General features: G+C 35.8%; 1 protein-coding gene across 3 annotated transcripts; it reads right to left on the bottom strand.

Annotated features, from left to right (window-relative positions):
* Positions 1-21,589: 21,589 nt before the first annotated feature.
* LOC120629563 (protein cortex-like) lies at positions 21,590-44,579 on the bottom strand. 3 transcript variants are annotated; one of them, XM_039898526.1, is made up of 9 exons: positions 44,403-44,579; positions 36,885-37,013; positions 31,761-31,935; positions 30,310-30,470; positions 29,696-29,874; positions 26,042-26,252; positions 24,315-24,508; positions 22,579-22,727; positions 21,590-21,818 (listed from the first exon to the last, which is right to left on the bottom strand). In XM_039898526.1, the coding sequence occupies exons 1-9, from the start codon at positions 44,430-44,432 to the stop codon at positions 21,679-21,681; spliced, it is 1,368 nt and encodes a 455-aa protein (XP_039754460.1). In that variant the 5' UTR covers positions 44,433-44,579; the 3' UTR covers positions 21,590-21,678. The 3 variants fall into 3 exon arrangements, with proteins under 3 accessions (XP_039754460.1, XP_039754459.1, XP_039754461.1); XM_039898525.1 differs by having other exon boundaries at positions 22,579-22,722; positions 24,310-24,508; positions 44,403-44,578; XM_039898527.1 differs by having other exon boundaries at positions 22,579-22,722; positions 24,310-24,508; positions 36,897-37,013; positions 44,403-44,572.
* Between the last annotated feature and the right edge of the window lie 27,510 nt (positions 44,580-72,089).

Here is a 72,089-nt window from a genome sequence, read left to right as displayed (position 1 = left end):
ACCTATCGTAAATCGAGTCCGGTACCAAATTATAAGACCACCAAATGCCACGTTTTTTAACATGGCATAAAAAAATTCTGGAACCTTCCGTTTGACCGCTACGAAGTTAAAAAGAAAAAATTAAAACAACATTTTTTTGTGTCGGGTATAAAAACAATTTAAACTAGTAGATAGCCCTCTGTTGTAAGAAAGGATAATTAGTACCAAGTAACCAAGGTAAAAATTCTTAGCGAATTAAAAACGTCAAAACATCCTTCCATCGTCTACAGAAAGTGCAAAATCCCTTTTATGGGGTCGGGTTTTAACTTTTATGCTCGATGTATTTGTTTTGAGAGAGCCCACCTTTAATTTAACAGGACTTAGGCACTATGTGACACTAAACGGTTGATACTTGCGGTCAGTAAGCTTAACAGTCCGGTATACTAAACAATTTTCAGAATTACACTAATGACATAATCTCAACTAATAAATCGGATCTTTATATTTCGTGAAATAAAAGATGGGCCTTGACAATGATGCGGAAAAGAAAACATTATGCGGACACCAGGAAACCTTTCCAACTTGGTTTTTCAGCAATAGGCGTTGGATCGCTTATTCGGAATCGATTATTTCTATAATTTGTCGACTAAAATTGGGTAATTAGTGCACTTCCGGTTCATTTAGTTAAATTGAGGATCAGGGAAAGCTCTTAACTCCAAAAGTAAAAATAGATCTAAGGCTATTCATTAATTTTAAAAATGCCCATTTCATTAATTTTGACGGCCGACTGGCACAGCGGGCAGCGACCCTGCTTTCTGAGTCCAAGGCCGTGGGTTCGATTCCCACAACTGGAAAATGTTTGTGTGATGAACATAAGTGTTTTCCAGTGTCTGGGTGTTTATCTGAATATTATAAGTATTTATTCATAAAAATATTCATCAGTCATCTTAGTACCCATAACACTAGCTACGCTTACTTTTGGGCTAGACGGCGATGTGTGTATTGTCGTAATATAGTTATTTATTATTTACTTATTTATTAACATTTCGGACCTAAATGATTTGGCATTCAAAAAGAAACAAGCAATTTTTCGTAGAAGTAGATCATTTTGTGACAGAGGAAGACAGGAGAAGTGCTGTGGTCATATTTAGAACACGCGCACAAAAACGCACAAAAACGCGCACAAAGTTCAGCCCTGTGCCCACAAACGAGACGTTGGTGTTAAGCCTCATGGGCCTGTAATTAAATCCGCATGAGTTCTATGACTTCCCCAGATAAGCTCTGTAACAAAAAACTCTGCTACTGTTATTTATAGAAACAGGATACCATTCATGTGGTAATGTCGTTGTTCTATTGGAGTTAGGTATAGAACGAAATGTATTGTATATTGTCTGAAATAAAGCTCATGGTGCGGAGTGCCATTACTGTGTAAAATAATATCGATCGTTATAAAATCTAGCATCAGAAGTTCGCAGTTGCCTCGCGGCCGAGTGCGCTGATGATTTACGATATGGCCGCGTCTGCTGTTTATATTCAACTCATTGTTTCGAAATACATGTTTTGTTACAACAATTGTTGCATTTAGGCTGGGGCTATAAAAAGGGATTTACCTTAGCTCTTACTTTACTTTGGAGTTCAGAGAATTTCAACTACATACTACCGGTAAAAAAAAGTCAAAGTCAAAAATATCTTTATTCAAGTTAGGCCCATAGTTGGCACTTTTGATGCGTACATAAGAATTAAACGGTAGTGAGATAATGGCGATAACCACATTCGTAAACTTAAAACTAAAGCTACGAGGGTTCCAAACGCGTCCTGGTCTAAGAAGAAGCCCTCAACAAACTTAGCCGGTTGTTTTTTTTTGTTATTACCATCTCACAATGTCATTTAAAATTATTAGAAGAGCAACCTGATTAGAGCAATAATTCACACCCAAGCTATTTTATCGTTTTCGTAGTCCTTTATACTAAAATAGGACTTTTATATAAGCTTACGTTTAATACAAACTACAAATAGCAATAGTTGAAGAACTAGGATGATGTCCCACCTGATGGGCAGTTGAAAATTAGCGCCTACAACAGAAATACTAAGCATGCCAGGAACACGGCCTGTGTCCATCCACCTCAACCTGAGGCATAGTTATTAAGCCTCAAGTGACTGTAAATACGCCTAAAATCTCGCCATTAAGACCGGAACAAAGCATTGCAACAATGCTTCTTCGCGGCAAAAATAAGCATTGCGATATTACTTTTCCGGGCGACTTCAGTCACAAAAAGCTCTTCTACAAAAATTTAACTAATTTTGGGTTTGAGCCAGGCCAAAGCAAAAAAATAGGTACTCGTTAAGATCGTGACAAGAACGGATTCTACTTTACGCGAGGTTAAAATATTCAGCTACAAAAACAAATTGAAATGTTATTAGAGAGTAAGGTGATTTAAGATAATAATGATATGTTTGAATGTTTTGTTTTTATTATTTTTGTATTTTTGGTTATTGTTTTTATTATTGTATTTTTGATTATTGTATTCTTCTAATTCTTAATTTTATATAGCGTATTTTTATGTTTTAATTTTATTTTATTTTTTGTAATTATTACTTATTGTTAAATTCTTTTCATAGCCCCGGGGAGACGAATTGGGCAACTGTAATGTCTTTACAGGGTGCGTTGCTAAATAAATAAATATGCTATACTTATAGCGGTAATTATTCTTATATTATTTATAGAAACTTATTCGTTTAATTTCCATACGGTTTTCGGTTTAGGTCCCTACCACTATGACACGCAACACTGAATGTTCGGAGCAATGTGCGTTTTTAATTTAAGCGATTTAAATATCACTTACTTTAAACGGTGAAGGAAAATATCGTGAAGAAACCAGCATGCCTAAAAGTCCTCCGAAATGTTTTAACGTGTTAAGTCTACCAATTCGCATTTGGCTAGAAAGTAAGAAAGAAAAAAAAATCGTCTTTATTATAACACATTTTTGTATAAAAATGTATGACAAAGGAACTGGATGAGTATAGCTGCGTGCTAAAAAGCGCAGCACTGGTTTTCAGCCAGTCAAGGGGACTGGCTGAAAACATCGTCGTCGTCGTCGCCTAATCCTCACGACTAAACAATAACAATAACAAAAAATCATAAAATGGACAATAACAAAGAATATAATAAATAAACAAACACACGAAACAAACGAAAGTTATTTACATTAACATAAAACTAAATTACCTATGAAGGACATCAACAAAAACAAAATGTAACAAGTCTAAATAAGAGGTAAATAATAAAAATAAAACGAGAAGACACGTGCCCTGTAGTCTGCTGATAAAAATCAGATGGTTTTTGTTTAGATTTTAATAAGGACACATAAGTAAACATTTTTCATTGATACTAAGACCGACAGCACACCTTGTCTTTTATTGATCTAAGATAACCAATTATTCGTTCCTTAAGTCAACAAAGTAAGCAATCGTTAAACTCAGATGCAGTGCCATCTCGTTTGTAGGTATAACTCGGAATTAATTCAGCCATTCTACTCAATAGATCCGCGCACTAATGAACCGTTAGTTAGGTGCAGAGTGACAGCGAACCTTAAAGCTAGCGCTATTATCACAGTAGGTACTGTATATTACATTGTTATTGAAGAGATTTCACTGATTTCATTTCAATATTAAAGAAGTCTTACTACTACAGCTTAAAAGTGGATTTAAAACTAGCCGTTTTTAACGTTTTTTGTAACGAAAAAAACGGTTACTTTTTCTCCGTTGATGTCATTTTTTTCATAGTATTAAGAACATACAGAGCCCTCATTCGGCCATTATTGCATGCATTGCATGCAGTGAATTGTCTCCAAAAACAGTGAAAAAGCCCCGAGACGTGCTCGAGGCGTGTGTGTGTAAAGACCGGCGGAATGGTGCTAGGTGACAAACTTTTCCCATTTCCCCCATTTTTTGGTAAATGTCTGGTATTTTTGATTGTCTGCCGAATGCCAGTTATATTAAACCCGATATGGTTTACCATACGCCTAATCGGTTTCAACGCGGCATCATACTGAAACGCGTAGTCGCTTGCCAGCACGTCCGTGTCGATTACAATTTAATGAACTCGGGCCAAGATTATATCAGATTTAAATTTTGCCTCCATAATTTTACGTCACAAACTGTGCATAAGCGCGTGTGACGTTTGTCGATTAGAATGTGATCAATTCGTGTCCAGATTCTATAAGGTTTCGATGACATTTCTCTTTAATTTTACGTCACAAACTGCATATGTGTTCTCCGAATCTAGTAGCTTTCGATGATCAGCCTCTTTAATTTTACGTCACTTATTTCGCATAAGCGAGAAGGTTTTGTTGCTCCTCCTGTAGTGGCGTGCACTTCATACATGCACAAAAGCACTGCTTACCCTAAAACTGATATATAACTCTTGTAGGAGGAGGATTTTTGCCATTTATGCAATTTACCAGCTGTATGCATACCCTGGAAAGAAACTCAGTGCACGCCACTGTCCTCCTGCAACCTCTTATATTTAACGTCACGATTTGTGCGGCCTGTATGACTATTGTCGATAACAATGTTAGGAACTTGAACCCATATTCTATTAGATTTTGATACTCAGCTACTCTAAACCGTGTCGATAACTTACCCTGTATCTAAACGGTAATCAGTTTTAGCGAAAATATTACTAAGAGCGTACTGAAAACGGCTCTCAACATGAAGTGCAGATTGTAGCCATCTGCCAGCTGGTATCGGAACACGGATAGGCCATTAGACAGAACGGACTTCATTAACACGCGCCGATACCTAGATAGAGGACCACCGGGGATTTATGATTAAGGCACTGTTAGGAGCGCACAGAAAAACACTATATCATCACACACAGCTTTTTATGGACATACTCCTTGGGCCTTTTGAAGTTATACTTCTTCTGGCGCAATGGAGAAAAAATGATGAGAGTGAATTTTTACGATGCGCGCGCACTCCGTCACCTGAATTCTACATCGTAAAGTTAGTTCTAGGTGGCATGAAAATCCATAACTATGTTTAAGTTCTAGTATTTTTATATTTAGAACACGTGTTTCGTAACAGTACAAACAGTGTGAATAAATAAATATTATTTTGGTGTTTTTATTATTTAAATAAAATCTTTTTGATTAATTTTAATATTTATCGTTAATCACTACTGCATTTTAGGTTTTTTTCCATACGACAAAGAAGTATAATTTCTAACGGGTGTACAATAAGTACACACACTCTTTTTTTTTGATGAAAGTGGCATAACGTAGGAAAAGATATATGCCACTTTCAATAATTAAAATACAATTATTTCTTATTTTTTTAATTTATGTTAGAATATTGCACCTATAATAAGTCGTGGGATGGTAAGGAAACGTCGCTTTTTTGCTATTATCCTATTATCTGGATGATTGCATACATCCAGATAATAGGATAATAAGATAACAGTATTGTCTCTAAATAAATGTTTTTAATTTCTATACTCCTAGAAAAATAAAGGATTTATTTTAATTTTGTAAATAAAAGATGAATGTACATTTTTCCTACTTGATTCGCTGACGATATATTGATCAGGCCTGACTCGCGACATTAGATGGTTCGCATAAAAACCTAACAATTTTTAGCCTAACGGGGAAACACAGGACCTCGTGATTCGTTATCGAACATGTTAACCTCTAAACCCCTTTTGGCAATCATACAATTTAACACAGTTATATTAAACTAGTAACTAACAAGACTGAGCGAAAGCTCGACGCATCTTTGCGATTTTTATTCCGTATGGCAGACCACCGTGGAGTAAAACTCAAAATACTGCTACTTACTTGTATTCACTACATAGTATAAAACAAAGTCGCTTCCTATAGTCTGTCTGCCCCTATATATGCTTTGATTTTTAATAGATAGAGTGATTTAAGAGGAAGGTTTATATGGAGATATAATGTTTTATACCTCAATATAAACCTTACTCTGCATAATATATTTATCTCCGAAGGATAACCTTTTTCATCTATAGCATTTTACAAAACAAATATTTTATATTAAATATTCGATAGAAGCAGGCGTTACTTTGCGGAAATCCATGAAATATTATCAAAATTAAGCTTAATTTCGCGGAGTATAGCAAATTAAGCTTAATTTTGATAAAACACTTAAAGGTTATTTATAGTACTAAATAAAACAATACAGTACTAATTCTTATCCAATTAAGTACATAAGATACGTTGTGAATTTCATTTTGATTAAAATTGTCAATTCAAAAAACATACACACTTACATACATTGCACCCGTGCGAAGCCGGGGCGGGTCGCTAAACCATAAGTCGATTTTGACACCACAGTGGTGGGTGCTGTGGTCCTTTGAGTGGAGGTCCCGTGTTTTAACCCCGGCAGTGACAATTTAGGAATTTAGTTTCTGAATTATTTTTCCCGCTCTGGAGGCTTCGGTGGTGGCTAGATACCACCCTACTGACTGGGAAGTTCCGTTAAGCGATTCAGCACTCCGGTACGTAGTTACCGATTAGAGGTACCTAAATATATAATATAATAATATAATATATAAATTTATTAACCAAAATTCACAAGTAGACTTAAAACTATTATGGTGTAATCATAAATTCTTACGAATTTTACCGTACACAACCGTGCCGTCGACAAAAGGTAACATTAAGAATTAATTAACACCCACCTAATTGGTATTGTATTTATTAAATAAAATATAATTTTTATTAATACATAACTATAACCTAAAATAAACTATTTAAAAACTAAATAAAATCTAAAACGTCCTCGAAACCACCGCAGCGAGGCACAGTTCCCAAGATGCTGGCAGCATTGCCCCTTTGGATGGCATAATTGCCAATAATTGCCCTATACCATCTTAAACTGCATCCCCACGAAGATTGCAGTCAAGGGCTAACTTGTAAAAGAACAAAAAAAACGATTACTTTAGGTTAAAAAATAGGTTAGCGGTGATAGCCTACTTGGGGGAGCTTCCGGTCTATCTTTCGCGGGGCCGACTTCGATCCCCGGCACGCATTTCTAACTGGGAGCTATGTGCGTTTTTAAGGAATTTAAAATATCACTTGCGGTGAAGATAAACACCGAGAGGAAACCTTTATGCCTGAGAGTTCTCCATAACGTACCCAAAGGTGTGTGAAGTCTACCAATAGGGACCGGGGTCTACCGCACTAGGGCAAAGTTGTGAACTACGGCGTAAACACTCCTCATTTTAAATGGAGACCCGTACTCTGTAGTGGATGGGAGTGAGTTGATAATAAATATTAATAGAATATTTACCTTTTGACTTTACTTTATAATTTTAACTCTTAGCCATTATATAGCATTGGATGGCTATTATAATCATAATTATCTATCAAAGTGGGATGGCAGCACGCACAACAATTAAATTATCATAGCGATGGTACCGCACGCGACTGAATTATGGCGACGAGTGGACGCTGCTGGCAAAACCGTTCTAAGACGAAAATTGCAGAAAGCCACATCATATATTTGTTAACCTCCCTGGCGCAGTGGTTAACGCTGTGGCCTTATATGTGGGTGGTCACGGGTTAGATCCCAAGCAAGGGGAATTTCTAATTCGGATATTTTTTCTGATTTTGTCTGATGCAAAAACAGGGATGGTTACAGGTTTGCCCACTGCCATCCTAAACTGAACCATCCCTTATAATCATCATTATATCAACCCATTATCAGCTCACTACAGGGCACGCGTCTCCTCCCATAATGAGAAAAGGTTAAATCCGTAGTCCACCACGCTGGCCCATTTCAGATTGGTGGACTTCGAACCTTCGAAAATATTATGGAGAACTCTGACATGCAGGTTTCCTCACGATGTTTCCTCCACCGTTGAAGCAAGTGATCTTCAATATAGTTGAAGTTGGACAAGAACCACCGATAAAATAAGAAGAACTACTTATCGATTTTTTTTATAAACAAAAGCGGTTTATTCTTCTTTCACGAAGGAATGATGAAATGGATCTCTGGATTATAAGGGATGGTTCAGTTTAGGATGGCAGTGGGCAAACCTGTAACCATCCCTGTTTTTGCATCAGACAAAATCAGAAAAAATATCCGAATTAGAAATTCCCCTTGCTTGGGATCTAACCCGTGACCACCCACATATAAGGCCACAGCGTTAACCACTGCGCCAGGGAGGTTAACAAATATATGATGTGGCTTTCTGCAATTTTCGTCTTAGAACGGTTTTGCCAGCAGCGTCCACAAATCACGGACAGAAATTATTAAATAAAGGTCTAATAATTCTGAAATCTCAAAGTTTAACACGCATATGATACTGTTGTGTATATATACATTATACACTGTATTTGTGTATGTACGCTTATACATGTTAACAGGCCGCTATACTACGCGTAGTGGCGCAAAACATCACGAACACGTCGAGGTCCTCGGTGACATGAACTTATAAGATTTTACCTCACCAATCGCTCAGCACGGCTAATGATCTTTTCACTTTAAAAAGCTTTTTTTAACGCAGAGAGAGGCTTGCTACTTTAGTGCCTGAAAATATTTTATATTTAAAAAAATCAACCCTTTATAATTTGTTTATAAATAATTGTTTATGTTTTATAACTACTACACAAAAATACTTCTTTCGTTTTTATTTATTTCTAGCAAAAACTAATGCCGAATTTAGAGTGCAGAAAATGAGTTATGCCACTTTAGTAACAGCCCTCCGCTCTGGGTGGCTAACGTCAATTATAAGAGTTATTGCAGGGACAGATCGTGCTGTACTCACGGCAACACTGCGTGTATCCGCAAATCTTATTCCAATAGCCACAAATGCTAAAACGCCATAAAAACAATAGCGCAAATCTGCGGTAGACTGTACCCAGAGCATGTAAGGTGCGCCGCATCGATTCAAATGTATGGAATATTGGTCCTGAAGTTCCGAGTCAAAAATAAATTGGCATTTATTGTCTATGTATCAAATACGCGGTTCCTGGGATGATAAATCGTATCGGATGATGGAAGCAGGAGTCGTTAAAATGTATATTTTATTTTAAGTATTCCTATTTTTAGAGTTCTGTGCATTCAAATAAGGAGGTTTTAAATTTTTTTTTATTTTCTACTAATAGTTTGCCCTTGACTGCTATCTCACCTAGTATGTATGATACTAGGCTAACCTAGTTATAGTAGCATTCAGCTGTATTAAAACCATAACCCAAAATCAATTTCTACACGGCATCGTAGCGGAAAGCTTAATCGCTTTGTGCTCCCACTAGACCAGAGCAGAGAGCAGAGGAAATTTAGATACAGTAAATTCCCAAGTCACCTCTGACGGGGTCCCATAACCTCTACTCATAGGACACCAGCGTTTAACAACTGCGTTAGGGAGGTTGTCAAAATCACCTTATAGTTTAATACATCCGAATAGCAGTACAAGTTTTAAGTTTTATCCTACGGTGGACTGCTACACTGAATAAAATGAGTGAATTGTACGAGCCAACTTTAATTTAATGAAACGCACGTACGAACGTTGCTTTTCCAGAAGATAGGCTAATTGTCGCAAGAATGTATATGGGTTACGGTGTGGAAAGAGCGGCTTTCTTTGACTAGCATATTAAAAAAAGGCGACTTCATTTATTGATCGTTAGCGAGCATGATTACTGTGACATGTGACATGTGCACGGAATTCGAAAACGTATTTATTATCTTGCAAGACTGACCGCGAGGTTTTTTTCAAAGTTTCACGTCGCGACATCGCGACTTTTATGTACACGTGACCTTACATCAAAGCGCTTAGAACACATAAAATTAGCTAGAAAACTGTTTTTACGCGTAAAAAACGAACACTTAGAACATGAAAAAAGGGGGTAATTTTCATTTTAGCTGTGAAAATATGACAAAAAAGATAAAGTTCAGCGTTATCAAAATGCAAAGCGTTGGCGGCAAACCGCCTATTAGTATGGCCGTTTGAGCGATGTGAGAAAAGTTATAGGGAATTCAATTTGCTGTTGACATCGCAGACTGGAAATGTCTAGGGGTGCGGTCACAGGCTTTTGAGGTGATAATGAAACTAGGTAAAAAGAAAAGGTAATTAATCGATTAAATATGGGGCTCAGTTCTCTGTTTATATATTTTATGCGCATGTTTAGTCTGTGCGCCACCAAATAGGGAGGCAATTTTTTTGTGTTTTTGTATCATATTCTTCGAAAACGATTCGTAACCGATTTTTGTAACTTGGTCCTTAATGTCCAGCGTGAAGGAAATGTGGAGTTTAACGTTTACAATTACGAGTACCGCCGCATTAGTATGATATATCATTATCATAATTATTTTTGCTCTAGGTCGGTCTTTGTTAAACAAAGTGTTCTTTTAATAAACGTTGTGTTTGTTTAAAATGTCAGTTAACTCCATTTGTTGACAATCAGTTAAAAAAGTCAGAAAATTAATTGCAATCGGATCAGCCGTAAGTATGATGAATGTTTATGTCGGCATTGTATTGTGAGGTAGTAACCTAGTGGGTAGAGCTTCAGCTTCTCTTTCGGGAGGACAGAGTTTAATCTCTCGCAATCACTGTTACTTTTCGTAGTTATTACCCATTAAGTTTGACGTGGGTGCGAGTGCTGGAATGGCGACCCCGCACCGGAAGACGCAGCGTAGGTCGGCCCCCAACAAGGTGGACAGATGACATCAGGCAAGTCGCTGGGAGCCGCTGGAGGCGAGCGGCCCAGGACCGTGTACTTTGGAACTCCCTACAAAAGATCTATGTCCAGCAGTGGACGTCAATTGGTTGAAATAATGTTGATGAAGAAATATGACGTTGGAGGAAGAGAGCGTGATGAGTGAAGAGAGAGGATCCCTGCATGCCTGAGAATTCTCCATAATGTGTTCAAGGGCGTGCGAAGTGTACAAATCCGCACTTAGCCAGTGTGGTTGAGCGGCCCTCCTCATTCTCAGAGGACACCTGGCCATGTAGTGTTCTTGTATCTACTTACGTACAGACTCTATGTGATTCTTTAGGTTATACTCCCCATCTAGCTGAGATCTGCGATTTTCGGTTCAGGGGCGCTGCTGTACCTTGGAACTCCAATGCCCATCGGCCTTTACACGATAATCCCCGAATTAGGTATCCAGCTCTGTCGCTCTCTAAGTGATCTGATTTTTTACAAACTGTTGCCACGTTCTTCGTTCGCTGGAAAATGTTTGTGTGATGAACATGAATGTTATTCAGTGTCTGGGCGTTTATCTGTACTTTATAAGTATTTATGTAAATTATTCATAAAAATATTCATCAGTCATTCTAGCACCCATAACACAAGCTACGCTTACTTTGGGGCTAGATGGCCTAGTGTGTATTGTCGTAGTATATTAATTTATTTTATTAAAAAAAAAATATCGGGACCATTTCGGAATAAACCCGTTTGGAACAAAAAAGGTCTATCTTGCGAGTTGTGAGTCTCCATTGTGAGTTGTTTTTTGACCACAATTGATCAGGCATCCATAACATGGCAAACCGAGTCCCACTTTAATTTGGCAACTTTTTGTATTATGGTGTTTTGAATTAATTAAAAAAGGAGGAGGTTATGAATCCTGATATTTTTTTATGAACCTGGACCTGGACCGATTTTATAGAAACCTAAACCATCATTAAAAAATATATTTTATTTATTTATGTCTGTACATGTCAGGCAGGTACTCTGCATTCTCATTGCAGAAGGTCTCACGATGTTTACCTTCACCTTTGAAGAAAATGATATTGAATTGCTTAAATTGCACATAATCTGCTTCATATAGCTACGGGAAAATCCGTCTCGTATTTGCCAAATACTGCAACAGGGGTTTATTTTACAATGGTGCCATTGAAATGAGTTGAACCGCCATGGCTGCTTTCGCGTAAAAACGTATTGCTTTTGCAATCATACAACATAGCATTATGGCTGTACACTCGAAAGGGTTATATATCAAGGCACATTTTCCAATGTCATTATCATCATCATCATATCAACCCATTACCAGCCCACAACAGGGCAAGGGTTTCCTCGCACAATGAGAAGGGTTTAAGACCGTAGTCCACCACGCTGGCCCAGTGCAGATTGGTGGAAGTTAGTAGTTGCATATTACTTTGCGACTGGAAGCTAGCTGTAGCACATGGCATGCAAGATTGCCACAAAGAATTATTTATTACTTAGTTACTTTTTTTTTTATTGCGCACTTGGTTGAATAAATTTGCTGCGCCATTTTATTTTGTTAAAATCAATTCATCACACATTCGTATATATATATATATTTTTTTTGTCGTGGTGGAAAAGCTTTATGGCTACCTCTGTCCTTTGGGCAGGACAGAGGTTATGTGGGACTCGTCTTCCCAGACACACATTCGTATATAAAAAAATGAAGTAAAGTAACAGTTTCAGTTAATATGTAAAAAATTCTAAAGCGTATATTTAAGTAGTTGCAAATTTATTATCTATCTTGGACTCAATCAAAGGAATGTGTATACATAACCAATAGAGACGTAAATAGCAGTGACACAAAAAGAAAGTTACAATGTTAGTGTAAGTGTGCATATAAAATATATTTTCTATTACAAAAATGTAGACTTAAATACTTTCAAATGATTAACTGGTGTTTAATGCGACTGCACCCATCTATATGACTTGAAGGGAAAAAAACGATGTTCGAGAAAGAAAATGAGCAACGTGATGAAAAAAATGACGTTTTTGTGACGTATCGCCGTTAGCGGAGCGCTGGGCTGCGCGCTCCGCTCTGATAGTTTCTTGAAGGATGCTCTTATTGCAGCAGCGGACCGGCAAATAATGCTTCAATCAATATTATGATTCGCTGATGATATTAAAAAGATGGCCAAGAGCGAGTTGAAATTGCACTCTCGCTATTTACTTGTTTATGCGACAAACTTGTGTTGAAGATGATGGCTATTCAAAATTAGCATCCACAAGCAAAGTCAATAAGCAATGCACATAAAAATATTTAATCATTTGCTAGTATTATTAGAAACACTGAAAATGAAAATTCAATAAAATATTATAATATATTTGACGGCCGATTGGCGCAGTGGGCAGCGACCCTGCTTTCTGACCAAGGCCGTGGTTTCGATTCTCACAACTGGACAATGTTTGTGTGACGAACATGAATCTTTCTCAGTGTCTGGATATATTATAAGTATTAACGTATATTATTCATATAATTATTCATCAGTTATCTTAATAACTATAACACAAGCTATGCTTACTTTGGGGCTAGATGGCGATGTGTGTATTGACGTAGTATATTTATTTATTATTTATTTATTTATTAAGAAAATACCTCAGAGAGCAATGCCGTAAATGATTTATTTGATATTGAGCATTCCCAATAAATTGTTTTGCCTACAATACGATGTCTTACTTATGTTTCTGAAATTCATAGAATTATGTAATTTTAAAAGAGGCTGCATCCAAACTGTGTGTACATACGTTACATTACATAGTAAATTTTTATTTTAAGTATTATATTATAAATGTAAATTTATGTATTATGCTGAAGTGCACCTTAAGTGGCTAGTCAAACTGATTAGAAACAAAATATTTGTAATTTTCCTTTCGATGTATTGTGAATAAGCTGTTGGTGTTCCTTTAATAAATAAAAAAAAAATATAATTGAAATTAAGTCGAAGTCAAAGTCAAAGTCAAAAATATCTTTATTCAAGGAGGCCCATAGGTGGCACTTTTGATGCGTACATAAGAATTACACGGTAGTGAGATGATGGCGATAACCACATTCGTAAACTTAAAACTAAAGCTACGAGGGTTCCAAACGCGTCGTGGTCTCAGAAGAAGCCCACAACAAACTTAGCCGGGTGTTTTATTTTGTTGTCACCATCTCACAATGCCATTTTAAATTATTAGAAGAACAACCTGGTTAGAGCAATAATTTACACCCAAGCTTTTTTATCGATAACGTAGACCTTTATACTATAATAGGACTTTTCTATAAGCTTACGTTTAATACAAACTTTGAACTTTTTAAGAGACATCTCTAATTGAAATTGAAATTGGCTATCAAGTTATGAACTTTTTCAACACCACAGGAATCACTATTGTGTTTGGGGAAATTCCCTATTGAAGAAACATATCTTTTGCAACATCATTATTACTTTAATAATAGTTTTATCCTGAATTTGTATCAGCCTGTTCTTTGAGATAGACCTTTTTTGGAGATTTCCGCCGCGCTTTTTCCTGTGTCGTGTTCTGTGTGTACTGAACCACGTTGTACCTGTCACCTGTTCCTGTTTAACATTAATCTCAAACATTTTCGTTAGTGCCACTTTAATTTTCTTTATCCAACAGGACAGTACAATTCTGTAACATCTTTTGTCGATTTATGATTACTAGCCCTTATCCTCTTGTGAATATGTGCTAAACTTCCTTGAAATCGGTTCAAATAAACAGACGCACTAAGTTATATTATTCGCAACCAATCGACTTGATTTTTGGCATAGAGAAAACTACATAGAAAACTACGTCTAGTTCTGGAAAATCATCAATTACTCACATTGGCAGAGTGGCATGTTTGCGTGAGTGCTTTTAAAACTGACTAGCTAACATTATTATAATAAGTGTATCCGTTTGCTTGTATTCTGTGTGAAAAAGGTAGTTTATACTTCCTGAAGCCAGAGATTGGAACATTTTTATTGGAAAACAAAAAGTTTCCTGAAGTAATTATTTATTGTGCTTTTGTCAGTAGTCAGTAAGTAAATAGACGGTAGAGTGAGTAAATGAGCAAGTGAACGGGATTCGCCTTATATATTTTTAAGATTGATTACCCAAGGGTGACACGCAAGCGAAGTCGCAGAACAGTTAGCTAGGTATAATTAAATAAAAATTTGCGCTAACTACTCTCGCGCAAACGCTTTTTTTACTATTTCCTTTTTCCAAACGTTTTATGTGAATAACTATCAGTAAACGTTTTTCCCTGCTAATCACAAGCAAAGGAAGCAAAGGTTGTTTATTGGCACATAAAACATTTCTTTGAGTGAATTTGCACGCAAATGTAAAAAAGTTTACCATCTCTGGAATAGTATATCAGAGTGTAATGAATCGTCATTTCTTTTAACTAAGCTTTTTGTCTAGTTTGCTTACTAATTCGTTTTATTACATGTGTGAATGACTATTGATGGACGATGTCCATGTCGCTAACACATCCGCCATCATGAAACGCCTGGATGTACTCACGCAATGGGCGGTACTGCAGTAACCTTTGACTCGTGACGGTCACGCACCAATGCTCGCATAGTTTTCGCGTGAGCCAATCAAATCGTACTGCGCTACATCACTACAGTCAGTTTTTGCAGAGTAACAGGCGTAAGTCACCTTGGGGTTTTACTAGTTTTTCCGGACATTCAGTTCCCGGAACTCGCGGTATGTTTAGCCGAATGTCTATTGCTCTATGGTGTGAGTCACAGTGATAACTTATCTTGCATAAATTGAAAACATAAATGTAAAAATACTTCACGGTTAACAAGCAGAAAGCCGTTAGATTTCCATTATCAACCTATATGAATCACTTTAAGTGGTATAAATTATTTTTTTCAGTTCTTAGTCAATTACAGAGGTTAGGAAAATTCAAGCTGTTATAAAAATGTGCAAGTGTTCAACCAATGAACCGATCTTCATGAAAGGCATTTAGCTTGCATCCTTAAGATGGACACACTGCAAATAGGTTTATTTTTAAAGAACTGGAGTGCTGTTTTATAAAAATACTGCGCTTGCTAGAGATCATCGTCATAAACCTAGTTCCGGCCCATTTTTGAGAACGGGTGTGCAGATTGGAAAAATTCACATCCTCTTGAGAACATTATGCAGAACTTTCAGGCGTGCAGATGCCTCACGATATTTACCATCACGTTTAAAGCAAGTGATATTTTATTTGCTTAAAAAAAACCACGCATACTCCCAAAAAATTAGAGGTTCGTGCCGGGAATCGAAGTCGATCCCTTAGAAAGGGAGGCTGAAGTTCTTACCACTAGACTTTCACCGCTTTAAGTGAGAGCTATCAGTTTACCAGTAGTTTCTGAGTTATTAGACACCTGTTTATTTTTCTGTCTTAAACATAGCTACTAATATCCCAGAAAGGTACAGAAATGTAATTCCTTATGAAAAAACAATATATAAGAGCTCGTTACATAAATCGTAGAGGTTTTTTAAATTAGCCTAGAATATTTTATTAATATAATATTTTATTAATATGCAATGAGGTATCAATTGTGATATTTGGTTGGCAAACTTTAGAGAAAGGGGAGGATAAAAGTGCCTTGTTATATTTTTTTCACGCAAATTTAGGCACCTTTTCATACATATAATAGATTTATTACTATTCCAAATTATGGGTAAGTGTGCGAACATTAAAATGTAAAAGACAGAAAGAGTGAGTATTATCAGGATTTGATTAATTTTGAAGACAGTTGGAAATATTTAGACAAAGATCGCATCTAGAGCTATGTCCTTATACACCTTTGTATACCTTGAAGAGCAAATAAAGGTAATTGAATAAAGCCAATAAAATCCGCTATCCAACAAGCTCGATGTATTATTATTTTTTTGTATTTTTTTAAGCGTGAATCCACTCATTCATAAAAATTAAATAAACTGTTTTTTTTTGCTAAATGTGGTTACATTTCTTTACATTCATGTAAAGAGTAGTTAATAGTACGTACGTACGACACATCATAGACTTAAGCTATTAATAATTAAGTAGAAAATTTTTAAGTTACTCCGTATGTAAGTCTGTTTGTGTTGTTCTGGTAAATAAACAAATTCTATTCTATTCTATACGTAGGCAAGGGCATAAGTAACTTTGAATGGTTCTTACAACGTGTTCGCAATTATAATTGCAGCGCTAAAAATCACCGCGGGTGTCGTAACTGCCTGTATAGTATTGTTGGTGAAACAATGAAATAAAGTACAAAGAACGAGTTTCCACCACGATATTTTGCTTTACAAAACGATTGAATACATAATTGTTCTCAAAGGTGTCTGGAGTCCACCAATACGTACTGGGCCAGCGTGGTGGACTACGGCCTAACCCCTTTTCATTGTTGGAGGAGACTCGTTCTGTAATAAGCCGGTAATGGGTTGATGTGATGATGATGATATGATGATGATGATATTTTCAATTTTTATGTATTTCTTTTTAGGAATAAGCTTAAAGTCTAAATAATTATACTTTTTATAGTAATCTCCAAGTGACTTTTTTATAACTAACGCTAGTCCGGCCAAAATTGGAAATGTTGCTGTGGCACAAATCTGCAACGGTTTCCTACGTGTCGCTGAGAAGTTTGTGCTGGCGCTGGTACCGACAAGGTAATAGATCGAGCATACAAAACCTGCAAGCTTTATTGCTAGCGGGTTAGTCATGAATTTAACGTCAAAAAAAGTTTATTGGCAGCAACTGCAATATCCGAAATTGCCAGGCAATGTCAGGCAATGCCAGGCAATTGAGCTCGTATGTAAGTTGAGAACATGCTACTTACTACTTATCGCCATAAGTCACTGGGAAGTAGCTGACACGATTCTCACCGCTCACGATATAATCTCATCATCATATCAACCCATAACAGGGCAAGGGTCTCCACCCACAATTAGAAGGGTTTAGGCCGCAGTCCACCACGCTGGCCCATTATGGACTGGTGGACTCCACACGCTTTTAAGAATATTATGGAGAACTCTCGGGCATGCAGGTTTCTTCACGATTTTTTCCTTCACCGTTGAAGCAAGTGATATTTTAGTGGCTCAAAACGCACATAACTTAGAAAAGTAAGAGGTGCGTGCCACATTATATATTAGTACCATAGGCTATATATTAACCCAAAAAATGAAAAACTTTTTGGTGGTAGTCGCATTTGAGAAGCAAGGCTAAGAAAAACGGTTGAACTAAAACTTTTCTTAAGAACGCTGCCTTAACGATAAGATGTATATTTGAATTCAAGAGCAAAGTTGCAGAGCTTGATAATGCCTACAAAAATATCTGCGACAGCTTAAAAAAAGTCTAACTTTCATATTTAATTCACAAGTAGTTTTTTTTCCCATTTTTATTTACCCGTGCGAAGTTCGAAAGGGTAAGTATTCATATAAAGCTGCCTCTATCAAGTTTGTGAGAGCACGGGTCCATTACGGTAAGATCGTACGATCTGTGAACAGAACTAGACCGTCACGCAACGCTCTTCTAATGCAGCTTAATGACGTCAAACTAAATATCACAGATTCTTACATAACTCGGTGGGTACGGATTTGCGTTGAAACTGTATTAAGTATCGCGATAACCCCGCATAAAACGCAATAAAGATGTAAACGTTACCACGATGCGCTTAAGCGGTTATAACAATAAAATTTTAAGGCGAGTGCCGGCGGCCAGATCCTAGATACCGTTGTATACCACCATTTGAACAGGGAAATGTCTAGTTCCAGTTCCATTAGCACCAATACGAACATCTCAGATTGTGGGTATGTGAGTCTAGTCCGAGTTAAAAAATTATTCAAACGCTTTACAAGGACGTGTAATTAAGTTTTAAGTTTTACCTAAAAAGTTACACTGTAAGTACGACACAGATATTTCTATAGGTTGCTAAACATGTTGAGTCCTTAAACATGTGGATTTGATAGTGTAGCACATTGCCGTTACGTTCCTGTATGACACAATCATGGCATGCCTATTTATAAACAATTATTGTCTACTGTCTCATCCGCGTTTTTTAAGGTTTTTGTTTTAAATTTCGTGGGAATAGTTTGATTACCTGGGATAAAAACTAGCTTATGTTACTCTCCGACTTTTCTACGAACTCTATGCAAAGGATCTAATATCGTGGACAAACGAACAAACACTCACAATTTCGCATTTATAATTATAATTATAAAAATATTGATTTTAGGGTCTTGTAATGGAAGTCCACACAAAAGAGCAAAAATCATGTGATGCACATCAATTATAGGATTCCTTCTATGTTACCGAATTCACATTATACGAGTCAGAGTCTAACTTGACCGGTTTTATTATTAAAATCAATGAATCGTTTTTTTCACACTGAAAATTAAAAAAATCCTTCAGTAAAGATTCTTTTGATATTCAGCATCCCCAATAAAATCGGTTTCCCTACTATACGATGGCTTTCTTGTGTTTCATAGATAAATTCATAGAATTTTTTAATTTTAAAAATGGCTGCGCCCAAACTTTGTGTACATACGTTATATTATATAATTAAATTTATTTTAAATATTATATTATAAATGTGACATTATGTATTGTGCTTTATAAATTGAAATAGAGAATGGTGCTGTTATAAAAGTTTTTACTGCTTTGGCTGACAAAAAAGATAGTCCGAAATTGTATTGAACTTTTAATGTTTGTTTTATCCGCACAAAAAACTGCGAGTGCGTTGTCACTTGTTTTTATGAATAGTTTGGTTTTGTGTAAGTGGTCGAGTTCGTGCAAATGAGCCCATTTTCAATATACAAAAAGGCCCGCATGCGAGGTGAGGGAGATTTTATGTTACGCATGAGATGCAGTTCAGCTTCGCAATTCTGTGGCAATAACTCTGGCTCTACGGATTTCTTTACTTATTTTGTGAACACAAAGAGAAACATCGAATACCCTCTCCATCCCCCGATGAGTGACTCTAGGTCTCCTTATCAGGCCCATAGTATATGCCCAGGTTGCAGAGCCGTAAGTTACCACTGAGTACTGAGATCAAAGACTTTCGGTTTGGGGCACAGAGGGATTTTTGACAAAAACATGACACGAAGTTTCCCAAACCTTGCCTATCCGTGGAGTTGGCTTTCAACTGTATCTCAAAATTCAAGTGCAGGACTGTAGTCAACATGAGTATTAGGCATAGTTTTCGTCGTGCTCATGTCCATTCGCAGGCCCATCTGTTGAGAAACTCAGCTAATGTTAAGAGCATTATATTAAGGACTTTTGAGTGAAAACTAGACGAAAATGTTACCAATAATGCAATGCCACATGCCAACAAGCGGGGCCCAGGCTAAGTGATTTTATTTACAAGTAGCTACGTTTCATTAACGCCCCCAAAATTCTAAGTCCATAATTTAACATCATAAACCAGAAGGTCTCAGACAAAGAGTAATCCGAAGAGCAAATTGATATCGATCTAGTTGGAGATATTGACAATTAGTGGTAGTTCTGTTTTGTAACGCCTATAAACTATGGTCGGAAGATCTCTTGGTTACGGCACGGTTGGTAATTTTAAGCTTCGTGCATTTTAGTAGTTCGAATCGAAAGACATTCACATTCAAGTCATTAACATTAAATGACGTTTTGAAACAGCTGATATCAATAATATAATATTTACTTAAAATAGACTCACGTGCTTATGTTTTATATGGGATTAGTCTTATCTATCCCTTCAGGGGCACAGATAGGAATAAAACGTCCAATCTGTCCCCCGTTCCTAACGAGGGGCCAGATCAAATCTCCGGTCTGTCCCCGCTGTTTTCTTAGCGGGCCATATACGAATAAGACGTTTGATCTGTCCCCTCGTCGGGGGGACAGATGGAACTAATTCATTCACGTCCTCTTCACACTCTTGACAGACATAATCACACCATGACACCCCAGAGTTTACCGTTAGCGCTGGGATGCCATATCACTCGTACACGCCACTGGGGTTTAGTGGGTATTACGTAAGTGGAGTCTCACATACCCACCTGTCCGGTGGGATGCGTAAATGCATTCCACAGTGGCTTAAAAAAAAACATTCACGTCTGTCCCTCTTTTGCCAAGCAATCGCATTTATCATTTGGCTGTATTTTAGTACACCTTACTTGTTAATGGGCTATAAGAATAATATAAATTTTCAGGCGTACAGGTATTTAAATCCAGTGATATTTAATTACTTTAAACGCACATAACTCCGAAAGGTTAGAAGGTGGGGATCAAATTCGGTCCCCCTGGAAGGAAGGCCGAAACCCTAACCACCTAATACCTACGTGATGTCTATCAGGTATCGCATTTAGATATTTCATCTTGGTCGGTCGGTTCGTTGTGAGACTATAAAAGCTCACCGTTTATATGTTTACTGTAGTAAAGTCTACAATAAGCGAATAAATTAACCAGGCGTATTGCGTTGGGACCCGACCGTGGGTCCGAGCTTCGTTGACGGTTCAATGAAGATATCTCCGTAGTACTAGCTGCAATCTCGAAAACAATGTCCATTCGTTCAGTTAGTATACTCATAGTACGTTGTTAAAGGTTTATCTATGGCGTTGATTACAATCTGAGCGTTGTATATGAAGCTGCGAAAGATTACTATTTATCCTTTGATATATGATGTCTTGGTTAGCTGGGATTTAAAAAAAAACTGTATAAATGGAAAGGTAATTTTTTTTCTTTCTTAGGTTTGTCTTAATCACTGTTATTATTTTGAAGAAAAATGGCACATACTGTAGATTGATTCCTGCAGAAGATTTTACAGATAATGAATTCTTTTGTTCCGGAAAGAACGCATTTCAAAAAACCATCAGAGTATCATTGTACTCGGAGCAGTTAAGTAAATACTTTATAAGGGTGTTAAGAGAGTGAAATATATCGAAATTAAAACTAAAAAAAATATATAAATAGAAAGTTTAATCGCAACCATATACCTAAATGTAAAGAAGAACATCCAGTGACTTCTAAACTCAGTTAGCCGTACACTCATCGAATAGAAAACCCATGCGTTGCCTGATCTTGGTATACCGGTAGTGCAGAGAATCTTTTGCGTTTCGGGTTCTTCTTCACCTTGTCTTCTGGGAGAAAATTCCAGATAATCAAATCCTCATCCGAAGTCGCTGTAGCTACAAAATTACAGATTATTTAGCTATAATCACAAAGCCGCCATATAATTATTCTATTAAGGAAAGTATTAGCCCTATTAGAAGCATTTATTATTTCGAAGATGTGATAAATATTCTCGCATAACAGTGAAGGTTTATTAAAGTTTTTAAAGGTAAGGTTAGGTTGAGAATCATCAATAGCCTACTACAGTCCACTGCATGATCATAATTAACGGTAGTAGTAGCACGGTAGGAGGTAGTAGTAGAACTATTAGTTTCAGAGCTCGTCCCGGGAAGTAACCGCCATGCTCATTTCAGTCTTATGAAAATTAAGCTTAATTTGCTTTTCCGTGAAAAGCAGGAGAATCTGTATGGTGTAATTTATTATTTTTTTAATCCTTATACTATATAGGGATATATACATTTCACGGACAAATTGAACTTATTTTTCATCATATATCATGGATTTCTGCTTCTATCCAATACTCATTTCAGTCGCCAAGCAGCATTGTTTTGTTCCGGTCTGAAGGGCGTGGTTGTCTGTGTTACAGTTACAGGCACGTTGCAGGACGTGATACTTGCATGCCCCGTGAAGTTGCTCTCTGTTTATTGAAGACGGATTTCCACGCGCCATCAGGTGGGCCATTTGCTTGGTCCATCAACTTTTACTATGTTAAAAATGCTGCTCGCTCTCGGTTATATTTCCTTAGTCGCCTTATATAAAACTTGCGAGAAGACGAAGGTTGTTCACCGCATAAAACGTAGGTAAGTGCTATCCTACCGAGCTTAGTCCCATCAGGATTGAACACCATAGTCCGTACCCGGTCCGGCCAGCTGGGCCCCTCGCCCCACTGGTCCACCACGGTCTCAGGGTTGCTTAACACAACCAACTGGGAACATATCTTCGGGTAAAATAATGCGTTTTCTGAAAGGCAAAATTACGAAGATATAAATATTTTACTCTTCACTCGAGCAGAGAAACAAGTAAAGTTTTTTCAAGTGAAAACTTTTCGGGTAAATGAAAAACATGGGATGCGCGTATATGTAAACATATAGCTCATGGAAAGCGTTCGGTGCTTATATTATGAGTACTTTTTGGGTGAACAAAAAACGTGAAAGTCTACATGTTATGTAAGTACATAGATTTAGTTTTCACTTCTTTTGGCAGTCCCCAAATAGCAGACTTTCGTATGTTTTATTTTTAAATCTAAATACCTGTCCTTGGCTACAATGACAACAGAGCGAGCTTGCCTTAACCATGCCTATTCACATACCTTATTTGAAGCAATCCATAGTTTAGGTATCGGGGAAGACGGAAGCCCGAAAAGCATTCTAGATCTGACTCAAGAATCAACATTTGAAAATGGAGTTAGTGGCCGTGGCTAGTTACGATCGAGGGTTTCGATTTGATACAGTGTGGAAACCAATTGTGAGTATAATATAACTGACATACTCCTAGCAGGTTGGACCGGTACCATCTCATCTAACAGGGGATCACCCACTAAAAACGTCGGCACTATACAAAATTAGTATAGAATATGTATTCGTATGGTAGTCGTGAAGGTAAAGTGGCAATGGGTGGGCAACATAGCTCGAAGAACCAATGCCCCAAGGTGCTGGAATGGCGACCCCGCACGATAAAAATGGCATCAAACAAGTCGCTGGGAGCCACTCGAAACAAGCGGCCCAGGACCGTGGATTTTGGGATTCCCTACAAAAGACTATGTGATCGTCAATCGGTCGGAATTTAGATTATTGGTAAGGACAACATACAGTTAAACGGAGGAAAAAATAAATTAAATTCAACGTAGGGAGATGCTCACATAGGTATGATTATTAAGAGTTCATGAAAGTAAACGTTTAAATAGAAAAGTTCAAGTGCTGTATGGAAAAAAAATTTTAGTGAATAGCTATTTATCATACTGACAACGAATTTTCTAAATCAAGTTATTGAGATGAAAAATTAACTAGCAAGAATTTCACTCGCAGAGGTGGCAAGTACAAAAGTGGTAAATTTAGTCATTATTGATACTCTGTTTGTTAAATGAAAAGCAAGATCTACGCAAAGAAGAATTACTTCGAAATTTCGTCTAAGAAACGGGTGTTATCAAGATGAATGGGATCGAGGTTGGTTGTTAGTGGAGATTTTGAAAAAGCCTTTTAAGTAAAATTGTTGCATTATTAGCAATATCAATAAGGTGGTGAAATGATGACAATGATGATTATTATGACGGCCAACTGGCGCAGTCGGCAGCCTGCTGTCTGAGTCCAAGGCCGTGGGTTCGATTCCCACAACTGGAAGATGTTTGTGTGATAAACATAAATGTTTTCAGTGTCTGGGTGTTCATCTGCATATTATAAGTATTTTTGTATATTATTCATAAAAATATTCATCAGTAATTATTACCCATAACATAAGCTACGCTTACTTTGGGGCTAGGTGGCGATGTGTGTATTGTCGTAGTATATTTATTTATTTATGGAAGGCTTAGAGTAAAAATGTTATTGGTACCAGAGTTCCATAAACTAGCGACGAGTTCCCCTGTGCGGTCGCTGAACAGCATCGCGTCCAGGCTAAAGGGCTTGGGCGCCAGCTTCCGCTCCTGAACCTCGTTGGTGGGCGCGTTCCACACCACCACGCGCGCCTGCAGCTCTGACGTCACCGCGCCCACGCCCAGCAGTGCGCTGCGCCAAGGGTGCCAGGTGATTGTCTACAATTTAATCATCCATGATCCATCAGCCTTGTTGGTGCCAGCATATTGAAAACTTTTCAAATCGACATCGTGGTATGTTCTAACTATACTATCGTGGTTATCTATATAGCTGAAGTGTTGCTTTAGTCCAACGCGTAAATCTCATAAGCTACTGATTCGAATTCGATCAAAAAAATATTTATGTGTTGTATGGTCGATTTACCGAAGAAGGCTATATTACATGACGCTATATACATGACTACGAATAGGAGCAGAGCATCAATGAAGACTGTTGAAAAAACGACATAGGTTATTCCGTTTGAGAGCTTCCGATGCGTGCGATGTAACAAACGGTTGAAGTTACACCATAATAATTTATGATCGAATGCTTTGTCATTAAAAATTCTAAAAAGTCCGCGACTGCATATCTATCTAGCTATCTTTTAAGGTTAACTAATAAGCGGATGAAGTCGCAAGTAACCGCTAATTTATTAACAAAAAAAGTTGATTCGCTAATCACACACAGTTGTCACCACCCTCTTCGCACCCGCTTCGTACGAAGCGAATAAGGGAATATGACAGAGAACGGGAAGCAGCGTCTTCTGCGTTACTACTACGATCTACTGAGATCACCAACTGTCCTCCTAGCAAGGGAATTATGGGAAAACCCTCCCGTTGGAGCGGTTTTTAGCCCAGCAGTGAACTGTTATAGGTCATTAATGTAACATTGTGGCGGTTTTAAAGCTAACAAACTAAATGGCATATCAGAAATCAATATGATGTAAGAGTTGGAAAACGAAAAACCCTAAATCGCGCTATTGAAGTTCAGTCCAAAGATAAATGGTTACATCCAAGTCACCAACTCGAAGGGAGATCTTTCGATTGGCATGAACATAGCTCCCTTACAAAATCTCAGCTTTAAATTTGGATACTAGATATACATATGCGTATATGTTATTTTGTTGTTTTAACTTACACCCTTTCTTCGCTTGGTTCTTCGCAATTATATCATATATTATTAAAGGGTGTACCTTTTTTGTAGTAATAATTAACCGACAAAGCAGATGCCCCACCACCTGACCCACCTGATGAGCATCTATTATTATCTTTTCCTGGGCCTGTCTCCGTACTTGGTTAGCCATAACCGTCCGTTGTACATGTGGCTGATGAGCATATTAAGCAGGTCAATATTAAGAATCGCATGCATACTGCAACGTGCCATCCTGTGCCCATTATCCTAAGGTGAAGATGTTAGGCTTCAAGCTTTACAGACGGGAACACGGCATTCCAACAATGCTGCTTTGCGGCAGAAATAAGCAAGGCGGTACTTCCCCGGACGAGCTCTGTCACAAAAAGCTGTACTACTAATTCTTGTCAATCATCATCATATTTTTGCGCGTTTCGGTTACCCGGTGCATCATTGTACACAGCTGTGTGTTTTGTAATTTTTTTTAAAGATGTACCCTGTATCGTAGTGACGGCCATTTTTATCCCGGGATACTTTTGAATGGGGGCGTTGGCTAGTAAAGAAGAGTGCGCTTTCTGCCTAACCTTTATCATACAGTCAGAGTTCATTGTAGAGGATATGTCCAGCGCGGGCCACGTCAGCAAAAGCACCACGGCGGAGTTGACGGCGGTAACGGCGGCGTAGCGGGCGTCCGGGGACACGCGCGCTAGGCATATGGGGTCGCGCAAGACGCGGCGGCAGCTGACGACCTCTGCGGCACGAGTTAGTGACATCACCACGCCGAACGAACAGCCCCTGAGTACGAAAAAGACATTACACCTTCCAAAGTCAAAGTCAAATATTAATTTTATCAAATAGGCACGACTTAGACGGCCCTTTTGATGCGTATATATATACAAAATATGTAGTAGGGAGATTACTGCGATAGCTAAAATTGTAAACTTAATACTTAAGCTGTAAGGATTCCAAACGCGTCCTGGTATAACAAGGCCACAACAGACATAGCATTCAGGCTTGATTTATACATAACTGTATTTAATTTTTGGTTGGTATAAAAAATATTATGTACTGTTATTTTTTTTTTTACAATTAATATCCAACAAGTGCATGTTTTTTTATTATTCCACTACAGGTTAGCCCTTGACTGTAATCTCACCTAGTGGTAAGTGATGATCCAGTCTAAGATTGTAGCGGGCTGTTAGGGAGTATGGTAGTCATACCCCCTAATCGCACAGGAACACTAAATTGCTTAGCGGCACGTTTTTGTCGGCAGGGTGGTAACTAGGAAAATTTAGAAATAATGAATTCCCAAATTGTCCCAGCCGGGAATCAAACCCGGGACCTCCTACTTAAATTCATAGCGATCACCGTTGGGCCAGAGATGTCGCATGTCAACAGGCGCAGTGGTGAGAGCCAAGGTCTCATATGTATGACATGATTAAACATGATTAGTCTTTATCTTTTTTTAATTTAAATACAAGTTAGCCCCTGACTGCAATCTCCCATTGGAATTCCACACGTGAGTATAATCCCACAAATGGAAGTATATATGTTAGCTAACCTAATTGTATAGTGTCACAAGGGTGCCAAGTAGGTAACTACAAAAAAAACTGTACGTGACAGAATTATACGTGCAGGTTCAAATCCTGTCAGTCCCGAAATTTTTATATGCATTTTAAATTTATAAAACTGTTGACGTTGGTACGCCTGAGGCGTAGGTGAGGGTTTACCATCGTCACGGCTTTGTAATAACTTTAACGCCCGCCCTATTAAACGATGTTTTTCAATACATTTAAGCGAAAACACGTATAGGTTCTTTTTTGCATCTTTAACGGTATGAAATTATCGTAGGCTGCCACGAGATTTTGGCAGCAATGTACTAGTGTTTGCTATTTGCAACAAATTAAAAATAATAACTTGAATTGGTATTATTAATGAAACGGGAATAAGGGAATGATTTTAAAAAATGCGTTTTGTTAGTAAATCCTTTATTTAACCGTTTTTCTTGTCATAAAATTAACTAATATTATTATATAATTACTATACGATAAATTAAATTTATAAAAATTTAGTTAAACATCATCATCCGCATCCTATTAACTTTCCGCTGCGCACATACCTCCTGCCTCATAAAAGAAACGGTTCTAGGGCATATACCCACCACGTTGCTCCATTGCGGGTTTTCGGGCTTTAATGACTATTGTCACAAGTTAGTGATAATAACCAGAACACCAACCCCGAGGCAGAAGTTGGCACCCTAAATTTCCTGGTGCAGAAAATTCTTTGAAAAACACAAAATTTTACTACTAATATTATGATTCGAACCCAAGAAATCGTGATCGGTGGTTTAACATGCTTACCACGACCAACGAGACAAAATTAAATGGACTAACAAATATTATAATGGACACGCAAACGCTTTGCTTCTTCGTTTCTAATTGCAAACGAATGCCCTTCCGGCTTCAGACTTCCCATATATTAACTGCTTAAAACCAAGCAAGTATAATAATAAAAATCTTAAATTGCTGTCAAGTCTATAAATTTAAAACTCACTGTTTATATCCTTTTACATATGTCCTCTACATACCTGCACGGAAACATTAAAATCGTCGTCATTATATAAACCTCCTTGTTAGTGAATTTTTTTTTAATAAACTGGACTCATAAAAATTAAAGAAACTGCATAATAATTGCTCTTGCGCGATAAAAACTTAATTTCTTGACATGTTAACTATCTTTGTAAGGTCAGTTTTAGAGCAATTGTATTCAAAAAAAATATCTTTTTCTTCCTAGAATTATCCAGGTCTGTACTCTGTAAATCATTTTTGTCAGGCTACAAGTTTTTACTTGCAACAATTATTGTCATCTGTCCTCTATAATCGGTAAAGAGTAATTGAACAGCTTGTGCTATTCAATTACTCTTTGCCGGGGCGATTATAGAAGGAAATCGTGTTCATTTGACAGCTGAAAACGTATGGTTTCATTTGTCATGAGCTGTATGACAATTTGTGTGTTTGGCTTCTATTAATCTGACTAAACACCGGCCTTAACTGTTCCGTAACGTTCTCCTTCGTATAGTCCCCCATCCTTTAAGTTTTTATTCAGTTTTTATCGTAGATTTTTATGTAAATATATAACGTAATAAAAACGATCCATGATCAACGACCTTAAAGATAAATAATATTAATATAATAGCATTTTTTTAAGTTTTTTTTTAATCCCTTGGGAACCTTAAGTTTTCCGGTATAGAAACTATCTTTGTTAGTTAGAAGGCTGCAAGTTATGTCCATGCAATATTTCACCGAGATCGGTATGGGAGTGAAAGCAATAAGAAACAAATGTAGTCTACATTTTTATCCTGGGATTCAAGTTGTTTATGCCTTCCTTTATTACAAGTTTATATGTTGAGATTGCTACTTCCGGGATGTGACGTAGATTAAAGACAATAAAAATGCCGATTAGCAAAAAGACAGAAAAATCATCTATTCAGTTAAAATCCTCCTCCTCCTCCTCCTAGGTCTCCTCTTACGGATATTACAATGGGTTTAGGCTGTTAGCCCCTCTGGTCCAGTATGAATTGATAAACCTCACATGCTATTAAGAACATTATGGAGAACTCTCAGGCAATAAGTTCCCTTACGATTTTTTCTTTCACCACTAAAAGCAAGTGATATTTAATTTAGTATAATGCCTTTAAGATATCACTTATAGTTACTGAGCACAATAAAAAGGGATGAATGGAAATGGAAAATATACTAATATTATATTTTAATTATTAAGCTTCAGAGATTGTTTGGATGAACGCGCTCATCTCATTTCAAATTAGGAAATCTTTTTGTGTTGGATAGTCCATTGATCCAAAAATTTATTGGCTACATAACATTACGCTACAATTCTATCGGAGCGGATCGTCGGATCGTCAGTGAAAAATCCTGCTTAAACAGGTAAAAATATTCCTTAGGGAGTTTCCAATGCATCGCATGCATGCTCAAATAAAGTATTACACGTAAACAAGTACACGTTTAAAAGTTCTAAATAAAGTCCGGGACATCATTTGACTATCCCACAAGGCTGACTCACATGCGGAGTCTCGGGAGACGCTTTATTACATACACAGAGCGTGCGTTTCAATAGCGTTGTTCTAGAACAACATATTCCTCGTACACAAATGAACTTCAACCTTTGCCACGATTAATTTTAGCTGTGCTGCGTGTATCACTTTTTGTAGGAATACTAACGTGACGAAAGAATTGCCAGTGGGACTCCAGTCGACAGCGGTCACGGAGCAATAATGGATTTCGAATTCGGCTTTGCTCGCATTGAGCACCCGTTGTCTCACACATTGACACTTAGCCTCAGTTTCTCTTTTGTTACGAGCGTTGTTGTGAATTTCCACTCTTCCCATGTGCGTGCCGAGCTGTAATGAAGTGAAATATTAAATTAAAATTTCACACGAACAATTTTTACAAGAAACTTATATGCGATGTAAATTTTTTTCTTAAATCGACGCGGATGCCACGCCAAGGTATGGCTAAACACGAAACGACGTCGCATCGTGCCACGTGACGTCAGTCAATTTGCGATGTCATGTCGTAGAAATAATTTACGACGTGCATCGTAAATAATTACGATACAACGTCACATCGTAGTACAACGCACGGTAAGACATCAAAAGCAGATGATGTGATCCTGCACCATTGCTGCGTTTCAAGTCCATTTGCCAAAGGTATATTGCCATTTGTCAAGTTCATTTATCTACATAAAACATTTATGTAGATAAATGATGAGATGAGTAAAGCAAAAGTTGTTTTAAAAGATTCTAATGTTGTTGTTTCATAAATGGCTTACGTACAAGTAGCAGTTCTCCGCGAGGATCAAACTTGCAGCACTGGATCTCGTAGCGCGTGAACACTTGACTGACGATCGTTTGGCTGCTGCAGCTCAGCTTGTGATAATTGCTGCCTAGAGCCGCCACCAGAATATTGTCTTTGCTCCAGTCTAAGAGTTCTGGAACTGAACAATACGACTTATGAAATGCTTCCTCTATGAAGCTGAACATTTATTTGTTGTACTGGAATAAAATTAAAGTACTTTTACCCCACAGAAAGTCACAGCACGGTTTTTGACTAGAGTACTTGGCATAAAGTAGAAATATAGCGCGATATGGATAGTCGCAGGAAAGAACTATTCTGAAGATTTGACAAATTATATAAAAGTTATATTTCAAAAGTAAAAAAAAAATTCAGTGCTCGGGTGACATTTATAGGTACATTTTTTTTAAATTTTAATTTAAAAAATGAGATTGATGACTGCTAGACATATGTCTTTTGTAGGAATTTCCAAAATCCACGATCCTGGGCCGCTTATTTCCAACGGGTCCCAGCTACTCGCTTGATGTCGTCCGTCCACCTTGTTGGGGGCCGACCTACGCTGTGTAACACTACATTAATGTGCTTGCCCAATAAATATATATATTAAGGAGTATTCTTTTTTGGCCTTAAATGAATAGCCGTAATAAAAAATTTGTTCGCAGGTGCCAGTTGATATATTAGGCATTTCTTAATCGTTTCTTTATTCTGAATCCCTGTGGAGATAGCAGATAAACAAAAGAAATGGTGGCTATTATAAAAAATCATATAAGATATTAATACACAACGAAATGTGTTGCTGGCCTTTGAGACATACTTATCCGCCCCTTAAATAAAACCATATTGAAATCAAGTTGAAACGCGAACGGAAGTTCGTTCTACAATTGCATTTGAATGGTAGTAAAATCCAGTTGGTGGGGATAAATTTGGTTTCTGCTACACATAGTACGGGTAGAGAACAGGGAGAGAGGTGTCAGCTTACTCCAAATTCCCCATTATACAGACGACAACGGATTGGTAAGGTGGTAACAAAGTATTCCACCAGACTTTCTCAAATTGTCCCAGCCAGGGGATAACCTACTTATAAGACTAGCGATCATGTCACCACTGCACCAGCAAAACCGCCATGGGTGTAATAAGATGACGGTGATTGTAAAAATAAATAAATAAATAAATAAAATAAAATCGTTTATTTATTTTCTTACATTGTAAATGATACATGTTGTGGAGACGTCCCAGTAAACTTAAAAATACCTGTGTCAGGAGGCCTCACTCTTCCATAGCAAAGACAATATAAAATAAAAATAAAAATTGAGTAGTGTGTCTTGGTGTGTATGGTGTGTTAATGTTTGAGCGTGCGTGTGTGCTTGTGGGTAAGTGTGTGTGAACATGTTATTAAAATAAAAATGGGAGCATGCTATTGGTTACGACTTACAGATAGCGTCGCTGTACTTGGGCAAGTCTAGTATGCTGTCCGCTGAAGATAAGAAACTCTTCTTCCTGGGTATGCAAGGCCATAGTTGCCTCAGTGGTGTGCAGGGATCCCGGTGTACGCCGAGCGCTTTGTCCAAATAGTTTGCGTATCTTTTATGCTTCAGTTTTTCTCCAATCTGTAATTACAATAATTTATTTTTTATTTAAAAAAGTGGTAACTAAAGATTTTAAACTAAGATGTTCGTTGTTAATCACTATTTATTAAATATAGTTCAACGGGTACATACCACGATAATATTTTTGGATTTGGCGATATTACCATCCAGTTGCATTGGTCGTCACGACGGGATTGCGTAGATACGAGATGTCAAGTTGGATGTCACGGGCAGAATCTGACTACCCGCTTTCGTGTTATTTTTGTCGGTATTTCACGAACTGTTCGACATGCTTCACTGACAACGTCACTTTTAAATTGAAAAGCTGCACGATGCTTTCTTGGTTTGCGTAATTCTACCACTCCTCACGATTGAAGTTCTTGTGCTTCCAAAAATAATATAGTGGTATGTACCCGTTGAACTATATTTAAGAAAAAAAAGTGATACATTTTATTGCTGTATGTCGTGCGGAAAGTTGTTTATTTTTACCTTTTCCCTATTTTATTTTCTCCTCTTCTAAGCCACCCAATCAAAGAGTATTGTGCGTTCAAAAAATATAATTAATTTTTGATATCACTCATACAAATGAATTAGTTAATTATGAATGAATTAGTTAACTAATTTCCAAATTATACATAAATTATTGTATTATATTATTACACAAATTTCATTCATTAATAGATGCATCCCGCGTAACCTTACAATGTTAAATACTACTAACTTTCTACTTTAACCGGGCTACTACAGAGCACGGGTGTCTTCTCAGAACGAAAAGGGTTTTAAATTTTACAACTTCGGTCAGAAAACTGTTTTCTATAAAACTAGCCAGCAGAATTTAGGTTCATTTTGCCTGCTGTATTTAAATTATAATGCGTATTATAAATGTATAATTATAAAACTAAGCTTGTTATGAAACTAAGATTGTGGAAAATCCTTACGTGTGATTATTTCAAAATGTTCTGGATGGAATTATCAACGGAAGTACATTAATTTGGTTCAAAGATTAAATCCGATTTTGGGGCCTAACATATTGCCTTACTATCTTTGCTCCGGAAGCAAGGAACGTATGACATATATAAAGACAGCAACAAAAAGATACTAACAAGATCCCACAAAGATGATTTTGATTTATGTCCGATATTTTAAGCATTAAATTCTAATTATATTCTAATAATAGTATATTTAGTAAATAAATAAATAAATCTTAAACTCAAATTGCATTATAATCTTATGTAATAAATTTGGGGTTCCAAGGTGCTGGAATGGCGACCTCGTACAGGTAAACGCAGCGTTGGTCGGCCCCAAACGAGGTGAGCAGACGATATCAAACGAGTGCCGAGAGTCGTTGGAAACAAGCTGCCCAGGACCGTGGATTTTGGAACTCCCTACAAAAGACCTTTGTCCAGCAGTGGACTTCAATAGGTTGAAGCGATAATGATGATGATGATAGTAAATTTAAAAAAAATAATAATACTTTTTGAGTTACTTTCCCTCTCGTGGGGCGTTTTCCACCCGCAGTTGAGATAAAGAAAGCCAACTTTCCGGGCATAACATATGAAACAAACATTGCCTCCACACTAAATAAATAAAATAGATAGAATTTTTAAATATATAAAAAATTATTGCACCTGCCATTTATATATATATTAAATATATAAATGGCAGGTGCAATTTCATAAAATAAGAATTTCTAAATTATTTATTAACCTCTGAAGCCTGTGGCGATAACAAGACATAACAAATAAGCAAAATATATTAAGGCAAATACCTAAAGAATTATATAAAATAGTGGGAGTGACTATAATATAAATAATATTGAGTCGTATGTCTAAAACCACAACAAAAATTTCACGTCGCGCGTCCTGACAAATACAAAAATGTTTTTTCCTTTCTTTTAAACAATTAATTAAAACCTTGCACGGTAATCGTTTACATACGACGAAAGACTATATTTTAATCATAATTTACTGGTACTATTTAAAAAAACAATTAATAAACAGAGCCAATAAAATTTAAATAGGTATTGTTTTTAAAATTTATTTTTAATCTTCTTCTATATATATAAAAGAGAAAGTGTGTGGGTATGTGTCGTATAGGCTCCGAAACGGCTGGACCGATTTCAATGAAACTTTCAGGGAATCTCCAGATTGACCTGGCGAGTAATCCTGTAAAGTGTGGTGACGATCGAAGCACTCCTATTTTTGAACTGTCAAATACAGCTTTATTTACTATGATGATATTCTATTGTTGGGTGTACATGGGTGTAGATAATGATCTTCACCCGCTCTAGAACAGAATAGAAGAGAATGAATACGGAGAGAAATAAATGATTTAATATATTATGAGACTTAAATTAAAAATTTAGTGATGTAAGTTTATCTATATATATATAATGAAAATGGTGTTCCTTTGAGGCTCAATCACGCTTAAACCACTGATCGTATCGACATGAAACTACCACCATTCGATGCGAAATTTTTCCTAGATGGTTTATGGCTATTTATTTTTCGAATTCTAACGTTCCTTCATTTTTTTATTGCTGTTTTACTTTTATGAACATTTATCCCGCTAATAAAAACGTTTTCTCTTGATTCTTTTGTTTTCATGGATTTCAACGGAGTTTACTGAACGGATAATGTTCTTTTACATTCAGCTAAGAATCTACTCACGGTAGTGGAGAACGGCTGGACCAATTGGGCTTTTTTTTTATCTTCAGAATTGTCAGGAGAAAGTTTTGTATGTAAGAAAATTTTAAAAAAGCCCGATAAAAAGTTAAATATTGCGATGATAATCGAAGAATTCCCATCTATATACTATATACTATATACTCACCACGAAATCTCGGGAACCATAAGACTTAGAAACGTGAAACTTGGTAGGAATATTACTTTTGCTATGTAGAGGTCAGCTATGAATAGATTTTAAGAAATTCATTCCCCAAAGGGGATTGCGGGGGCGTTAACAATGAACAATTCCCGTTTTTAAACTATAGCTTCTATAGACTTCAAATTTGGTAGGAATCTTCTGTAAGAGGTGTAGAAATAGGCTATGAACGAATTTTACGATAGCTCACCCCACAGGGGGTTGCGGGGGTGGGTATTAACAATTAATATTTTTAATTTTCCAGCTAAAGCTCCTACAAGCTCCAAATTTTGTAGGAATTTTCTAAAAGTGATGTAAAAATGATTTATGAACAAATTTTACGATATCCCACCCCAAAGAAGATTGCGGGGGCGTTAACAATGAAAATTTTCAATTTCCAAGCGATAGCTCCTATAGACTCCAAATTTAGTGAGACTGTTCTATATGTAATATAAAAATGATTTTCGAGCGGATTTTACAATGAATCACCTCCAATAAGGTTCGCGGGGGTGGGTGTTAACAATAAAAAATTTCAATTTCGAAATATAGCTTCTAAAAATTCTAAATATGGTGGGAATCTTTTATTATTCACATAAAGAACATCTCAAAATGGATTTCAATAAAGTCTACTTCCGACAGGAATTGCGGGGGTGGGTGTTAAAATCTAAAATTTTTATTTCTAACCTGTAACTTCTACAGACTCCAAATTTGGTGGGGATCTTCGTGTATGTAGGGATATTCGTGTATTTCCTTACAATAATCGTCTTTTTGGCAGCGGAGAAAAAGTCATTGAGAGGTTTCAAAAACTTAACTTTACATGTAGCTATCCAATCAACGGACTAAGAATTTTACATTCATTTTACTTTTGCAGACTACATAACCGACGAATTCTTTTATTGCGGGATCGCGGAAATGTAACAGATTAAAATGAATGCATTTTCCAAGCACATGAGATGTGGAAAAGAAATTTAGTTACTTATTCCAATAGAATTCATAAAAAACATGCACAATTAATTTTCTATAAAAAATTGATGTCATGGAGAAAACTTTAGTTAACAGAAAATTCGTCGCACTTGAACCTAGACAGATTTCAACTTCACATATGAGACTTGCAATGACTTTAACTTAAACTTTCAATGCTCATTTCAAATTTTTTTCTTCATGTCAATTATTATTAATTTTTGGAAGAAAGGCACGGAAATGTTATAATGATTGCACATTGAAAGTTACAATGAATATTAGTGAGAAAAATCACCTGGATGAAAGATACAGGCTAAATCGATGGAATTTGGAATTTGAGTAAGTCTAAACAATATCGATGCTTACAGTTCTATCCGCGGGGCCTATTTATGTTCATACAAAAATAAAAAAAAGGAGAATAATAAAAATATGAAAAAAATAAATAAAAATGAAACATAAAATGTAATTTATTTCCTTTTTCAATTCGCCCAGCGAAGCGGGCTGGAAACGGCTAGTTGTTTAAATAAAATAAAGCAAAATCTAGCCCGGCGAAGTGGGCTGGGTACGCTAGAAAATAATAAACATTGATAATATATGGTTTATTATCAAAATTAAGCTTAATTTGCTATACTCCGCGAAAAGCAGGAGAATCTGTGTGGTGTAATTTATAATTTCTTCAATCCTTATACCCCACACCAAACAGATCTTCGGCAATATACCCTCTACGCACGTTTCGCTCCGAAACCGGAGCATCATCAGGAGATGTTGACTTTACAATGAATAATTGTTAATATATCATGGATTTCCGCAAAGTAACGCCTGCTTCTATCCAATAATATATGGTTTATATAATGGTCTTCTTATAATATTATGTATTGGAAACTCAGCGTTTCTGACTTTGGATGCTCTTTTTGATAACCAAATTATTTAATTATGCACCGTCATTATTTCAACTTATTTAAATGTATCCCTTGGGCCCATTTTATATATTACACTAATAGCCCTCTTTTGCAGTGCAAAAAAAAATCAATATCAGCAGTTTTACCCTATAATAATATGCTATATCTGCCATACGAAGTATCTTTTTAACCTCGCGCATGATCACCACTAGGCCAAGGGGGCAGTTAAATTTAAGGTTGTGAGGTAACCTTTGACTTTACCGAATAGTTGAGGTCCAGCGGACCCGAGTCACAGCCAGGCGGCCACGAACGTCTCCGCATTTCATTGACGTATTCGCGCGGCAGCACAAACCTGTCCACGCGGTTCCTAGTGTTAACCTGAAAAGATATGGGTTACTTTCAAAAAGGTTTAAACCCGAAGTTGAAGCTTGACTACGCAAAAAAACCCACTAAATACGAGTCTTACTTGTACACCGAGGGTTCGGCACTGCAGAATTAAAAGTATTTAAGCTCAACGATAACTTAACATACTGATATTAACAGACAAATTACGATGATTGTGATGTTGACAATGAAAAAACTATGACATGGAAGAGCTTCAATAAATATTGGACAACAATTTGTCTATTATTATTATTATTCAATAATATGACGTGATGGAGGCACCATAGGGGTTCTTTTTTGCCATTATGGTATTGGCACTAAAAATATTCTTTTCTATTTCTAAACCTTTAAGTAATGTCACCAATATCTTTTATATCTTAACGCGATGGTACTTAGCCCAATTAATATCAACGACTTTATGCATTTCCTATTCCGTGCGAACAGCGTCTATTTTTACAATCTTCGGTTACGGCAACGGTGTCATTTGCAAAACAGTAGTTAGATAAAAAAAAAACCCGGCACGTGTGAGTTGGACTCGCACACGAAGGGTCCCGCATCACGGTAATTTACGAAACACTATTAAGATCCATTTGCATTACTAAGATCCACCGGTAAACGCCAATAAAACATGTTTCTTGTAAATTCCTTTTAGTTTTTAGCCCCCGACGAAAAAAGGGCGGGTTTTTATGAGTTTGACGTATCGGATCGTATTTAGGTTAAATGAGCAGTCCTGGGTTTGCTCCCCGAGGGGCGAGGACGATTTGGAAATTTATAATCTGGTCTGGTCGAATGGAAAGCTACGGTCATAACGATGCTAGCCAAGCGATTTGGCGGTCCGGTCGCGGTATTGCGCTACGTGGAAATGGTTGATCTAACTGCTACACCTTTAGGTTAACATCTAAGACTGACTGTTAACATCATCACGGACATGTAAGATTGCAACTAAGGGCTTACTGGTACTGGAATAAAAAAATTCCACATTAACTATCTGTCTGTTACGGTTCACCCGTTAATAACATTTGGGTTATTTTTACAATCTTCGGTTAAGACAATGGTGTGATTTTCAAAACAGTAGTTGGATAGAAAAAACAGCTAACTGCGAGTTGGACTCGAAAGGAACTCTAAAAAAACTATCATATCATTCAATAAATTACAGTCGTTTATCAATTCTGTATAGAGTTTCAAATAAGCCATATGCACTTTAATGCTGTGTCATAATTACATTCAATACATGTTTTTATAACATTGAGTGTGTAAGTAGGAAATAAATAATATAAGTGTATGTAGAATATTTTCATTATTTTAACTGCGACACGAAATTAAATAAATTATTAAGTAATTTGCATATAGGAATAATGGAATTAATAACGCATGCTGGTTTTAATTCATATTAGACATTCATGTTATCCCAGACTTGGATCGCTCAGAATTTATTTTTCATTCCATTCTTTTAAAATGCCATTTCATGCCTAATTAAGAATAATTGATAGTTTAAAGAATCACGCCACTGTGTCGATGGGAACTACAATTTAAAAAAAAATAGAGATTTTGTTAAGCAAATGGCGTTTGTAAAGCTAGTACTTAGTCTGAAATATAACTTATTTCAGACAAGCTGTGTCCGCGTTCTGCGTCGGCGTTTATAACTTTTGTTCACAAATTCTGAGGAAACTTCTTATTTTCCTGGGATAAAAAGTAGCCGCGCCTTTTAGTTTAAGTTTAACCTTTAAGTTAACTCGATATTAAAAAATCAAGTTGCTTGCAAGCTACCAATAGCTTATAATTAGACTAACAAACAAACAAACACACTTTCCATTTATGATAGGTATTAGTAAGGATTAGACAAAAAAAAAATAAAGTAAATATAAAAAAACGCGTAGGTTGCTTTCTACATTTGTATAATAACTTGATTTCAGCTAAAAGAAAAATCCAAAATTAAAAAAAAAATTGCTGCTAAGCATCCCCCGCTTTATAAAACAATTTATGAATAAACTATTTCAATGACTTAATTTAAACATTGTTACGTCATTGACCGCCGATTGGAGCAGTGGGCAGCGACCCTGCTTTCTGAGTCCAAGGCCGTGGGTTCGATTCCCACAACTGGACAATGTTTGTGTGATGAACATGAATGTTTTTCAGTGTCTGGGTGTTTATCTATATATCAAAAGTATTTATGTATATTATTCATAAAATTATTCATTATCGCTAAAAAGCGAATTAATGTCAAAGATTCAATAACGTACAAGTTACTGGCAGGACGAATTTGGGAATTTATAACTCCAGATTTTTCCTGGTCTGGTCTGGCTCAGTTACAACCATTAATATCACCAACTTGTGATAGCCCACAAACCCGCATTGGAACGGCATGGTGGGTTTGCCCTCATACCGTCTCTCCTATGTGCCGAGCAAAGCTCACCATAACGTACGGAAAGTAGTCAAAATACTACGAATATGAAATAAGATGCTATACTTTATATCCTGGGAAAACAAATGGTTCCCGCGGGATAAAAAACTAAGCAAACGCAAAAAACTAGTATATTTATATAAATAAAATTACAAAATTATAGAAAAACTCCATTAGCAAAAGTTGATATATCATTATGTGTGGTTATATAATTTATTTTAAATTATGATAATGATAAATTAAACACATGATAAGTTTATCGTCTAGATTATATTTCCGCATTTTTTTGTTAGCAGCATAGCATCACACAATCATTTCTAGCATGCTAAAGATATGTATGTGTTATGCTTTGGCAATTATGAAACCTAATTTAAACGTACTGATTTTATAAAATCTAAGGATTTGTTTGTATGTACATACTGTTTTGGTTTATTTACTACTATTTCGTTTTTGCTTGTTTTAAAGAAAAGAGGTAATTTTACAATTATTATCTACCGAGTTCTCTACTAAACTCCGACGTTCTAAACTCCGACGATGCCGTACCTTTAAAATTTTTGAAATAACGAAGTGCGGGCAGCGTCGTCCTCTGTGCTACCACTACCATTGCGATTTACGACAACCAACCCTGCCAGCGTGGTGGAAACCCTCAAGTTAGTGGAGGACTTTAAGTTATTAGCAGTGGACTGATATGGACTCGTATAGGTCTTCCTCATCTCATCGTGGGTCTCTTCCCACAATGGGGAGGAGGGTAAGACCGCAGACCACCACGCTGGCCCAGTTCGGATTGGTGGACTCGACACGGCTTTGAGAGCATTATGGAGAACTCTTCGGTGTGCAGGTTTCCACACGATGTTTTCCTTCACAGTTGAAGCGAGTTCGTAATTTTTTCGCTGTTGTCAGGAAATCGCATTGAAGCGTCTCACTCAAATTTAATGATTTAATAGTAGATTTGTATTTGATATTGATGTATCTGCCTGGCTAAGTTTGTTGTTAGCTTCTTCAGGCCAGCGCGCATTTGGAACCCTCTTAGCTTTCATTTTAAGTTAACGAATGTAGTGTTTTAGACCTATAAAAGGCTCTAGAGGGTTCTTGTATACCAGCTGTTTAAAGTACAATAATTTACATGAGATTGATAATAATTTTGATCTTTATTTATAAAAAATAATATTTGATGCCTATTAATGATGATGAAAAATCACCCCCAAATTATTATTTTTTTAACATAAAATGCGTTATAGTGGCTTATTTATAAAAAAGGATAGGATTGGTCTATGATTCTTTAAAACTATTATAAAAAAAGATAAAGATAACCTAAGATACTAAATTTTAAAATTGTGTTTGTGAGTTTTGTAAAATTAGGTTCAAACAATACATGAAATACATAACATTAACATATATAATATAAAATCTATGAAGTTCTTAAAAAAATATAAATATTCTATATAAATATTATATTCTTGAACACATTTCTGACTAAATAGTTATTGAAACTCAATAGGCAAAATTTTCTGTAGAAAATAACAAATTCAAAATTACTTCTCGCAAATTCCTCAGTGATTTATTAAAATTTTGTGACAAAACTGAAAAGTTAACTTTATAATTTGTAGTAGTAGGGATTACTAATTATTTTCCTTATGTGTAACTTAAGGCAAATTGCCATGTAGCCATTTTAGGGTATGTTTATATTGAAACTGACTGAAATATATTTTTTTCATGTCATACTTTTAACAGTATTGTTTATGTATTCTCTGTGATAATAGATACAGTAACCTATGTCACTCTGCCGCTTTCTCTATCATCTCAATTGATTGGTAGCTTTCACACCTCAGAGAACATTATGGAGAATCCTCAGGCACGCCGGTTTCCTTACGTTATTTCATTCACCGTTTAAGCAAGTGATATTAGATTGCTTATAATAATAATATAAATTAAAAACTCCGGTAGAGGTGAGTGCGCAAAATAGAAGCCGACAAAACCGCGTGCAAAGCTAGTAGTTTCACATTTAAATAACGTTAGACTGTAGGTATATAGGTCCCATAAATTATAATGTACCTTGTAAAAGAATATGAATTTCAAGGGGCGTCATGCATCAATTGAAAACGCTATAATAACAGGGTAATCACACGAGACAAGTCACGGGACATAAAGTAGTCGCTGCCCATCTTTAACCATCCTACGCCATTAGTGGGTTGTTACAAGTGTGTCCACTTGGTACTTTAGACAGCTTCCTGCAAAGTCCATTCAATAAAAAAAAGAGTGTTTTTTTTCACTACGAGCCCGTGTCTGCAATCTCACCTCAGAAAAAGTAATTTGCGCTTATAACATGGTATATGGAGCTGTAATGTATTTATGTCTGGTCTGGTTCGGATATACATGATGTTTCTAAATTAAAGGAACTGACATCGTGAGCTAGATGTTAATCAGCGAAAGTACTAAAAATCGATGAAATTTTTTACTTTAAATGATATTGTAGCTCATATTCGCGCTGCGTAAATTTCCCGTGGCCAGCACGTAAGTATGCATAAAGCAATTATTTGTATTTTTCTCGAGGTCTACGTATTTCCCTAAATTTTTAATATGACGTTCTTGTGGCCATTTACAACATAATGGGTAATTTCTTGCGTAGTTCAGACTTAAACAAACATTAAATTAGGGGCCGATTTGCTTACATAATTTATTAACCGAAATGACATATTAAACTGTGATATCAATTGGGCAAAAGTTTACCAGAGTACACGCGTTGTTAAAGTAGTATCCCTTATTATTCAATTAGTATATGAAGGAGTGTCAAGATTACCGAAATAAAATGCGTCTTAAATTACCAAACATAATACCTTTCCCAATGTAATCCAATTATGTCTGTAAACCTTTTAGTACTTAAGTATTGCAGACGAGGTGTCAAAATTACTGACACGAAATGTGTTACAGTAAAGATTTAATACCATAGAAATCCGGGTCAGTCCTGATAAAAGAAAGAAAATATACCCCCTGTCGATTAAGTCGGGGACAAGTCTACCAAGGACTCTTAGAATGCACTTTTATGAGCCGCAGGCTATTTGCGTAGGAAGTTAATGAGCACGCGTAAGGTCAGCTGCGAATCGCGTCGCCACGCATTCTGTGCCCTTTAATATTTAATGTCATAATTTCATATTATGACAAACATTATATTAAGTGTTGATATATGCTGCAATTATGATCATTTCTTTACATATAACATTATGTATGCATTGCAAGCAGGTACGAGTACAAGTACATTTTGTACATCTTATTAAATTATTTACATGACAAATGTTTATTAACATATCGAGAGTATAATTACATAAATTACATGTTATAGTACTTTTCATTGACTTGTGGTTGCCAGCGGTATCATCCGTTAATGGTTTTAGATTTTCAGAAATCCTTAACCGCCCTAGAACCCCGTAAAAGCCAGGCAAAGTGGTAATACGTTAGACACTCAAAACAAACAGATGGAAACTTTCGAAATGGGTTGAGGAAACCTCATTGTATTGATTATTAAATTTTTCGTTACAAACTTTTATCACTATTGTTAAACTCTTAAGGTTTTTTTAAAAAATGATAATACAGGTATCGTATTATTTAAAACGTCTGTAATGTTTACATAACTTCCAAATGTTAATGTGAAAGAAAGCGTTAAATATAAAATCATATATTTCACTTAAGCTAGATTTCAGAAACAGTGATATAATGCTTTGTTTAGCATTTTTCGTAAAACAGTTAACGAGCGGTGTTCTTTAAAGAAAACCTACATACAACATAAGACTTTGTTTGAGGTATTCTTTTTCTAGGTCGAATTGATTTTTTACGGTATTCTTGCAGAGAGTTAAAAGATTTTACATGCATTAATTTTATTTGTGTAATATAATGTAATTTTAATAAAAAAAAATTTGTCCGATAGGCTTCAGAAGGGATTTAGGGAAAATAAGAAATCATTATTTTGACATATGCATAAACAGACTCAAATCTTATTACAGAAGTATGTTGTGGTTTTCTCCTAAGTCCAGAGCTCGTTTGGAGTGTAGTTATATATATGATTTATGCACTATACCTTCAGTTATTTATCACTATCACCTCACTATAATGTAAAAATTATGGATGAGCAATTCATATATGTTGTAGGCGTCCGTGAATAAAGTATTTTGTCTTACTATAGATGCATGGTAGGTATTAACAGGCGATAATATATATTTAAAAATTTAATGCATGCCCATTAAATAATTAGGTGCAACATTGAAGAAAAAATTGACGTCGGGATGGCGGCTCACATGCGTTTTACAATGTCGGAGCGTGTTCAAAATTAAAGTAATTTTTAATATAATGTTGCCCTATGTTGCCTTATTTACTATTGATATGTTCATTTGATTTAGCGCTGATAGCACAGTGGTTAGGGCTTTAACTTTCGGGGGACCGGATTCGAATCCTATGACGTACCCCTAACTTTTCGAAGTTATAGTTTTAAGCGATTAAAATATCAATTGCTTCGACGGTGAAGGAAAACATCGTGAGGAAACCTGCATGCCTGAGAGTTCTCGAAAATGGTCTCAAAGTTGTGTGGAGTCCAGTAATCCGCACTGGTGATGAAGTGCACAAACAACCGCACTTTTATTTAGAAGACTATTTCGAATCGTTATGAAAATGAAGCTGAATTTGCCATAGTCCGGAAAAAGTAAGATAATCTGTTTGTGTGGAGTATAAGGATTGAAGAAATTATAAAATACACGACACAGATTCTCTAGCTTCGGAGTATAGCAAATTAATTTTCATAATATATTATGGAATTCAGTAACGCTTGCTTCTATCCAATATTTATTTCGAATCGTACTTTCACGAACCACAAAAACAGTGCAAAATATCTGCAAGCTTTGAAACATAATAAGTACATTTTTAATCTTGACCTTCAAAATAACTTTGTTCATCAATGATACCTTACCGACAATTTTGCTATAATAAATTCTACTCACATTTTTTCTGCCGAATACTGTGCAATCCATTGTAATTACAAACCGGACACAAAATTATACTGTATTTTGTACAAACGCGTTATACATCAGCGGTTATTTACTATAGGCGGTACCTAATAGGTGTAACGTCAATTTATTGTTCAGTTACCCACATTTCTTTTGCGATTGCTTGTGTAGGTAGGTTTCGGTTTCAAAGTAAATCATTATGTGAATGTACTAATGAATAATTAATATTGGTGCATCCAATGGTCGGAATTCTATCATAATTCATTAAATTTTAAACTAAAGTGTTACATAAATTTAACTACACGTATACTGAGTGTATATAATCAATAAATAAAATAATCAAGTTCGGAAAAAAATGTCATCACCATCAAACGTCACTTTTGTTTATTGTATGGAAAAGTGACGTTGGACAGCAGTGATTGCAAGATTTACGCCTGTCGCAAGCCTGTCGCGAGACGTACGTAATCCACCACACTGGTTTCATAAATTGTAAGATTTAATCCTCACGTTAGTAAAGCCCGATCGCCTATTGGTTCTGGTTCGTCAAACCTCCTATTGGTTTAACTGTTAAAACTTAACAGTTAAACCAATAGGAGCATGAAAATCAATAGATATGGTCAAAGGATACTTTTTATCCCGGGAAAACAAAGGGGTCGGATTTTTTTTATTCCACTACGAGTTAGCCCTTGACTGCAATCTCATTTGGTGGTAACTGATGATGCAGTCTAAGATGGTAGCGGGCTAACCTGTTAGGAAGTATGGTATCCTGGTATCCCTTATTGGTTTCTACGCGACATTTACTTATTTTATTTATTTATTTAAATCTTACAATCATAAGTAGATAGGTATATATAGGTGACTTGATGTCCTAAAACTCCATTGAGTTTGTATGGACAATCCTCTAATGTTATACAAAATTTTAAAATTAAGCGGGTAGGTGAACAAATACGCCACCAGCAGGTCGAGATACCGCATCATATAATGCAATCCCACCGCCAGCTGACAGCGGCACATAGGCATATACATCGCACCGGAACACTAAATCGCTTAGCGGCACGTCTTTGGCAAAGCCTCGGTAGTCGGTAGGCAAAAGCCTCTCACCAGACCACCAAATTATAAATTTCCATTTTCTCTGCCGGGACTCGAACCCGGGACCCCCTGCTTAAATTCACAGCGTTGCGCCAGGGAGGTCGACAAATCCTCTTTGGTTTAAATTTATATTTCTTTTTTGCGATCGTAAATTGTCTATGGTGCCACGCCACATACATATGCTATGGACTGTTGGGTTTGACTTCATAATTTGCATCATTAATTTACCACTTAGGTACTTACTATGTGTTTGTTAGTCAAAAATGTTAATATTTAGATAAAGCGGTGTAATACACCGGATATAGTACTACAGGTGCTAGAACCGAAAGTGTTCTAATACCTAGTTATTTTATGTAGATATTTTAGGTTTTAATGGTAAAATGGTGGAAGTGGTGATGATAGCCTAATGGTTCGGCCTTCGACTTGAATTCCGGGGATTGAGTTCAATCCAATTATTTGCGTTTTCATTAATGCTTTAACGGCAAAGGAAAACATCGTGAGAAAAGCCGAATGCCTGGGTTGTTCTCAAAGGCGTTCGATGTCTACAGGCACGAGGTCAGTGGCTAGTCGGTTGGCTAAACCCTTCTCATTCTTAGTGGAGACCCATTTTTAGTAGGTTGATAATAGTTATGATGATGAAGAAGGTTGTAAAAGGGTTATACTGGCTTGTTGATCTCATTGAAGTTCTTCTCAACTGCAGCAAATAACTTAAAATAAGTGCAATCACGTAATAAACAGTATACAGTTTCGAGGTCATCCATTCGCCTTAGGTATATTACCTACCCCTTCTCTATTGGCAGCGATCTTTATTAGGTAACACCTTTGTATAATAGTAACTTAATACTAAAAAATTAAAAATGGTTTATTCCGCTATATGGAATCATCAAAAAATTACCTACGCATCTGATTGAGAACATAACTTTTTTATAGGACGTCATTGAATGAAAAGGAGGTAAAATTGGATTATCTGCTCTGAATTCTTGCGCAATAAGAATCAGTATCGACTAACACATGTGAGTATATAATTACGCACGATAGAAGCACTTTCTAAATAATTATTACAACAATGTTTTCTCAGTAACACAAATATGAATGTAAAATATACCCTACGTTGTATGTGATAGAACTTAATATAACGCTTCTGAATTCGTTATATACTTTCACACACAGATAATCTTTTATGTAAACACCTTTCTAATATAGGTGGGGTTTTTCTTACGCGCCTCCTTCGTTTACGCCTATAATTATGGCGTTAAAGTATTGCTAACATTGTTACATTGTTGAGAGACAATCGAAGGTTTTTGCGCGTGCCAATCGTTTGGTAATGGCGTGCGAATATGAGTATAATACCTATCATTAGGTAAGATCGTAGAAAAGCACTACCCACTACCAAAAAAAATGGTGTTTTCTACTATAAATTAGCGTTTGTTACTGCAATCAATCATGCAGAGCTATTCTTTATCTCGGTCGCCATCAATTGAGCTAGCCACTGTGGAAATTTGCTATCAAATAACGCCCAAACCATTATCATACTTACCTACATTTCATAATTGTACCTGCCAACCAAGTTGAAATGAACTCAGTTCGAAGGTTACGGAATGTATACGGATTTAACAGGTTATTTGTGGTAACTTTACACAGTGTCTAGCTAAATTTGATGTCAACTGTGATACACAATCGGATTGCTGACGTAAAGCCGACTTACGTCGTTTTCGGGAAAATGTTACATGTCTAGATATTATGTAACATTTTCCCGATCTGTTTACGATAGATCCTAGCTTTAGTTTTAAGTTAACGAATGCAGTTATCACCATCACTAACATTAGTGTAACACGTTAAATATATGAACGCATCATAAGTGCCTTTGATAAGGTCTACATGAAAAAACATTTTTGGATTTGAATTTAGATTTCGAATTTTTGTTTTGAATTTGTATTTGATATACGTATCATATTAGATAATGTTATGTCACTGCCATAGAACTAAGAACATACCGAAGCGGTGTATACGACTAACATCGAAGCATCATTATTCCCAAAAGTAACAATCTGTACGGCAGGCAGACCCTGGATTGTCTAGTGCGGACTTTGCTGAATAGCTTGCCTTATAAACTAAAATAAACACTCAAAATATAAAGGAGAACCTTAAGACATTTTTCTTTCAAACTAAAAAATATAATAATCCTCCGGAACATAGTTTTATGAACAGTAGTAGTTACAACACAATCATTATTTTTTAGAGCTACCCTCACTCACCCATCATATTTCGTAGCTTTAAAAAATACTTCATCATCATCATCATCACATCAACCGATAGACGTCCACTGCTGGACATAGGTCTTTTGTAGGGAGTTCCAAGTTCCACGATTCTGAGCCGCTTGGATCCAACGGCTACCTGCGACGCGCTTAATGTCGCCTGTCCACCTCGTTGGGGGTCGACCAACGCTGCGCTTACCAGTACGGGGCTGCCATTCCAGCACCTTGGGACCCCAACGTCCATCCTTTCTCCGAACTATGTGCCCGGCCCATTGCCACTTAAGCTTCGCGACTCGTTGAGCTATGTCAAAAAATACTTACCTACTCATAATTCCGAGCGGTGAACGATGAATACCGGTGTACGGATAAACCCGATTGGGTTTGTTACGCCGTAATCGAAGTAGTATTATTATGTTTATTTAAAAATGTATATTTTTCAATAATTAAATAATAAAAATAATCAATACCACTTTAGTTTAGTGGTGTTTCTCGAAAAAATCGTTTCGTCACTTTATATTATTGAGCAGTTAAAGATAATTATTTTATCTCTATGTTCTTAACGTTTATTATAAAATGGGGAAATAAGAAAAGATTCTGAGCTAGCAACAATCCAATTAATTCTGTGGTCACTGAAAGTTTCATTGATATTTGTTATTTTATAGTAAAACTTGACTTGAAATTGATTGAAATAATGGAAAACATGGGCTATAAACAGAGAAATTTTTCGCTGGGAATCCAAGGAGCAAGTCCTGCAACGTGTCACCCTGACCTGATACCAGAGGAGTAGGTGTTAAGACTCACGTGCCTATTATTCAGGAAATTGCTTAAACTGAAATGATTCGTTAAAAATTATTGTACAAAAATTTCAAGTTTCAAATCAATTAATATATAATATATTTAATCCCTCCCTAAAGTAATAATATAAAATATTATTATCGCTCCGTTTTGTAGTTACCAATGTTGTTGTTAAAAATGATGATCACCACATAAGCTATATCGGACCCGTTTAAAAGTGCAATCATTGTTGGATATTCATTTTGTGATTCATTTTGTAGACGGAAAATTTGACCGAATATATATATTCAACGGACGGACAAAGTTTCCGTTCCGTCCAAAGTTAATTAATGTTGTAATTCAAAATGTATATTATTAAAAACCATCCCCACATTCAACAACTAATGTTTCCAATACTAAATATTTTTCATCGATGCACCGAAGTAATAATAAAAAATATTAAAAAAAAAATGTACAATAACAATATTATTAAAAATATGCCACACATTATTTACGTAAACTAAAGACAAGATTTCTAAAACTAATTACGTAATACACTATTTAAATGCATTAGCTAAATGGTGTTTAAACTGTAAAGGCTGCTATCTCAGCATTACCCTGCAGTACTTGACTACTGTAGCGCTGATTTTCAGGTTAAGCCTCGGTTGGCTGCACTGCCCGACCAAGAAACAGTCCAACAGAGGAAATACGACAAGGAGAGGGAGTTTACCGCGAAAAAAGCTTATGTATATAAAAAAAACAATGAAAGGATAGCTTAAAAAAAGAGAAAACTACATAAATACATGTGTATCGATACATCATTTTTATTCTGCAAGCTAATTAAATGCTCGAGCAAATGATGTTCGCAATAAAAAGTTTGCGAAACGAATGCTCTCGTTAAGTAGGTACTGTCCTTATATACAAGTACCTATATTGTGTATTAATTAAAAGATAAATAAACAGTCATAATTTTTTTCCCACATCTGATAATGTATTTATTAATTTACCCCATAAATCAAACCTGAGAACAATTAAAAAGCTAACAGAGTAAAAAGTAATTAATCTCTTTAGCCGACATAAAATTATTATCCGATATTTGTTTGTACAATTCATGCGAACAAGTAATTTATTATTTTGGTAAACACAACCGTTCTCAATTTAATAGCATTGATGTGTTAATTAAATAACTAGTGAAGTCCGTATGACTGAACGCACGGTATAAGGTTCCTTACGAGATCATTATCATTACCTTTAACGCTTGCAATCACATCGACTCACCGGTTACTAACTTATTCCGATTTTACTCATCGCTGTTAAAAAGCCGTCAAATAAAGAAAACAATAAATACCGAAGTTAAATTTTGTTAGCAAACGTACCAGACGTATCCCAATAAGTGAGCAAACTGTATATGACGTCACAACAGATGGCAGTATCACCCTATTGTATGTGCGCACATACAATAGATAAAAATTATTTGATACAAAAGATGTTGTGTATTTGTTTTTCCTTTATCACTGTAAGTTGAAAATTTATGTAGAAAATTTTATCAATGTCGGTTGAGCTGTGTTCCATTATGTGGTTCTGAGTGGTTAAATCCAAGATATTGCAAATCAGAATAAAATAAAATATAGCTACATACATTTAAATAAATGCACGGACTGCCTGATTACCGATGACGAAACTATGAGATCGATACAACTCAATATTAATCTATGATACTGAAAACATGGGCATAAATAAATAGATATGGTCGAACGAACAAATACTGTACACTTATATATACACACTCACACATAAATCAGCGCCATCTGTTATAATACTCATCAACTACAATGGACCGCGAATATACTTCGTCGTATTTTTTTGAAACAAGTTTATTTTTTAGTACAGAAGTGACTTCTTTGGTTTATTGGGGGATAATTGTATATATACTACGTCGTATTATTTTGAAAGAAGAATTTTTTTAACATACAGACCAATTTGTTCTATTAGGAGACGATTGTCATCATCATCATCATCACCTCAACCAATGGACGTCCACTGCTGGACATACGTCTGTAGAGAGTTCCACAATACACGGTCCTGGGCCGTTTGCCTCCAGCGGCTCCCAGCTACTCGCCTGATGTCATCTATCCCCCCCAACGTCCATGGGATCTCCGAGCTATGTGCCCCGCCCATTGCCACTTCAGCTACAGCAGCACTTCAGCTTCAGTAGACGATTGAATATATTACATCAAACTTTGCTGTTTGGTGACGCCAGATTAGAATACAGTTGTCACTTCTCTTTCCGCGGCTGTCGTACGAGGTTACTTAGTGAATATAGATGCGGAGAACGGACAGCAACATTCTTTGTGCTATACCTCCTACTAACATCAATTGTTTCCTGGCAGAGCCCCATTCCGAGGCTCGCCAACAAGCCCGCGTTACGCTGTTAAAATCATTAGGGTTAATCAGCTACACACAATCCGAAAAAAAAACATCAATTGCGATCACCAACCCATCTTCCCGGCTTAATGATTGTGCTTGACTTTAATTGGAAATTGATGACAATTTTTTTTAAGTACAAAAGCTGCTTTCGCGTTTAAAAAAAAAATATAACTTCACCATAGCAAGGTATTCTCATTATACGTCATACGAATAAATAAAAATAAGCGAGAGCATTACTTCCCAGGTCAGTAAAGAACACATCCTGCAACATGTCGCCCTGTGTCCATGAATTTGAGGCGTAGGTGTTAAGCCTCATGTGCCTGTAATTACACCGGAAGCTACGCCCTTCAGACCGGAACACAGCATTGCGACAATGCTGCTTAGCCGCAGAAATAAGCATAGCTCTGTCAAAAAAAAGTTTTACTACTACTAAAATTAGTATATTACACTAGACATATTCAAAAATGCTGTTAAAGCCCATTATCTTGAACAATAAAGACGACAGTGATTAACTCTTACTCATATTTAAGTATGTTTTAGTATATATTAGTTTATTATTTTTTTATATTTATTATTATTAATATTTTATGTGTGTAATCTTGATAAGTATTAGTGTGTAAATGTTCGTAAGTATGTATATAATAATAATACACCCCACCAATCGGTTTCCCTTGGTTTTCCTAATCCTAAGGTTGCCTGGAAGAGATCGCTACTAAGCGATAAGGCCGCCCTTTGTATCCTACTTTTTAAGTTTATTTTTGTTGTGTGCATTGTTTTTTTTTACTATTTGTAGTTTACAAATAAAGTGTATAAATAAATAAAATAAATAAAATATATTATTGTTAGTAAGACTTTCTCTCACGGAGCAACAGGGCTAACGGATTGAGTTATATTATGTATAGGAATACTGGAGGGTGATATATTTCGTCTAAAGGCGGTCAAAATTGATATACCAATAGTTTAAAAGCTTTATACGCACTTTGAAACTATGAAAACTACTGTAACATTTGGAGATATATATGGGCACCGATGAACGTCCATACAATAAAACAATAAAGATTGCTAAAGTCATCAACCTTCCGTATTTTTAATTTGACAACACTCGGAGTTTCTTCGCCGGTCGTGTTTTGCGTGCTCGGCATCACTAAATCAGGCTAGCAGTTTTGTCTTCATCTAAGATGTGTGGCGATACACCTCTATGTGCCTTTCTCATCCATAAATTTTGCTGTCTAAAATATAACTTGGGATACATTTAAATTGCCTTTAATGTTGCTAATACTTTTATATAATTCTTTGAAAATCAGAAAGCTATTTTATACAGTAGTAAACATAAACATATACAGATGAATATTGTTTTCAGTTTAAAATAATATTCAATAGTAGTAACACACGTTATAATTGATTTCAGTAATAATGAGATTACAGATTAAAAATAGCAGTTGTAAAGTAAACAAGTAGAAACTGCGCTTACTTTATGCTTCACGGTTCATCACACGTAAATACTTTATAAATATTTGTCTTTGAGGATCAAAAAAAGGTTCAAGATGCCCGATTCCTACATATTCTATAATATGCCACAACAACGCTCTTTGAAATTCTATCTATCTATATATAAGTATTAAAGTGAAAGTGTGTGGGTATGTTCCGCATAGGCTCCGAAACGGCAGGACCGCTTTCAATGAAACTTTCAGGGAATCTCCGGATTGCCCTGGCGAGTAATAATATAAGTATAAATAAATAAATAAATAAATAAATCCTGTAAAGTTTGGTGACGATCGGAGCACTCCTATTTTTAAACTGTCAAACTGTCAAATACAGCTCTTATTTACTATGATGATATTGTATTGTTGGGTGTACATGGGTGTAGATAATGATCTTCCGGTCGAGAAGAGAATAGAAGAGAATGAATACGGAGATAAATAAATGATTTTATATATTATGAGACTTAAATTAAAAATTAATTGATGTAAGTTTATTTAAATAAAATAAAGCAAATTCTAGCCCGGCGAAGCGGGCTGGGTACGCTAGTAAATTATAAATTAAGACGTGTTTTCATTCCACATTGTTAGGCGTAAGAGTCATTTTACTATTCGGACAATCATTTTATGTAACTTTGAATTTTAAGATTAACCTTTATCTATTTGAAAACAGTTTAGGAGATAATGTAAAATTAAAAAATGGCGTGAGCGCGCCGTTCTGAGAGATGAGTTTACTGTACTGGAAAATTTTTTTTCGTTTGCTGGTAGGTACCTACTCGCACGGCTTATATTATATTATGCATTTCGTTACGAACCATAGATAACGCGTGTGAAACCACGTTGAACCGCTAGTATTTTTTATGGCTGATTGCACAAGTTAAGGGTTACGCGGGTTATGCCGCAATGCTATTAAACTACATCATTGTTATTTTTTTCTTTCCTAAAACAGCTATTTAAAATAAACGAAGGTTTAACTACAATAAATTAATTTTTTATTCATATATTCTATTTTATTTATTTATTTATTATTTATGTACCATAAATTGTGATTGTGAACATAAGATACATGAAGTGTACAAAGGAAATTTTACCAGGCGCCTAGGGTGGTTCTAAAAGTGACATTGGTGTAAAGAAAAATAATAGATTACTTATATATTAGATAATCATTTAGATTTCATATTTTAATTTTGAAAACTGACGAGCTATATGAACTCATACTAACTGACAGAAATACTTTCCCGTTTAACACTTTAGCTACAAAAAGTTTAGCGCAAGAACTATTTATTTACGTGTCATTTTAGGTGTACATTAAATGCTTAGCCACAGTTGTAAGAAATCGCAAGAACACCTGGTAAAAAAATGTAAGACATTTCGCCGTTTTTGTTAGTACTTGGAGTTTTAAGGTTAAAGAGTAAATTAATTCCCATAATCGACGATAATGAGGTTATGTAAGATAAAATTAGCTGAGGGGGAATACGCAATTGCAAAAAAAGTGCTAAATATATACATAAAAACTTATAATGCAGTTGTTTTTAACCGCATATATAAAATGGTACATGTAGCCTTATTCTGTTAAGTTAGATAATGTATTTTTTGCATTAGTAAAAACGTAATTGAGGTCATTTCAGAGATATAAGGCTTAACGACATACACTTGAATATATACCATAAAAATATCGGTAAATAAATTAAATTACCTGTAGGAGTTATTTGGTATTTTTTATTTTCAAACACTTCTACCAACAACGGGCTATTTCTCTAGTTCAAGGTGCCCAGTTGGACCAGATAACGGCCATAAACAAGAATTGAATCGAGAAGGCTATGAAGAACAGAAATAATATCTGGCTCTTCAAGCTTTGCAATTTTGAGTTTCTCCTTAGGTAAGCTTGTATGGGAGCTATAGTGAGACTACGCTCAACTAGAAAATCACACTAGAAAGATCTTCCTCCAAGCGGGTGTTCGTGCTTGGGGACCGAAGTCCAACCATACGTCTTTGGACTTGTATATATGGTCAATTTTTGGAAAACTTCGCTAGTGCGATCCAGAATCTCTGTGGCGCAATTTAGTCAGGTAATTTGGAGAAGGGGATTGTATTTATCACAATGCTTTTTGTCTTTATGATGTTTGTCCAGAATATTCTTCAACTGTTTCAGACATAGTGCTGTCAATACATCCCCAGGCAAGGCATTCCATAGGTGTACGATTCTATTGCTGATAAATCGCTTGGAAGGATGAAGCCCGCTAAAATTCAAGTTTGAGAACATAGTATTTTAGTCTGGGGTTACTCATTTTGGAAAATATTTACTCAAAGTTTGGAATGTTGTAAAACTTGTTCAGTATTTTACAAGTTTTATTGAAAACGCCTCTTTCTCGCCTATTTATGGGAATACTGAATCCCGGGTTTGTAAGCCTGATGTGGAAGGTTTTTCAATTGTCTTGACAGTTTAGTTTCTCTTCTCTGAACTTTTTTAATAATATGGGTAGAATGCCAATATCGTTACTTACACTGACATCAGCTAAATCTGAGCGGAAAATAATAAAACATTTCAATAAACGAATTCGAAAACTAGACACCTGCTATTTGATTGATAGCTTTTGTACCATAACGGTATACTTACACTATTATTTTTAATAATTAAACTGTCAAAATAAGTGACAAATGCGGTAATATTCACACCCGATAAGCGACACTGTTAAAGGTGACTAGAACGCATAGAATATTATTAGTTTTATTACTTATAGAATAAAAGTTATATTCGTGTAGGCTTTTTAAGCTCTATGGACCTCACAGCTGCTGATGTTATCTCTGTAATTCCTAACACAGGGGATATTATATATAAATAATTTGACGCTTAAAACTTATAATGTTGACATAAATTGAGTTGAAACGTGATATGTTAGGAGGAGTCAGAAACTTTAGTTTGCCCTTAGCTTTTGACCAGCTCCCTCAAGCAGCGGTTAGCGCTGTGGTTTTAAGTGGGAGATCCGGGTTCGATCCCCGGGCCCTAGCGGAGAATATTTAAATTTAAATACCTAAATACAGTAAAGGGCTTAATTATTGTGTGTGTTATCTGCATAAGTATTTATGTATGTTATTGATAAAAATATTCGTTAGTCATCTTAGTACCCATAATACAAGTTACGCTTACTTTGGCGCTCGATGGCGATGTGTGTATTGTTGGGCAATATTTCTTTTTATTTATTTAAATTGTAGGGGAATAAAAAAATCGTTTTATGTTACGAACATGCTACATTTATATAATACAATTTTTAATAACTTTTAGATTGCCAATTCTATTAAAGTTACTTTTCAAACGAATTGCCGATAAAAAACCTCCTGCCAGCGGACTACTATTCAAGCAACTGTCAAATGTTTGATTAAAGTAATGAGTGGAGGGACATCTGCATCCGGTAAGCTTACCTCATTGCTGAATTGCTTCAAGACAAATCATCATCATCATTCTCAAACTATTACAATAAATATTCTGCGTTGACAACGTTAGAAACAACCGTTTTATACATTATAATGTACAAATAGATTATAGAAAATTATTTAGTCCTGGTTGTGATTAAAAAATTAGGAAATAAAAATTATAAAGAAAATTTTCGAAAGAAATAAAGCTGATAGCTGACGCAATATTTAAAATCAGTCATTTTACAGTAAATTGGTAACTCATTTACTGTAAAAGTGGTAAATCTGTGGAATGAATTGCCGAGGGATATAAGACAGTCGCAGACAGTAAACATATTTAAAAATCGACTATAAGAATTTTATTTATCTAATATGATATAGTGTATGTATGTCCTTTTGTATGTTTATATATACATATATATATATTATATTCATATTCGTGTATATATTATAATTATATGTATTTAACTTAATTGTATCACTGGTTGCACTATCCCGTTTTCCCTAACCTAATTCTCTTCCATAAAGGGTTGTCTGTAGGAGATCGCTTAAAGCGATAAGACCGCCTTTGCGCAGCTTATATATATATATTTTTTATTGTTTTGTTATTTCTTGTGTTCGCTTTTAATTTGTGCAATAAAGACTTTATCTATCTATCTATCTGTTTATTCTGAAGTACTGTAATCACCCATTGCTGAGCACGGAGCTAAGATAGGGGTGGGCATGATTTTCCACCCTATAAAGTTACTCTTCTTATAGTTAATAGTCAGTGGCGATCTACAACAACTGTGGCTGTCAAATTATGCCTTTCGTATGAACACGGTCCGTTGGTAAATTGTTGTTTTACATAATCGAGTACCATTATCCTTAAAGAGCGATCCAAATCCCGAGGGGCGGACAAGACAACCTTACCTTCAAAACTTCTTATAGGCTAAGCTTGAATTAAATGTATTGTTTTGAATCGGCCGGGCTGGTGGTCAAAGAATACCTAAGTTTTGGGCCCGTTCCGGGAGTAACCAAACACCCTAGCCAAACATGATATTAACATTAAAACAAGTTCAAATTTTGTATTCACCGTAAACTTATAAAGAGATGCCGTAGATGAATCCTATTATAGTATAAAGGAGTATGTAAATAACTTGGGTGTGAATTATTGCTGTAACCAGGTTGCTCTTCTAACAATTTTAAATGACAATGTGAGATGGTGACAACAAAAAAGAAGACCCGGCTAAGTTTGTTGTGGGCTTCTTCTTAGAACAGGCCCTTCTTTTCAGAACCCTCGTAGCTTTAGTTTTAAGTTTAAAAATATGGTTATCGCCATCATCTCAATACCATGTACACATTTCTCATGTAATGTACGCATCGTGAGTGCTATCTATGGGCCCACTTGAATAAAGATATTATTGACTGCAACTTTCGACTTTTTTAACCACGCAACTGTGAAATAGATAAGTATGTTTGTATAGAGTATTAGACAATTTGTGCTAGAAGATACTTCATTCATATGAGGCAGTGGCGTGCAGAAGGTTTTTGACCATTGTATGCATAAAGAAGGAAGATGCCATAAAATGGAAAAATGCTTCGCTTTTCTGAGCTATACAAAAATTCTAGGTTAGGCAGAGCTTTTGTGCATGTATGAAGTACACGCCACTGCATATGGGGCTGGGTGATTGTAGACACCTTGCTATAAGTACTGTTGTAATTAATTTACCTTAAAGTACCTATTTATGTCTGAAATGAAAATCTCTTGAAAATAAAAAAAGCAAGTCTGTGGATGGATCTGATATTTATTACATACTAGTTTTTACTTTATGTTTTTTTAAAACTCCACAGGGCCTTTATTCCCAGACTAAATACTATCCTTTGTCGGTCTCCAAGATACGCGATCCAAAGTTTTGTATGGCCATCGGTTAACCCAAACATACAGACCCACTTGCGCATTTATGTTTTTAGTATGGGCTAAAAGTTACAATTTTCATGCATATTTTGACAAATTGAACAGCCGAATGGCGCAGACTGCAGTGAGCCTCCTTTCTGAGTCAAAGGTCGTGGGATTGATTCCCAGAACTGGAAAATGTTTGTGTGATGAACATGAATGTGTTTCCGTGTATATAATAAGTATTTATGTATACTATATTAATAAAAATATTCATTAGCTATGCTATGCTTACTTGGGGCTAGATGGCGATTTGTGTATTGTTGTAGTAAATTAATATTAATATTTAAAAATATTATGTTATATACATTACAAGCAAAGATGGACAGTTGATGAGGTTGTAAGTACAAATATTTTAATAGCTCTTATAAATACAAGTAACCAATACTATGGTGTTATTATTTCGTGGTATTATGGACAGGTCACGGTGTACAGGCTTTTACAATTAAAAACTGCTGATTAGTGATCACAAAGAATGTGTTAAGATGAACGTTAATAGCTATTTAAAAAGGGTATAACAGGTGTATTGTACGTTAAGGTGGGCTAACCGGCCGCATCTTTGTACAAAATTTATTCTTGTTCTTCTGTTCATGGGATTCTCTCCGTGCTTAGTTGACCGATAACGTCCGTTGTACGTAGGGCTGAGGCCAGTGGCCTGCATAGAAGATATGCACAGGGTATGCAGATTATACAAAAAAAATATTAAGAAAATATCTAGTTCGAGTTATAAATACTCAAGGGTAGGCTTTTTTCGTAGTAAGGTGTACTACCTTCACGGTAAACTGATTACAAAAGCTTATAAGCAATAAACTCCGCTCGCGAAAAGTCCTTATAGCTAGGTGTCTACATTCACCCAGCCCCATATGAGTGAAGAATGCGGATAAGTGGGGATTTGGTTTCACACACCTGAGAGAGTCCCCTTGAGATCATTATGGAGAACTCTCAAGTATGCAGGTTTCCTCACGATGTTTTCCTTCAAAGTTGAAGTAAGTGATATTTTAATTGCTTGAAACGTTACAAAACCTTAAAAAGTTAAGTTTTATATCATCTGCATACCCTGTTCATACATTCTATGCGCGCCAGTGGCTGAGGTTTTCCGCTGGGTCACCACCACCAGCTAAGTTCACTCCAGAAGCTAAGCAGGCTTCCCAGGTTAGGAGTGCAGTGAAGCAATGCTGACGAGCCAAGGAGTGTTTTACTGAGGATTGTCAGTTATACTCGTTAAGAGAGGGAAAGGGGGGTTTTGTATGGGTATGGCACTGCTCATTAATGAAACTCCTTTTTTATTTTTCTTAATATAAAATTAAGTTAGTTATCCCTTAATATTACTTGCAACCGGGTGTTAAACGTGTGTATACCTTGTTGCCTTGAGTTTCGTCTTAAAACTGATGTGTTTTATTTGTATTTTACGTAATGATGAAATTAAGCTATATCTAGCTGAGTAAAGAAGGTAGAATAATTATAGCAGAAATATCTGTCCATAACTTTTGTATAAAATTACAATCGGTCAGTGCCTCCTTAAACAAAAGTATTGCTCTTTTATGTATTAAAATGCTACGTAAAATGGTACATTAATGATTATGTCAGTTATTTAATTAAATTGATTAGAATTTGACGGCCGACTAGCGCAGCTGGCAGCGACCCTGCTTTCTGAGTATGGCCGTGGGTTCGATTCCCACAACTGGAACATGTTTGTGTGATGATAATGAATGTTTTTCTTTTCAGTGTCTGGGTGTTTATATGTATATTTTAAGTATTTATGTATATTATTCATAAAAATATTCATCAGTCATCTTAGTACCCATAACTCAAGCTACGCTTACTTTGGGGCTAGATGGCGATGTGTGTATTGTCGTAGTATATTTATTATTTATTATTTATATAATATACGTTGTTATTGAAATTATTGAATAATTAAAATAATTCATCATTAAAGTGAGATTTTGCTTTAGGATTGCAGATAAAGCATTAATTAGTTACAAACACCTAAACGATTGCAGTTTACAGGTTGTTATTTTGAAGAGAGACAATCGCACCAATCTAGCATGAGTAGGTAAGACTTCGGCTTTACTTTCGGGGGTGTTTGAACGAGTTTGAACCTATAACTTTTGTAAGTTATCTGCTATTTAAAGCTATAAAATATCATTTTATGGGTGAAGGAAAAAATCGTGAGGAAACCTTGAGAGTTCTGTATAATATTCTTAAATGGCGTGTGAAGTCCACCGATCTGCACTTGTTCAGAATTGTGGGCTGCGGCCTAAGAAACATTGCGGAAGGAGACGGTGGTGCCCTGTCGAGTTAGTAATGGGTTGATGTGACGATGATGATGTTAATTTAACATAGGCGTAAAATTTCTGCAATTTTAAGTGCCGCTTAAATGTCAGTAAACTAGCTCGATCTGAAAGTGATCCTTTTCGTTTATTAACGTCGAACTGTAAATTGGCTCGGGCTGGGTAAGCTCAGAAATATTTCTCCGTCTATAGGCTTCGGCAGTGGCTACTTACCACCTGGCTAATTCACCCACGTAGCTCCGTGTTCGCCGGACAGTGTTCCGACAATGCTATGTAAAAACAACACATTTAACCTTAGTTATCATCACTTCCCTCACTTCCTAACTAACATTATAAAGGCGTACGTGAGTTTGTTGGTTTGTCCCAGGATTCCGTAACAACAGAGCAACAGTTTGACCATTGTTTTTGTATATTAAATATTCGAAAAGAAACGTCTAGAACACCTTGACTCAAAGCGCTACAACAAAAAGATTAGGCCTAAACCTATATAATTATATTAACAGCTGTCAACTATACCGCGGGTCGTGCAATCGAATCTTTAAAACTAAATTGGCTACGCTAGTCATATCCGTTGCACACTCGAGACGATAAAGCCAAGGTGTCGCCGTTGACGGATACGTCATGGAGGACATCATCATCATCATCATCATATCACATAAAAAAAATAATGGTTGCGCATGATTAAATTAAACATTTATTTTTTTCAAGTAGCCCCAATATAATAAAATTGAAAATGGTCTGTCTGTCTATTTGTTGCGACTATCACTTGCTCCATGGGCAGATACTATCGCGAAGAAGCCACCAAAAAACTCAGCAGTTGCTCGTTTCTAAAATCAACATTATTACTATTTTTATTATTGTCTTACTAAAGATGAAAGCAGTGCGGTGTGCTTCCAAACAACATTGACAACCTCCATTGAGATTAAGAGCAAAGATTTAAGAGTCCCGAATGGATTGGAATCTAGTTGGGCACGCTTAGACGAATATATTTCACGTGAGATACGTGTAATATGAAAGTGAACAAAATAAAATACTGAGAAAGCTTGTTAAACAAAAAAAATACTAGGACTGTATCTGTATATATGTGTAGCAAAAGTTAGTAGTTGTTTTGTCACTCTCACTCACTTACATGCAGCAACGTATTTATAATAGGGGTGAATTTTATAGGTGTAGTAAATGCAGGCGAAAACGCGGGCAGAACTAGTAATACACCTTTCTTTTATAAAATAACATAAATATCTATGTTAGAAACGAGGGTATGCTGATTGTATAATTGGCATAACATACTTTTTTTCTTACAACGATTATATTATTAACAAGCAAAATGTTATGATGCAAGCTGTCGTCAGTTATAATTATTAGCGTAACATTTCAATTCGTTCTTTGTAATTATTACGTAGTACGTGTAACAGCGTTTACGCACTATGCGATTTCAAATATATATCCAAAAAAGTTTTGTGATAAAACGAGAGAAATGTACCTAATAGTAAAATTATGACATATTATGAAACACAGCAATCAGAAAGAGCACTTTGTGACAGTGCTCATCCTGCGAAGTATTTCTGGAATGCTTATTTCTGTTGCTAAGCTGCATTTCTGTATTCCGGTATTAAGGGTGTGGCTGCAGGTGTATTATAGTAGTAGTAGAGCTTTTTGTGACAGAGCTCGTCCGGCGAAGTACTATTGCGATGCATTTTTCTGCCGCTAAGCAGTTGGAATGCTGTGTTCCAGTCTGAAGGGCGTGGTTGTCTGTGTAATTACAGGCACATGAGGTTTAACACCTACGCCTCAAATTCATGTGCAATTCAAATGCATGTGGGGCGGCATGTTGTGGGACGGGCTCCTTGCATGCCCTGTAAAGTGTTGCTCTGTTTATAGGCTATGGGATTCCATTCACCCTCAGGTGAGGCATCTTGGTCTGTCAATTATTACATAAAAAAAAAACATCTTTACCTTAGGTTGATGGACGAAAACAATGGGAAAAGGTATAGTAATAACGTTTTCCGTTGTTTAAATGTTTGTGTATCTCGATATTATACCATGATTACCACCGCCATCCACAGCTCATTAATATCCCACGGCTGGGCCGAGGCCTTCTCTCCTATAGGATTAAGAGATTATACAGCTTAAATAACAGAGGAGTCCAATACAAGTAGGTAGATTTTATTAAAACTGCCACGTGTTAGCTGACGGCTGTTGCTCTCCAAAGCACGGGGTTGGACGTTGCTAAGTTCATAAATTCGGGCTTCTCCTGAAAACTTTTTTGCAAAAACAAATTAACTAAAAATAACTGCCTCGACCCGGGAATTGAACTTGGCATCTCGTTATCCGTAATCAACGTATCACTAAATCAACGATTCAATGTGTAGTCTTTTTTCCTATTAAATATTTACGTTACATTTAAGTGTAAACAACTTTTAAAAGGATAAAGACTTCGAGGAAATCGAAATTTATTTACATAAAAATAGGAAAATGGGATGAAATTGAGCAGTTGAATATTCAACATACCGTTTTATTTTTAGGCATTGTAGGTTACAGCCCGCAATGGGTCAGCGTAGTGGCTCTCTCCCTCTCTCCCACGCTCTGTCCTATGCCCAGCAGTAGGACTCTAACAATATGAGGTTGATCATGGTGTAGATTTTGCACATTGTGTACAAGTTCCTCGACGCCTCAACTGCTCGGCTATATTTTAATTTGGACTGTCCTCGTTTGTACTTAGCACGTATAAAAGACATCAACGCGTGTTTGGTGGTTCAAAAGACTTCAACGCTTACACAAAATTTTGAATCTTATCGAAAACAAAAAAAGAACGGCCACTACAATAACGTGCTTTTAGTCTGTTTTTTTCTTGTTCTCCTGAACTTTACGTGGTGTACAAATAAAGAGTGCAAATAAATAGATAAATAAACAGGTAAGTGTGTCAGTTTGTTTGTTTGTTTGTAGAAATGCATCGATGTTGTTGAAGTTTAGCACGTATAATATAAAGCTTTTTTTCATTATTTTTTATTGCACTCCAATTTAGTCTATCACTGCAATCTCAACGTGGGAGAAAGCGATGAAACAGTGTGAGATGATAACAAGCTAACCTGTATCTATAATCGGTTTGGACTCGGTATTGTGTACCCTTAATCGCTTGGGGGCACGATGTAGACGATAGCGTGGTAATTAGCCACGGCCGAAGCCCACCAGACTCGTCCAGAGAAAATAATTAAAATATTATTAATTCCCAAATAGTCCCCAAGGACCTCCCACACGGCCGGAGAGGTCGTCAAGCTAGCATTTTGGGCACTGCTGACGCAAAGTTTTCCTTAGCAATCATAAAGCATAAAGTCAATTTTATGTTTTAAACAGTTTCGATGAATTAATAAAAAGCAAAACAATGTGGGTCACAGCTAGTATTTTTACTAACATTATATTGAATTAGTAACACATACTACGCTTCTCAAAAATATCCATTCACTAATCAAAACAGTGCATTTTAATAAGGTACTACACCGTAAACGCATTAACAGGCATAACCAAACCTTCTACTTGTTTAATTTTAAAATTTTAATATTGAATTGATTGTTATTTCATACTCACCTTTTTTTCCGTGTTTGCGGTTGACTACGCAGTGTACCAATAAAAGTACCGTAAAGGCATCAAACTGGAACGTAAAATCGATTCACGGTTCTTTACCAGAAAGTCACAGTGAAAGCCCTAAAAATCCCTAGTAGCTAAAATAACCAGACTGTGTGAATGAACGAACGAACCTACACTTTTACTGTGCAACACAGTAATATTACAAAAAATGCAAATACAATAGATCGTTAACATAATAGGTATTATTCGGCCTTATCAGTGCATAGATCTATACGAAGCAACCAAAGGCGTAAAAAGAAAATTTTATTAATGCATGGTAGTGATACAATCAATATTATATACACATGTATCTACCTATGAAGCGGTGAGATCCCAGTCCGTAGGACTTCAAGAAGAGTTTTAATCCCAACACGCACCTACATGCACCAAACTTTTCTATTTTATGTGCGCTTTAAACAATTTAAATATCACATGCTTAACGGCGAAGGAAACAATCATGAAGAAACTTGCACGCCTGGGTGTTCTCCATAATGTTTTCAAAGGCAAGTGGAGTCCACCAATCTACATTGGGCCTTTACCGTCCGACCGGTAATGGGTTGATATGATGATGATATATATCTACATATAATTTAAAATATACATAAAATGTAATACATAATATACAACAGTACAAAAAAGTTATAAAACCGTTGAATAAAATTGCCGTTCCGTGCAGATTTATATTCACCAGGATAACCGTGTTTATAGCCAGTTTAACACATATTACCTTTTAAATTATTTTAAGTAGTGGAAGGCTGACTTTGGTCTGCATTAGAAATATATTATTTTTATCTATTTATTTTATGGGGCTTTTATAACCTTTATGTCAGCCCATCACTAAACACTATATTAAATGTAAATAAAATAAAGTATATACTATAACAGCTAAAGAGAACCATCAGCATCATCATCACTTCAACCGATTGAAGTCCACAGCTGGACATAGGTCTTTTGTAGAGAGTTCCAAAATCCACGGTCCTGGGCCGCTTGTTTCCAGCGGCTCCCAGCGACTCATTTGATTTCGTCTGTCCACCTTGTTGGGGGCCGACCAACACTGTGTTTACCTGTGCGAGGTCGCAGTTCCAACACCTTGGAACCCCAACGTCCATCGGTTCAGCTATGTGCCCCGCCCATTTCCACTTCAGCTTAGCAACTCGCTGAGCTATGTCGGTAACTCTAGTTCTTCTACGGATCTCCTCATTTCTGATTTATCACCTAGAAATACTCCCAACATTCATTCAGCTCTTTCCATCGCCCCCTGAGTGATTCTGAGCCTTCTTATGAGGCTCGTAGTAAGAGAACTAATAATCTATAAATTTTCAGTACATAAAATTCATATTCAGTGTAGGTTAGTGTTGCCTCACACTGTAATTTAGTGCAATATATAATATATAACACAATTGCGGGACTAATTTTTCTCATACTTAAAATTGCAGTGCCCAGGTCTAAGTTTAAATGTTTAAACTTACTTATTTCTATTCATTTGTCATTTACACATCAGCGTATATGAGTTGGTTTGGATTCAATATTTCTGTACCATATAACTTTATCAAGCGATGTCTCATTGAAATATTTATTCAAATTTTAAAATTTGACTTTTGTTGAAATGTCGATTAACAATTTAGGATTTGATTAATTACCCTGTAGTAGTTTTAAACAAAACCAAATTCGTTATTTTACTAGCGCTAGAATTTGGAATATAAAATATACAAGCAACATTCGTACTACATTGTATGTGTAATAGATACCACTTCTCATCGTCGTTCAGTATTTATGTTGTCGATCGAGCTCAAAATCAAATATGACAGATTCATGTGACGTCACGTAATTAATTACCATTAACCCCATGTCCGAACCGATAGCCCCACTTCCTAACGCCCACCGATGTATTAGAAACCCACACTTAGGAAGGATTAGAGGAGAGATGTTTGAAATAGTTCTAAGGCTCCTCATTCGTCGTAGAGACCGCGAGCGGCGCGCGCGCGTTTCAACGAACCGAACGGGTAAAAAAACAGTTCATTCAGCCGACTCGGGAGCAACGACCTCGCGGTCATTATTTTTTCAACCAACGTCCTTGTCGCGAACAGCTGATGCACGAATCTGTGCTCAAAATGCAAAGTGATTCCTTGACAGAATGGAAAATAAGGTTTTTAAATTACGTAGGTATTCTGACTGACATATTTTTAAATAACTGAAACGTAGTAGGATCAGAATTTAAACTATCCCATATAGAAATCAGAAATGGCAAAATTAACTGTTATATTTGCAATTTGTAAATAATTAGACGTTTATATAACTAAACGCTAGAGGCTAAAGTAAACTTGTGTAGTGTAGTGCATTTTTTCAATTTTGTTTAAATGTGTTGTGTTTGTGTAAGTGATTATAACAATCGACACTAACTCAGGTATGTGCTTATGCAATATATAATGATTTCAATTTTTTATCGTTATTCCGCTAAATTTAGAATTCGTAGAGCTAATCGTAGAGCTGTATAAAAGGCACTTTTTTCGTATAATACTACATTTGTACAAAAGTTTTTACTTATATTTATTCCACAAAGTAATATAAGTAAAAACTTTGTACAAATGTCCCCAGGCAAGCCCTGAAAAGTGGGGTTTAACTAAGTTTATTTAAGAATAGAATCAAATAATAAAAGTAAAAAAATAACAAATGCCGCGAATTGAGCGATGGCGGATAACTCTCGGCCTAAGTCTCTAAAAGAATGTAAAGCATGTTCAAATAATAAAATTCATCAAAATCAGTAAGTAGCCTTACTGTAAGTTTACACGTAAACTTCCACAAATGCGAAAATCTATAATTTAATATGGAGGACCAAACGACCAAATTCTAAATGCACTCGCACAAATTTGACAATCCGTTAATCCACCGTTAAATTTATTTACTTGATAAGTTGCAACAGGGGTCAGCACCTTTTTCATTTTTTGAGAAGAAACAACACCTTGTTCAATAACCTAATGTCATAAGATATTTTTTTCATTTATATCGTTTAACACCCATGGAGGTAATTAGTGACTAAGGTAGGATTTCGACCGAGGTTGGTTAATTAGAATGAGAACCAAAATAATCTTGTGGTCAAAAGTATCTTGCGGGTTACGGGCGTATCTTTTCCACACTTTCCGTAATTTTTCATAAAATTATTGTTTATTTCATCTTTTTTTTTGTTTTTTCTTTTTTTGCAATAAAGAAAATCTATCATGAGCACAATAATTGCCGAATTTTATATTCTACTAAAGTCGTGAGTAATATTTTCATTGGTTACTTAAATTAAAAAGTTATATGTGGGTTCTGGCATGGCTTGAGAATAAGCTATCAACAAATTCTGCTTTATTTTCTTTTCCTCAAGTTTAGTATGTAGCTTTATTTACTTATTGTTATACCAGCAGGGTTTGCAAAACCACCTGGCGGTAGATGCACGGAAGTTGCTAGAGTTAAGAGAGCGATGATTGCATTTCGTTTAAATAAAGCATTTATAGTCGGTTTATCGTTATAAGTTTTTGTAAAAAGGATGATAACTAACCTTAATTATTTTAACGCCAAAATAGTTCAGTTTGTAGCGTAGGTGTACATTTTGTTAACATAACAGCTAGCGAGCCCATGAATTAAATATCATCAACAGAATCGACTGACTGATTGAAAGGATCGGAATAAATAAAAATAACTTTAAACTTATTGTTAAATATTATAAATTCAGTGAAGGCATAGTTAAAGTAGGGATGAAAAAGCACACAATTTTTTTATATAATAACAGAAACAAAACTGTTTTCTCAACACATTTTAAGTGTTAAATAGGTACCTACTAAACGATCGATTATATTTGTGTGTAATTTAGTATCAGTAAGAATATCAAGAAATATATGCAGTAATAAATCAAAATTGTCTCATTAGTCAGGCTGTTTAGTCAGAGTAGCTACTTTATAGCGACAACATTTATTAAGGAAGGCAGATTCTTTACAAGGCGTAGTGAGACATTTTCTCCGGCGGCTAATGGGTTCACGCGTCGGTCTATTAATTGCTTTGAAGCCGTTAAACGGTTAAAAAGCAATACGTTTTTATTTAGCCTACCGACTTCTTTTATTTTGGAAACCGATTTTGGTTAACATTTCAGTTATCTACACGTTTTGTTATTTGCCTTCAGATATTATGAATTTTCGAATGTTGTTTTTTTTGATAATTTAATTAATCATATTTCATTTACTATGTTCAAGATTATAAACTAAGATTTTCGTGGTTAATCAACATTCTCAAATATAGTTCCCGTTGCATGGATCGTGGTCCCCCCACGGTATATGCAACTAAGTCGAAATATCGACAAATCCAAAAATTTTATCGTGGTTTAATTTCACCGTTGAACTACTCGTATATTTAAGAATGTTACTATGTTCAATTGCTAACTTAATTTATATTTCACAACTAGCCTGAATTTAAGCTATTATATCATTCATTATTTAATACATACCTTCCAGAAATAGTATATGTTAAAGCGCTAATGGTTCCGTATATTGCTTTTAAACCCTAATTGTTAATTTATCAATTAACGTGTTAAGTTTTCTTTAACCATTTCAAACTCTATGCCAGTAAAATGATTTACTAGGATCTAATAAATTAACGCACGACTTATAATTTTAACTTCAGAGTAGAGGTTTTTTAAACAATAACTTGCACATAATACGCAAATAAACGCTTTATTGCAATATCGCAAATTTCATAAAGAAACCTAAGGGGGAAAATGACCTGTTTTATTTTCCCTGGTAAATAAAATACACTCGTAAATTATTTTTATAATTTATTCTAGACTAAATAAGATACAAAATTCTATTTTGAATTTTTTAAATGTTGTAAGAAACATAGCATAGGTATATACTATATCATACATATAAAAATGATACTGCATAGCAATTTAAATACTAAAAGCGAGTCTTTAATTGTAGTCTAAGCAAACAAACATCTTTTAGTTACAGTTGTTAGGAATAAAACGACTATAAATTGAAACAAAAACCTTATTTTCTTGCTACAATCGATTGTAATAGCCGGGGGTCCATTACATCTGTCAGATGACATTTTGTAAAGTATAATCTTGTCCATTTTAATAACCTGATGGAAAAAATAGAGTGCCCTTTATACGCTAATGCAGTGAAAATGTGATAATATCGACGTAATATATTTAATATCTTTATTAAAACCTTCATGATCAGGTTATTTTGTTGAATAAGGCTAACTTAATTCTATCAAGTTCTGAAGCAGGAATTATTTATATTAACACGTATCTTTTTAAAATTTAAGTCATAATCCCTCTAAATTATAACTGATTACGATATTTTTATATTTGTTAGATTTGATGAAGACATATATGATGAAGGATTGAAATCCGTTTTATTAACAATCCAATTATATTATTTGACGAAATTACTTACGATACATGGAGTATCCTATCCTATCCGAAACCTATATTTCAGAAATACTTTAGTTGGTACTTAAAAAAGGTGTATTTGGTCCTTTTGTTTAAATATTATAATTTCTTTAAATTTCTAATCAAAGTCTTATGTGCAATGGACATAATGAAATTTTAAATATCTAGTTACCATTACTAACATCGTACATCATCACCAACATATCACTTATTATCAGAGCTTAAACCCACCGTACAGCTCCACAACGACTTTGTGGGTTTTTTACGATTACAATCGCAAAACTTTTTATAATAACCGTGAACGACGACTTTACGTATAAGATCAGGAACGAGGATGAATCAGGCCAATTTCTTAACCCCGGGCTGGTACTGAAAATTTCCTTAACAGTTTTTAATTTTTTGATCCTGCAAAAACATCGAATTAAGAGTTTCCCAGGGTGGTTTACAGGAAAATTCGTAAATTTTACGCGAAAAATAGTCTAAAACAAGAGAACTAATCGACTTGATTTATTTTACTTATTGGTATATGCTGTAAAACTATTTTACTCTTTTGTGGCGGAAGTACTGTTTTTTTCCCCTGAAAAAGCTAATATATTAATTTTTTATTCCCGTATACCAGCTGAAGTCCATCGACTTCATTTACTTAGAACTATCTGTGAGTTCATAAAATTTTCCGGCGGTGCTTTCCTCATAAAGTTACGTTCCCTAGTACAATAAATAACTGCCTGCCGTGCCTCGGGGAGCAAATAAAACTGTTGGTCCTTCTCCTAATGTCTTTTTGGTTGGGTCGGAGCTGCTATCCCATCGGACTATGAGAGTGAGGGAATATACAGTGCACTTGTGTTTGCACAGTTTTGCACCATAATATCTCCCGAGTAGAATATCTCTGGAGATTGAACACTGTGGCCGAAATAAGTCAGGGAATTTGTATTAGGCCACACATATTTTAAAAACTCATATTTCAACACATATTTTAGCTATATCTGAATATAGTTAACGCTGGGTAAGCAACACGTTATAGAAAAATGATTATTAAATTCTAAGATGTTGATGCTGCAAAAGAGCAACTGTCGAGTTTCCTGCCGGCTTCTCCTCGGTAATATCTACGTTGCTTCGGAAGTTGAGTTACTACAAAAGACTTGATATTTTAAAACTGCTTTTATAGTATAGGCTTCAATAGAAAAAACTGAATTTTGATAAATTTTTTTCAAGCGCGCAGACGAAGTCGAGACTCTGAGCTAAGAACTACTCGTAAAGATATAATTTAATAGCTATTAGACAGTCTTAAGAAAATCAATAGACAGTTAGAAGCTTTTATTCAATTTGTTATCTCGAAACAATCTGTACAGCGTCCACCGACTAACGGACTCTACAATACTTTGTGCTCGTTGAATAATTAATGGTTGATAAATTTTAATACAGAGCTTAGAGGATACAATTTCTTTTAGACCATCTGTTCTAGGTAGCATTTCAAAAATGTTTCTTGACGATTTACACTCTTTGGTGTCCCTGGGAGTGGTAAGCGCTGTGGTCTTATGAGTCGAAGGGCCTGGGTTCGATCGCCAGCATGGACAATTTGGGAACTCAAAATTTGTCCGTTATTGTCTGGTGGAAGACTTCGGACGTGGCCTGTGACCCTCCGTGACGCTAAGAGATTATGCGTTACGAAGCGGTGCGGTAGTTTTAAGATGGAGGCCCCGTGTTCGATTTCCAACAGGGGAAACTTGGGAATTTATAATTTACGAATTTTCTCTGGTATGGTCTGGTTTGGCCGTGAAGGCTTTGGCCGTGGCTACTTGCCAAGCTACCGACAAAGACGTGCCACTACGCGATCTAGCGTTCCTGTACGATGTCGCGTAGAAACTGATTAGGGGTATAAGTTTAATATAACTGCCATATATAACCTGTAAGGGAGAACCGGTTAGCCCGCTACCACCTAGACTGCATCATCACTTAACACCAGATAAGATTTCAGTCAAGGGCAAACAAGTGCCTAGTGGAATAAAAAAATACTGAATTCAAGGTATTACATGTTTCTGTACCAATTGACGCGCTTTTAAGAAGAAGTGTCTTAAAGTACCAAAAATAAAAGTCCGCCAAAAATCACCAAAAAATGATTTCAACTTACTTAAAAATCATAGTTGCCCGCAAACTAGCACTCAGTTTTTTTTAGTTGAATCCTTTGGCAATCTTTCAATGAGTTATCGTATGACTGGATACGATCTATATGGATAAAAAATATTTACAGCATCAGTTTTGCTATATCGCCCTACATAGGTAATCATTATTTTCAAGGATAAATTACATGTCCCTATCCAGACTTCAAGCTATCTTGAAGATCTTTGATATATGAAGATATTTGATTAAATCTTTACCGATTTTAATCAAAATCGGTGCAGTGGTTGGCCTAAATATATAACAAACAAACAGGCTCACTTTTGCATTTGTAATATAAGCGTGGATGTTAGCGAATTAGTTACTATTATAGTTAATATTAAAATTATAGGCAATTGGTAGTTTTAATTATCTAAGAAATAAATAATAATAACGTTATGTTTTCTTTCCAAGGGACGGAATCTTAATACACTTGTCTATTAATTAAAAATCTTATAATTATCTTATATATATAATTTATTGTATTTAAATTAAGGATTATTCGGGCAACTAATCCATATTATAATAAAATAATAATTATTAATAACAAATTCATGTTTGCTGACATTGAAAGTTAATGTTGTAAACTCTACTCGAGGAATAACTAAAATCTTCATTTATTATTCATAAAGTTAGCTTCGGTAATTTTACGATGGTAAGTAAGTGTTGAAGTTTGACGACCGTATATGGTGCAGCGTGCATGTATGACTCTTTTTGTTTTATTTACGGCACATTTATTAAAGTAACAAGTATCTAATTAGTTGCTTCTTATTTTTAATTAATTTACAGCCGGCCATTAACTTTTTGGAGGCCCTTG

Source organism: Pararge aegeria, chromosome 14 (genome assembly GCF_905163445.1).
Source record: "Pararge aegeria chromosome 14, ilParAegt1.1, whole genome shotgun sequence".
Taxonomy (NCBI): domain Eukaryota; kingdom Metazoa; phylum Arthropoda; class Insecta; order Lepidoptera; family Nymphalidae; genus Pararge; species Pararge aegeria.
This window is presented reverse-complemented; position numbering and strand designations above follow the sequence as displayed.

Excerpts from the sequence above, each read along its gene's own strand:
- LOC120629563 (XM_039898526.1), bottom strand. The coding sequence starts at position 44,432 with ATGGATTGCACAGTATTCGGCAGAAAAAAT. Across the intron at positions 30,471-31,760 it reads CAAGTACAGCGACGCTATCT|TTCCAGAACTCTTAGACTGG; the intron begins GTAAGTCGTAAC and ends CGTATTGTTCAG. Across the intron at positions 22,728-24,314 it reads CTCGTCGCTAGTTTATGGAA|TTCAGAAAACGCATTATTTT; the intron begins CTCTGGTACCAA and ends GTAATTTTGCCT.